The sequence below is a fragment of the Barbus barbus genome, assembly GCF_936440315.1.
Source record: "Barbus barbus genome assembly, chromosome: 45".
Lineage (NCBI taxonomy): Eukaryota > Metazoa > Chordata > Actinopteri > Cypriniformes > Cyprinidae > Barbus > Barbus barbus.
The window spans coordinates 21307211-21379299 of NC_136723.1; the positions used below are offsets into that span (position 1 = coordinate 21307211).

The following is a 72089-nucleotide window of genomic DNA, read 5'->3' on the forward strand; positions in this document are numbered from 1 at the left end:
AATAATGGCAGTGCTAGTAATCTATCAATGTGAAAACTAAACCAATAGTTTTACTGGTAATTTCCCAATGAATTGAACAGAAACGGCAGCATTTACATCATCACTAAACTGAACTGCATCTGAGGCATTAGATACTGTGCTGAGGTTATTCTGATGAGATCTCAAGGGTTCAACTCATCAGACATCTCGGAGACATCAACACTGCCATCCAGAGGAAATCTGAGGACTGAGTGGAGACTGAGAGTATTTCATATGCATTAAAACACCAAGGAACCTTTGATGACTTTGCATCTGAGTTTTATTGGGCAGGACTTTATTGCATGTTGATTGGTTGACATTTTGAAATGAACTCCCAATCTGAATGATCATGCATTTGGAATATTTATAGGTATGAAAATATTTCTATGCATGGTGCTGGTAATTTCCTCTGAACAGCTGTAAAATTTACACGTCATTTCAATGTTTGTGGTTAAAGACTGCAAACAAGTTGATTACAGGGGGCTAAATGTGATTATGAGAGAATGGCCACATTATACTTTGGTTCTTTTAGACATTTAATAATTCATACGTCATGCTGTTATTAATGCTTAAGTCATTTTTATGGTGTGGCTCTCAGAAATCACAGAACGTAAGTAGCGCAACAGGGCCATCTAACGACCAAGAGAAATAATGCAAAAGAAGCGCATGACTCTTAGTGTTATTCACTCATTTTCACCTGTTTAATAGATTCCCACAATACATGACAATAAATAAGCTACATAAGGATCCCTGTACAGTTCATCTCCATCAGCTGCTCAATGTACCCGGTATTTAGTCAGACTACAAATTAACGTGTTTTACACTCGAGGCACCTAATTGTGTATCCCATAAAAGACACACAAATACTTGACAAGTTCAGAAAGGAAAAGCGAAAGTTGTTCTCGTGAACGCACGCATTGCTCCCGATCATCGGTTGACCTTATTTGGAGCGGCGCGTTAATTGTTCCAAAAATATTGCAGGTCTGGCAACATGTAAAAGTTTTTTCTGTAATACTATAATTCAATACATATACAATACTTTACAATCCTAAAATAATGAATATGATCGTCGCTATATTACATGTTAAAACTGCCGTTATAAGCGGTGCACGAATACAAAACCCAAAAGCGCGGGAACTACGGCTGAGCCGTTACACTCGTTCTGCAGTCGTGCTATAAATAAATACACACCAGCGCAATTTCAAGCGTAAAGTTTCACATCGCTGCATTATAAATATGGCTGAAATAATGCAAACACATGGAAAAAGGGTCAAGGGTGGAGAATAAACGATGGAAAGCAAATATTCAGGTTCTGTTCACGATTTCTGTCTGATTCACAGGTCACCAGAAGGTTCTGAATGAAATATCTGCCATATTTGTATGGAATACAGCAAGTGGAGGAAATGATGCGCATGTGGAACAGGAAATGAGCACAGGTCAGTCTAATGATGACCTCAAACTCTAATGAGATGCTCCACAGTGTTCTTCGCACAAAAAAGACAGAGGCCTCAGAAATATAAAGCATCGTTCTGGAAATTCATTCGGGTGTTCATGCAAAACAAATCATCAGCTTGGAAAACGTTCAATGTATGACAAAATATGGAATTCTTTTGCAATTCTAATGAATCTTGGAAAAATCCAAAATCCTGTATTGAAAATGGATCGTGACTATAAAAACAAAATGCAAATAAAAATATAGTCAGGTCGAATCTAACCTCATTTCACAAAATCATCGAAACCTCCAAAAATGAGGTAGCTGAGACATAGATGTTGGCTGATTTTTAATAAATACGAATTATCCTTAAGCAAATATACAAATATTGTTGAGTAAAATAGCTTAACAAATGCACTTCGCCAGTTCAGTTTTCCAAAGTAAAAATGAAGGTAAAATTTTACTTGTACAAATGTAATATTTTAAGCAATACTGTCATTTTAAACACCCAATGTTTCTCAACGTGAAATGGCATTCGCAATCCATTTTACTTCTCAATTTAATGCCATTTTTGATCACTACTGCATAGAACCTTTACACACACACACAGAGTTCAAGAATTTCACAATCAGGCCGTGTCCGAAACAACTAACTGGCCTAGAAGAACTACGTTAGCATCAGTAACTACACCAAACCACTGGTGCTCTAGTGTTTTCAGTTTGGTTAACATCGCCACACATACTGTTCATGCACCCAGATGCATCTCTGATCTATTAAAACCTTGTCGTACGCCACAGGATATGTGACTTAGTTTAAGGCTTGTGTAAGGAAACGTCGCTGCAGTATAAAAATACTGTCTGTGTATTAATCTCAAATTCTGTTTGGGTGAATTTCATGAAATTTGTTTAAAATCACAAGAAATGTAAGAAAATTCTTCATGCAAATAAAGCCTGTTTTAAGGAGGGAGAAAATGTGCTTGAAAATAGTGTCTAAAAACAGGCTTTATTTTCTTCTTCAGGTTGCAATGGCCTGGTTTTCATGAAATTCACCGTTTTTCTTCAATCAGCGACGATAAGCTTCAAGCCACCACAAGCTCCTCATACAATAAACTTTTCTGTACTTCGCCCAAATATCTATATACATAAAGGGCTTTGTGTTTAAACTCGATCAAACAGAACGCATCCGATCTCACTGATTGAGCCCTTAGTGTGTTGATTCACTGTAAAAACGCTTAATAAAAAAGCCTCTGAGTTCAAAACCAATAACCGTTTTGTCATAAACAACAAAAAAATAAACACTGCACGCTCTCAAATGTTAGTCACCGACAGGTGGTGGGTTTGCGATGTGTTGACGCCCTTTTAATTTTTTTCCAAATGTGATTTAGTTTCAGAGTCAGACGTTGCTGTCCTCCAGCAGCGGTTCGAAGTCCTCGTCGCTCCCCGGCAGCAGCGTGTTGGTGTGAGCACCGGCCAGACTCGCGCTGCTCTTACGGGTTTGGCAGGGCGTCGCTGGGGGTGTCGGGTGGTCCGGAATGAAGAAGGCGACTAGAAACGCCACCACCACCGTACAGGCGCCCAGGAGGAATGGAGGGCCGGGGATTGCGGTCTTCTGCACAAAACAGGCGACAAGAAAGCAACATTAGAGGAAGTCATCAAGGATTTATGACACTGTTTGTGCTACTGAGTGAGTATTTCCTTAGATATAGATAATACATAATATTAAATAAATATATCAAGTATATACCGTATTTTCCGCAATGCAAGTTGAGTTTTTAATGAGCTTGATGTTTATAATAAATGTTGTTTATAATCAACGCCACTATAATTAATGTTTGTTTTTTACTTAAATTTTTAATTCCTGTTCTGAATAACATTTATGATTGTAATAAGATTTTATTTATACGCTGATGCGAAATTATATATTTTTATAATTATAATTGATAAACATTCAAAATAAGCATTTAAAATATTTTTTACAGTAAAACATTTTTGTGCAAATATGGCAAATTATATATTTTTATTATATATAATATATATATTTTTACATTACATCATACAGCAAACGTTTTGTACGAAATAGATAATGTATAGTGAATATATAGTAAATATTTATACACACACATATATAAACAGATATATACACTTTAGAAAAATGTTATATATTTAACATATTTATATATGTACGTAATTTTTATATTACTTTTATATTTTTAATATTTTGGTTTTAAAATGATTAATTGAAATTTACATTTGCATTTAGTCATTTAGCAGACGCTATTATCCAAAGCGACTTACAGATGAGGACAATAGAAGAAGAAAAAATTGGGCATATACATGAACAGTTATTTATATTATTTTTATAATTATTATTATTAATATTTTTTTCCTCTTAAGTCACCTCAAAAGTAAATGCTTAATCATTTCAACCAAAGTCATTGTAGCCAAATAGATTCAAAAATTATATTAGAAAATAAACATTTGAAGCATTAAAATTGCTGTGCATGGAGTGCCTTTGAGTCATGATGCAAATGAATCACTGAATCAATGTTTTGAACTGATTCACTGAACCAATTTCAAATTCTTGCTGTGTAGCAGACAGACTGACACCTGTACCTCTGTGGAGGTCTGTAGTGGGATGGCGTAGTCGGGTGGGATGGAGGTAATCCCGCTCAACTCCACATTAAAGAGGAAGAAAATGAAGCCATACAGCGCCGGACCCAGACCGTTACAGAGCCCCCGAATCCCTGTTATCATGCCCTGAACCAGACCTGAGGTAATACAGCACACACAGATGGAAAAACGCCTTTAAATGACTCAGATTTTCACTTAGAAGCCAACATGAAATAAAAGTGTGTACTTTTTGAATACAAGTTCCTGCTCTCATAGTGCACAGTTCATTAGTTGTTTTAAACACAAATGTCGTTTTTCTTCAATCCTCAAAGTTTTGAACAGTTCAAATCTTGAAAGTTCGCATATAAGAGTTTACCCTGTTTATCTGGATCTGCGCTGCGTGACACTAAAGCGCTCACTGCCGGGAACGTTATGCTGGACATGGCCGCCACCGCGCCGGCCGCCCACATCATCCTAAACGACAACAAATATAACATCAGCATAAATGACAATCGCTTCTGGACACGATGAACATCAAACAGAAGTGACTCGCTCTTCTTAATCCAGACATTTGTTCTGTGATGTTTGCATAAGCAGGTCATTTCTCTTGATCTAGATGTTAACTCACCACGGCTCGGACCCCAAACCGTACCAGGCCAGCTGGAGAATCTGGAAACCCAGACCCAGAAGAACCGTGTTCTTGTTCCCAATGGTCCTCATTAATAAAGTCAGAAACAGCGTCTGTAGGGAACATGAGAATAAATAATCACACTGCCCTGCAACACATTTGCTGAACAAATAGTCATTTCATACTAATTTTGGGTTCTGATTCCAAAAATAGTGCGTTTTGCTTGACCAAGTCACACTTTCTCACAAAATATGATGCATTTTGTTGCATTTTGTTTGGCCAATTGCCGGCCAAATCAGTCTTAATTCACCCTTCCACAAATTAAGGCCTTAAAAAGATCTTGCATGAGGGCAGAAATCTTACATTCATAGTCATGGCATTCAATGTTGCATGCACTGCACTGCAAAAACAATCTTCATAGTTTTTGTTCTGTTTTCCAGTAGAAACATCCTTAAATCAGGGTGCATTTACTTTAGATGCAAAATGAAGATATGAAGTTTCGTTTTCTGAGAAACTAAAAAGTGATTTCATGCTTAAAACAGGAACAAATATCTGTCAATGGGGAATGACAACTTAATTCAAAGGGAAATCAATTAGATTTTTCTGAGCCCACTGGGAGATATTTGTTCTTGTTTTAATTGTAAACACTTCATTTTGATCAATTTCTCAGAAATCAAGACTTGTTATTTGAATTGTCATTTTGCATTTGTTTTGGTTTAAGAATCTTTAGACATTTGAACTGGAAAACAAGACAAAAATACTCAGGAAGAACAGCGCTTGTTTGCAGTGTCATCAGAAGGTTGAATAAAAGATATTTCCATCATAGTTACGTTTATTTTTTGTAAAATGAATCAAAAAGTAATGGATATCTGTAGGAATTTCTATTTTCAAACTTTTAAGTATTGCTAATACAACTCATTGTGCTTCTTAGACATTTACATTTAAAATCATATTGACAAATTATGTTCCTTTAATTTATTCATTAAACTTGAGTCTTAAAAAGGTCTTAGATTTATATTCATAAAGCTTGCAGAAACCCTGCTGTGCAATTATCAGCCCATTTTCACATGTATGACGTTCATTTATGCTTCTGATTTTAATGGCCAGAAAATGCAAACATAACCACGTGTTTTATGTATTTTACTACATCCAAACAGTGACTGACAACTACAGATTTTGTGGGGGAAAAGCTTATTTATTCATAAACTTGTGTTTATGTAAAGTTCTTTGACATTAAATGGAGTATTTGAATATATTTTTCCACTCTTTTGCAGATTTTAAGCTAAAATATACATTTTATATACTTTTCACAGTAAAACCAAAGCGTTTTAACATCCAATTGCTTTTGTTATTTTGATAAGTGCATTAAAGCTGACACAAATGTTTAATTTGAAAAAATCTTAATTCTTAAAAAAAAAAGAAAAAAAAAAGTGTTTTTTAACATTTACATTTATTATGTGATATTTATTATGTGATATTGTTTATATTTCTTACAATTTTACACACACACACACACACACTCACCGGCCACTTTATTAGGTACACCTGTTCAATTGCTTGGTAACACAAATTGCTAATCAGCCAATCACATGGCAGCAACTCAATGCATTTAGGCATCTAGATGTGGTGAAGACGACTTGCTGAAGTTCAAACCGAGCATCAGAATGGGGAAGAAAGGGGATTTAAGTGACTTTGAACGTGGAATGGTTGTTGGTGACAGACGGGCTGGTCTGAGTATTTAAAAACTGCTGATCTACTGGGATTTTCACACACAACCATCTCTAGGGTTTACAGAGAATGGTCCGAAAAAGAGAAAATATCCAGTGAGCGGCAGTTGTGTGGACGAAAATGCCTTGTTGATGTCAGAGGTCAGAGGAGAATGGGCAGACTGGTTAGAGATGATAGAAAGGCAACAGTAACTCAAATAACCACTCGTTACAACCAAGGTATGCAGAATACCATCTCTGAACGTACAACACGTCAAACCCTGAAGCAGATGGGCTACAGCAGCAGAAGACCACACCGGGTGCCGCTCCTGTCAGCTAAGAACAGGAAACGGAGGCTACAATTCGCACAGGCTTACCAAAATTGGACAATAGAAGATTGGAAAAATGTTGCCTGGTCTGATGAGTCTTGATTTCTGCTGCGACATTCAGATGGTAGGGTCAGAATTTGGCATAAAGAACATGAAAGCATGGATCCATCCTGCCTTGTCTCAACGGTTCAGGCTGGTGGTGGTGTAATGGTGTGGGGGATATTTTCTTGGCACACTTTGGGCCCCTTAGCATCGTTTAAACGCCACAGCCTACCTGAGTATTGTTGCTGACCATGTCCATCCCTTTATGACTACAGTGTACCCATCTTCTGATGGCTACTTCCAGCAGGATATTGCACCATGTCACAAAGCTCAAATCATCTCAGACTGTTTTCTTGAACATGACAATGAGTTCACTTTACTCAAATGGCCTCCACAGTCACCAGATCTCAATCCAATAGAGCATCTTTGGGATGTGGTGGAACGGGAGATTCGCATCATGGATGTGCAGCCGACAAATCTGCAGCAACTGCGTGATGCTATCACGACAATATGTACCAAAATCTCTGAGGAATGTTTCCAACACCTTGTTGAATCTATGCCATGAAGAATTAAGGCAGTTCTGAAGGCAAAAGGGGGTCCAACCCGGTAGTAGCAAGGTGTACCTAATAAAGTGGCCAGTGAGTGTATGTGTATGTGTGTGTTATTTATTATATGATTTTTTAACTCAGCATCATCATGTTAGGTAACATTAGGCCTTCTTTGCAAATCAGCAGACATTTTTTTTCTCACATGCAGGGGGCTGTTATTGTTAATATACTGAACCATCATTTTCATGGCTGTGTTATACTGAATCGGAGCAAACCTGCTAGAATTCAACTTGCTTGTTGCGGAGCTAAAAATAAAACCCTTCCACTTAAATAAACCAGCTAACACCATGCTATCTGCTCATTACAGCCCTGCCTATATTTCATTACATTTACCGCTGAACTTTTAAAGGAATTCAATTCAATTAGAAAGCGTTTGCGAGAGCCACTTTCATGAGATGCCTCGCCGGCTCAACGACACGAGTAATAAGGCAGAGCCAAGAATATTGCCTCAATTAAATACCTGCGCCAGGATGGAGAGGATTCCCACCACGCCGATGAACACTGCGATCGTTTTGGGCGAGAAGTTAATGACCTGAGAGACAGAGAGAAAGAGCATCACATTCAGTCTGTACCAGCGCACCCGGATCCAATGAACTCTGTTATGTCCAGTAATGAGCCGTCACTGAACTCAACTCAACGCTCAGACAGGATGCCACTAACAATCCAGCCGAACCCCAAACTTCCTGAGAAACCGACGAGTGTGAAACAGAATTCTAGAGAATGCAACAAACTGCAGTTTGCTACATTCCTGTCACCTGGCCTTGTTACATTGTATGTTTAACTAAGCATGTGAAGTCCAGCTATTATAAATAAGTAATTATAAAGCTAAATAAATATATATTAGGGAAATAGTAGGAAAAAGTCATACTTTTTATTCAGTAAGGGTAACTTCATTAACTTCAAATCAGTGCTGTTCTTTTAAGTTTTCTATTCATCTGTGAATCCTGACAAATAAAATGTATCACAGTTTCCACAAAAATATTGGGCAGCACAACTGTTTTTAACATTGATAACAATAAGAAATGTTTCTTGAGCAGCAAATCAGCATTTAAATAAATAAATAAATAAATAAATAAAATAAAAAAATTTATATATATATATAAACTAAAAAATATATACTTACAACAGTATTTACTAGTTTTTATTTTAAAATGTAATATTTCAGAATACTATTCTTTTTCAATTTTACTGTACTTTTAATCAAATAAATGCAGCCTTGGTGAGCATGAGAATTATGAGAATTAGCATGAGAATTTCAAACAATATTTACTACAGTGAACACAACTTTTACAAAAACATTGGAGTAAATTAAAACTGAAACTATCTATTGACAAGTCTATTTATTCTGAACAGAAAATGCAATTTTGATTAAATATAATTAGATAATTTTCAAGGTTTATAGAATGTTTTATTTTTTACAGTATTTTTTTATTTAAATTTAATAAAAAATCTTAATTATTCCAAACTTTTAAATGGTACACATTTTTGATGCAATTTTGTTTAAAAAATAAATACATAAATTTAAACTTTTCACAGTTAATCTAATAACGAGTCAAGGAGGATGAGGGGGAAAAAACTAACAAAAAGGTTATGTGCATTGCATTGTGGGATACATCATCGCAGTGTGATCTGTTCTATGCAGCACATTTTGTTGGTCATTATGCAGAAGCAGTATGAGTAGTACGGTAGTGTTTTTGTTTACTAATCCTAATTGTTTAGTTTATTAGAAGCATGTTGCAGCTAAAACCCTTCCAGTCATCAGTGCAGCATGAATCATGGGACTGTTCAACAAAAGCAGACAGTGAAAGCATGCAGCATAAATAAAGCACCCTGCAGGATAAACTGCTGGTTAAAGTTTAATGGAAAAAGGCAGCTGCTTTAATCGGCAACATTAAATATAGAATCTTTACATTTGTTCATTAAAAACCAAGAGTAAACAGCTTACCTGATGCAGGTACAGGAAAAAGCTGGAGTACTGACCCGCCTCGGGCAGATAGGACAGAAACACTGTGATGCAGATGAGCAGAACGGTCGTGTCCTGCCCAACCTTCCGCAAAGACTGAAGAAACACAAAAAGCATAAATAAAACCTTCAGCAGCTCATAAAACTGAAATGAAAAAGGTGTTTTGTATAGTAGTCATCAGTGTTTTTCCCATTAAAACTACTGATATAGTGAGATATCAGCTGATATTGGAATTTTGATATTGGAATTTTGATATTGAAGCTGATATTGATATTGGAGTGTATCCATTAAATTTTATTGAACCTCAACCTTTTTATAAACAAAACAGTTACATAACACATTATAAAGACAAAAAATAAACAAACATAAAAATTAAAAATCTTTTAAATTCAAATTCTATCAAAATATATTATATTAGAAATACCCCCCCACACACACACACTATAGATGACTATTCTTTGACTGATTTAATTCAGTTCCATAATCACAATTATAATGAAATGATGATAATGAAAATAACTGAAGACTGTTATGAAAATTAATGTTAATAAAAATAAAAAATATGACATGAAAACCTGTCTGTAAAAACATGAACAAATGACTACACTGTGAGATTATGATTATGATGCAGCAATGTTATTAAAAAAAGAAACATCTAAAAAGGAATAGCTGCCTGAGTTGAAGATGAAGAGTGACTTTATGCTAATAAACAAGCCCGTTCTATGACACATCCTATGATATTAATCAGATAACTTAGATACATATAACATTACAACTTGCATCTGCATAAAAGGATGCAAATGCCAGTGAACTTTCAGTTACGCGCTATAGAGAGAGAGAAAGAGAGAGAGCTCCCACCGTGATGTGCAACGGACAAGGTTCTCATTATAATGCTATGTTTATGGCAGATTTGTGCTATATCTATCTACATTATCAAGTGATTCCTGAAATCGCCTCCACGTTTTCGAAATCATATGAAGTACGAAAACAATTTTAATTGAAGTATGCCTACTGTTGAAAAAATATGATGAAAAAAGCACTGCTGGATTATTATAACATCAGTTAAAAAAAAAAAAGGTACATCTAAAAGCAATATGACTGTCTCAAATAACTGTCAATATCGGGCATTGCATTTGTGCATGAAACTAAACACTGGTAATATGCAGTGCATTCAGCATGTTAATAAACGTTCACTATCGGTCGTCACTACGAATTATGTCGTGACTCAACATTAGGGGTCTTACTTGGGAGCCCGAATCCTCTCTGATTAAGAGAAAACGCCAGTGAAATTTGGCTAGTGGATTTTGCATGCTGAGCCCACTCTCCCTGTACACGGGTATTATATAGGCAACAGGTGCATCCACTCATCAGATTTTTGCTTCGGAGCCGAGTGAATGAACACAGTTCGAGATTCACCAGGCGAATTCTTCTGCTGGAAGAAGAGGCTGTTCTGGCTGGCGTTACGGCACAATCAGTGGCGTCCCTGTTAATTCAGCGCTGGGTGCTTCATCTAAAAGAGCAGTTTCTAATCATGATATTAATCAGATAACTGTAAATCTGCTGTGCCGTCTTACGGCATGCACAGCGTTTTATTTTTTGCGCGCCGATAGAGGATCAGATGAAGATAGCAGCATCGGTGGATGGGTTATCGTCCTCTGAGGATGAAGATTCAGCGGGGCTACCCCCCTCGGGTGTTGTCGCCACTGCTAAATTGGACTCCTGGAGCCGCCGTGAGCATCTGCCGAGATGATTAGATCCTCGGCATGGGCCGTGGCTCGCAACCACGCCCTGCCCCGGGAAACAAGGTTATGAGTTTCTGGAGTTTTGGTGTTGGAATTTGGTCCCATTCTTGCCTGATATAGGTTTCCAGCTGCTGAAGAGTTTGTGGTCATCTTTGATGTATTTTTCAGGCCAATTCAGCACCCAGACTCTTCTACTATGAATCCATGCTGTTGTAATAGCTGCAGTATGTGGCTTTGCATTGTCCTGCTGAAATACACCAGGCCTTCCCTGAAATAGACGTCATCTGGAGGGGCGTATATGTTTCTCTAAAACCTTTATATACCTTTCAGCATTCATAGTACCTTCCAAAACATGCAATCTGCCCATACCGTATACACCTATGCACCCCCATACCATCAGAGATGTTGGCTTTTGAACTGAACGCTGATAACACGCTGAAAGGTCTCACTCCTCTTTAGCCCAGAGGACACAGCGTCCGTGATTTCCAACAAGAATGTAAAATTTGGACTCGTCTGACCATAGAACACTTTGTTCTCATATGGCTTCCTTTTTGCATGATATAGCTTTAGTTGGCATCTGCAGATGGCACGGCGGATTGTGTTTACCGACAGTGGTTTCTGGAAGTATTCCTGGGCCCATTTAGTAATGTCAATGATAGAATCATGCCGATGAGTGATGCAGTGTCGTCTGAGGGCCTGAAGACCTTGGGCATCCAACAAAGATCTTCGGCCTTGTCCCTTACGCACAGCGATTTCTCCAGTTTCTCTGAATATTTTGATGTTATGCACTGTAGATGATGAGATTTGCAAAGCCTTTGCAATTTGACATTGAGGAACATTGTTTTTAAAGTATTCCACAATCTTTTTACGCACTCTTTCACAGATTGGAGAGCCTCTGCCCATTTTTACTTCTGAGAGACTCTGCCTCTCTAAGACATCCCTTTTATATCTAATCATGTTACAGACCTCATGTCAATTAACTTAAATAGTTGCTAGATGTTCTACCAGCTGAATCTTTTCAAAATTTCTTGCTTTTTCAGCCCTTTGTTGCCCCCTTGCCAACTTTTTTGAGACCTGTAGCAGGCATCACATTTGAAATTAGCTCATTTAGTGGATAAAAGTGTAAAATTTCTCAGTTTAAACATTTGTTATGTTTTCTATACTGTGAATAAAATATTGGCTCACATGATTTTCTTTTAGTTTTTAGTTTCTTTTAATTTTATTTCAATTTAAAAAACGTTGGGTGGTACACAACTCACTAAGCTCACCTCTTTCAAAACCCCAAGAAGTGCCAGCTCCAGCCTGTGAGCCATACAGTGAATGTCTATCAGTTTTGGATTGTCCAAAACTTTTTTGGCCCATGTTCACATTTGCAACATCAGCACAAAATCCAACAAGCTATTGCTTCCAGTCATCTAATCCAAATTTTGACATTGACGACTGAATGCAGTCAGTCACACCATCAGCATGAGCATGTGACAGAAACAAGATGATTTACTGGCAACCCATCATGTAAATACCTGACATAGATAGCTTCATTTTCAGTCACAGAAGAATCTGTTGCACCATCAATCAGGACTGATAAGTAGTTGGGCTTTTTCACTTTATTTGCCTCTATATCCTGTATATCTGCGGCAATATTTGAAATGAGTTCAGCGCAGCGGAGATCATTATCATACGTTGGGGAAATGTCCAGGCCATTTTTTTCTGCAATATAATTAGTGGCTTCATTTGAGTGAAACTCAATTCCTCCTTTGTGATATAATATGCTGTATTCATTTTTATAGAAAGCTTGCATCTCTTGGCACTGTCACTCTTTTTATTTTGAGTTTGAAACCCTTTTGCGATCGCAGATTCCTCAGGGTCTTTGCTTGAAGCTAATATATTATCACAACAAGATGCATGTCATTTGCTGTTTGAGTGGGCTGTGAGATTTTTATGTTTGAAACAGTGCGACCCTTATACAAAGTCCGTTTTACCAGTTAAGCTAGGTTTTCTACTGCAGTACTTACATATCATCACATGTACCTCCTCATCATTCAAAAGCCAATCAAAATCTGACTTTCGCTTTTCCAATACACTTTTTGATTCAGAATGCACAATCTTTTCTGCCACATTTGACGTGCTTGGCTGGGGTTCACCGGCGCATTCACAGTCTAATGTCTGCACAGAACTGGCCTCTTTATTCTTTGCGCTTTAAAACAAAAAATTATCAAGCATTTTCTGTTCAAATTGGAATTTTCGCTTTTTTTGCATCCACAGTAAAGAAAGAAAACGATCTAATGCGTCAATTATCTTTACACCGCATGTATAGTGTATCTCTTTCTCTCACGTTGGGTGCGTGTGTGAGAGAAAGCGACAGAGGGCGCTCTCAGCTAAGTGACGTGTTTAATGCAGACTGAGCGGGCTTTGAAATTAAATCTGCGCTAAATTTATTCTTTGCATCTAACTCAATCACAGGCAAGTCAATTTTCATATTTTACTTGCCTGTGATTGAGTTAGATGCAAAGAATAAATTTCTACTCTCAGGTATAGGACCTGCCTCAGTGACCCATTCCATATGTAGTACTGCCCCAGGCCTGGGTTAGTCCATATCAGTGTCACACACTTCCCTATGGGTAGGATGTGGCCTCCGTAGCGCCCTTCTCCGTAAGGCTCGCTTCCCCATCTTTACTGCTACTGTAACAACAATTAGGAAAGACTTGAGGCAATCTTTCATTGAAGGTCGAAATCCCTTCTGTTAAGACATTTCTGTGGTGAAAGGAACAGCAGCTTGGCTATCAACAGCAGCGATATACTCACCTTTCCCGCTTGCCATTTGGGGTCTGCTCTTGCGCTCCTTCGGGCTCTGTGGTGGACGTCGAGTCATCGAGTGTTCCCGTTTGCCTCTCCGGGTCCTGGAGCTTGCACTCGTTTGGACTCTGTGGCGTTTTAGGCGCAGTGTGACTCTGGTTGCTTGGTGTGCCGCTCCTTGAGGGACTATTGGTTGCTGCATTTTACTCTACTGCTCCTGTTGCATGGACTCTTTGTCATTTAATTGTATATTTCTCACTCCGGACTGTGCATTTTCTGATACCTTGATTGTCTGTGATGTTTGATACATACACTGTATTGTTTCTTGTGTTTTTTGTTGCGTTTATGTTTTAATTTGTAAAGCGCTTTGAGCTCTGGAAAAGTGCTATATAAATTAAACATTATTATTATTATTATTATTATTATTATATATACACACACAAATAGTTATGTTTTCATAACGCTTACATATTATACCAAATAACACCCAAAAAATAAACAAGTGGACAATGCTCCTTTAAATCCTTACAGCGAACGGGTCGGCCTGCTCCCAGGAGATGGGCGCTCCCCATGTGTTGAGCCTCATCTTATCGGGCAGCGACTCTGGGACGGCCAGCAGGATGAAGCAGATGTCGGCCAGAGCGATGAGAGTCGCCACCAGCACCACCAGGTTATCGCCGTAGCTGGCCGACAGGTACGCGCCGATAGCTGGGCTGGTGACCAGACTCGCTGCGAACGTCGCAGAAACCTGGACACGGATAGAAATAGAACTCGTCTATCCAGCTGGGTCAAGGACACTGAATCCAGGTCATGCAGAAGAAATATCCTAAAGCAGCGTCACCAAGATCTGAGACTCTGAAATCTGTCCAAAATGATTTTTATATTTAATAAAAGAGCCTCTTACCAGTCCGTACGCCGTGCTCCTCTCATGCTCATCTGTAACGTCTGCGACGTACGCGAAGATTACAGAGAAAGTGACGGAAAACGCTCCGGACACTGAGATCATGGCGAAGTACCACCTGAAAACAAGAAGTGAAATATGAGATGAATCTAAACATTTGAAGATGTTGTTTTAAGAACATTATGTAATGTAAATATTTACATTCTATAAATTATTATTATATTATAATTATATTATTTAAAAGAAAATGAACATTTATAAGTGTAAAGTAAAAATAATTACAAATACTATATTAAATTTTATACTAACATATTACATAATTACTAAGTCATATATATAATTTTTATTTGATTTATTTTTTTCATCCAAGGTCATGTCAGGATGTTCTCACCATGGACTGAGTCTCATGAGCGGGATGGGCGCACACGTGAAGAACACGGTAACCAATAGAAACGATCGTCTGCCCCACACGTCTGATAGAGCACCAATTAACGGAGCGCTCATAAACGACAGCAGACCCTGACGAACCAAAGCAGAAACATCACCATGACAATAAAACCAACACAGACTAACTAAACCAGTCCAAAATATTCACATCACGTACCTTCACTCCCTGAATCAGGCCGTTTATTAAGAACGTGTGTTTGGGGAACGTTTCATGCAAAACCTACAAATGAAAAATGCACATTTCAATAGACAGATCAAATATAATACAATTTAGATCTTAAAATTAAAGGTGCACTGAAGTGTATTTTTCCCTGGTCCTGGTTGCCTTCACAAATAACCAGAGACTAGAGATGGTGCTAACCAGCATTATTTTTGTGCCATTTACTGTATATACTACTAGTACTATATTATCTATTTATTAATATTTAGCTTTCATTTCATATTTTCAGTTTTCATTTCAATTTGTTTTAGTCATTTTGTTATGTGCTTTTTTCATTTTTATTAGTTTTTTATATATTTCTATTTAGCGTAAAAAAAATTATTATTGATTTCATGTCTTTTTATTTTTACATTTTTTTCAATTTTTTCGTTTGAGTCATTCAACTTAAAATGATATATTTCAGTTAACTGCCAAGGCAACATTTCACATTTCCAATTTTTTGAAGCAAGCTTTAGAAGTAAGGTTTTCATCTAATAATTATATTTTATTTCAGCTTTATCTCAATTACCGAAACATATTTTTAATCGTTTAGTTTTCAGTAATAACACTGATAGCCAGTGTGCTTGCCATTTCTATCATCATAAAAATATTTCTAAAAACTTAAATTTACTTTTTATTTCAATTTAATTTTAGTACTTCAACTTAAACTTATTTTATTCAAATTCACTGCAAAATCAAATTTTCAAAAAACGTTTTTTTTTTAAGTTTAAGGTTTTTTTTTTTTTTTTAGTTTAATTTCAATTACTGAAAATGATTTTTAATCATTTAGTTTTAGTTAATAATAACACTGCTAACTGATAGTGATATGTTTTTGTCATTTAAATTTTTTTTATAAGGGAAAGGAAAGGGAAAGGGAAGTGGTGTGTGGCCAAGTATGGTGACCCATACTCAGAATTTGTGCTCTGCATTTAACCCATCCAGGTGTACACACAGTAGTGAACATACACCCGGAGCAGTGGGCAGCCAATGCTGCAGCACCCGGGGATTATATATTTCTATATAGATTTAATTTATTTTTTATTTCAGTTTAGGTTTTAGTCATTTTAGTTCTTCAACTTTAACCTATTTCAAGTTGCTGCAAGGCTAAGTTTTACTATTTTTCATCTTATATTTATATTTTATTTATTTCTGCTTAATTAAAAATACAAAACAGGTTTTTAATAGTTTTAGTTAACAGGATTCTTCAATTTTATTCTTATTTTTCAAAAATGTTAAAGTTTAATTCTTTATGAAATGTTCCAGAAATATTACAATAACAAAACATGAAAATGTTCTTGAGTCTCAACCTTAGATTGAATAGTGGTCTTTAACCTTATACTGACACCTTCAGGTGTGAATTTTGGCAAAAATAATAGTGCACCTATAATTGAAGCATGTATCCTCATAAACGTGAACCACAAACAGAACTGAGAATTAAAGTAACTCACGGTGAGCATCGGTGTGGTCAGGAGACCCCAGGCAAAAAACTCCAGGAAGATGACCACAACAGCATGATAGACGCTCGGCTTCCCGATGCCCTGCTGGACCTGCAGCATCACACACATAAACAGCTCCTTATTAATAATGCTAATCATAATAGTGAATGCCAGACTCCTCGGCTTTCAATGGGACTCGTCTCATTGCTATTCCTCCGGGACATTTGGACGCAAAAGATGAAAGAGATTCAGCCGTGCCAAACTCTCAGTCCACTACTGACACAAGTTCACAGTCTAATAATGTGTTGAAGAATTCACTGTGATGCTTAATATGCACTCGCCAGAATGTCTTATGAAAGAAAAAGTGAGTTAATGTCATTTAATCTCATTTATACATGAAGCAGCAAACACAGGGATGTTATTTTGGCTGAAAACAGGAAACTTGTTTCTCATGCAGACATGATGCAGCAGAGAGTTTGGGACAGAAGTTATATCATGGACAACATTTAACTCTCTCTGGAGTTCTCTGAATCTTTCATGGATCTGTGAGGCTTTTCGAGGTTCTATGAGCTCTTCTTGTGTAATGTGATGGAAAAGTTTTAAATATACATCAATAATACTAACAAAACAAAGTGATATGTGAGTTACATGAATGAATTTTAAACAACATTATGTGCTGGTTTATCTATTTCCTCTAATTATTGTAGTTGTTTTGCATGACTGTATGTCTAGAAAAAGTATGACTTTTTTGTACTTCCAAATTAATTAAATTTATTAGGAAATACATATACATGCATTTATAATAAAAAAATATATAAAATACATATATATATATATATATATATACACACACACACACAAAATACTTTATATTTTATATGCATAAATAGATATTTAAATATGCAATATATGTAACTAAATATAAAGTTACATATAGGTATTTATTTTATAGTTTATTACACATGCATGTATATATAATTATTATATAGTTATACTTTTATAACTTTGGGCATATATATATATACACACATGTATTATATATCATATAAATATATATATATATATATATATATATATATATATATATATATATATATATATAAAATATATATCAATATATAATTATATATTTTATAATATATATAAAACATTTTTATATCAAATTATAAACAATTATATAAAATTATTTACATTTTTTATATTTAAAATACACATATAGCAAACCATCAAATTAGTAAATAAATATTTATCGTATTAATTAATAAAAATAAAAATCTTATTGGAATAATTAGTTCTGTCTTCAGATCAATAGGATGCGCAAATGACATCACAGACGGTAAGTAATGAATGAATGAAGATTCCGGCGTCCCCATGACAACAGACTGAGCTCGTGAGAGGCGCACGTGAGTCAGGTGTTGTGCGCGCGCTCGCGTCAGTTACGCAATAACCGACAGCGGCGCTTCAATCGATCAATATAGCATTAGCATCACCTCACCCTGCTAAAAACCAGCGATATCGCACATGACACCTATCGATACACTGTGAGAAATGTTGTAATAATGTTTACGGTCTTTATAAAACGACAATTCAATCGCAGTTATAACAAAAAAAATCTAAATGTTGTGATTTGTCACCTAGCCGAAGCGCTATGTATGTACAATTAATAAGAAATTGATGCTTATACATGCGTATTATAAAGCAACGAGCCATTTAAATACACATTTTATTATTTTAAATGTTTTAACGGAAGATGCCGTAGCTAAAATGAACAGAAGCACAGACGCTCCGATGAATGGATGAGTCTCTACGGAACGTCGCTGAATCTGAGATGTTAGCGTCATGTGTTATTCTCACCGGATTGTCATGCTTCATTATGATCCTCTTGACCAGCACAACCTGACTGGTGTGTTTTGGGTCTTTGTCGCCCTGAGCCATCATCATTTTCTTCATCATCTCATCACATCTCATGTGAGGAACGTAAAATCCGTCCTGCTGCGTGCATATCTGCGCTCCTTCCAGCTTTACCGTCGAGTACAGCCGTCCAACCGGCCAAAAAAATCAGTTCCGATCGGTTATATGCATCCAGTAATAAGCGGACTGAACGGATGAATGGTGCCGCTCTGTCGTGTTATGTGATTGAAGTGCGCAGAACAGCGCCGCCGCGAGGTCAGACTGAGAAACAGCGAGCAGCTTCACATGATGCTGAGGATCCATCCGCCGGTCTCTGCTGATCTGGACTCAGGATGACGGTCCGGTTTCTCACTGGGCGAGTGACACTGGTGACTTTTTACCTTTTCAGAGGATGTTACCAAGGCTCAGACCATGTGGGGGTGGATAATGAGACTTATCAGTATTGTTATACAGTATAGACAGTATTATTACTATAAATACATTTTTATTAATTAATTAATTTATTTAAAGTCTGTTTTTTCACATATGAAGAGTTCAGATGCAAAAACCTCTAAGTGCCTTTTGAAATTTAGTTCTAAAATTAGCATTTTTCTCAGCAATATGTGTAGGTTCAGTCATTTCACTTTAATGGAAATTAATAGGTTATTTTCATTGTCATAAAAGGGAAATAACTGAACATAAACATGAGCCTGATAAAAATGCTCAGTTTAGAACAAATTTTCAAACAGCACTTCATATACAGAACTCTTCATATACAGTACTGGTCAAAGTATGAAATAAATTACATTTTTAAATATTTTTACAAGAAATTTTACCAGAAGCTGCAAAAAATACCATAAAACAGTGATATTGTGAAATGATAATATCATCGTGTGTGTTTTCTATTTGAATATATTTTAAAATGTAATTTATTCCTGCAATGGCAAAGCTAAATTTTCAGTACTTCATGATGATCCTTCAGAAATTATTCCATGTATTAGAGCCCTTTTTGACTGCTCAAAAGAGAATATAGGAAGATATGCTTAATTTGTGTTTCATGCTGGTTAAATTTCACATACACAAATAAAAATTTACTGGCTCTAAACCTCTCTTTTCTTTATTCAGTTGATCTGGACAAGTACATGGAAACTGTCCAAAGCTCTGTTAATCCTAAAGCAATGAGAACTGTATCTCTCCTTTGTGTGTCCTCTCAAGTTGTACAGTATATTTATTAAATTTTTTAACCCAGATGGTTTTGCTACACTAACCATAGTTTTATCATGCTATTTGTAGTAAAACAGCTTTGCCATAATAATGGTTAACTTTAGTGATTTGAATCTGTATACTTTCTTTCTTTTTCTTTACTCTTTTAACTGTACTGCCTTAATGGTTTGATGTTTTGTATTGTTTAATAAAGAAATGATTCACGAACCTGCTCTGAAGTTTCAATCTAAAACAAATGATTCGCGATAGCCTATAGGCGCTCTGAATTTCACCAAAAAAAGCACACCGAATTTACAATCTGAATCAAATTATTCGCAAATCTGCTCCGAAGTACTTATCTGAATCAAATAATTTACCTACCTGCTCTGAAGTTTCGATCTGAATTAAATGATTCGCAAACCTGCTCCGAAGTTTCGTTCTGAATCAAATGATTCCCAAACCCTCTCTGAAGTTTTGATCTGAATCAAATGATTTGCGAACCAACTATGAATTTCCGATCTAAATAAAATAATTTGCGAACCCGCTCCGAATCTCCAATCTGAATCAAATGATTCGCGAAACTGCTCCAAAGTTCCAAAAGATTCTCAAACCTGCTCTGAGGCTCCGTTTACACTTGTGCATTTTCGTTTTAAAACGGCGTTTTAAAATGAAAACGATCCTCATTTACACTGGCGTTTCCACTGCATTTCGGAAACGATCTCCGTTTACACTACACAACCGAAAACGCAAGTCACTTGACCATTCATACAGGTACAACCATAGATTTGTATAGGTAGATTCCCTATTATTTAAATTGCGGACGCATCTGCGTGCTTGGAGCGGTCGAATAGGGGAATCTAACCATACGTATCTGTGGGTACAATAATGCACATGATGTTATTGTTTACACGTTCGTCAAGGATATGCAGAGAGAATTTGGGCTGCCATGCGATCATTTTCGAAAGTCTCTGTTTTGGTCCGTTTACACTGAAACGCAAACCCAGAGTTTTCAAACTAAAACGGGGTCTGCAGCATTTTCAGAAGTCTCCGTTTTCGACCTCGAAAATGCTGCAGTAGTGTAAACGATAGACGTAACCGTAGCAAAAGTTATGCGTTTTAAAACGAAAATCGCAGTGTAAACGGGGCCTGAATCTCCGATCCAAATCAAATGATTTGCGATACGCTCGATCCGTGCTCTGAAGTCCCAGTCTGAATCAAATGAACCCTGATCTGAATAAAAAGATTTGCAATAGGCTAAGCGTTCTGAAGTTATGTTCTGAATCAAATGATTCATGATAAGCACTCCGAAGGCCCGATCTGAATCAAGTGATTCGCGATACGCGATCCGGTTTGATTCACAATGGTTATAACTGATTAGGAGTTTCGAAAAGCTCCGTTTCACCCATCAGTACGTGCTTTTTAAAATTATTACAAGCGATGTCAAAATTCGAAAATGAATGGCTCTTTGAACTGGCTTTTACTAGTAAATAGCTTGAATTATCGAAGTCACGAGTTTGAATTTTAATCAACCAGAGCGGTTCCAGCGTAAATGACTGTTAATTGAATCGATTTGTCTGTTCTTCATGTTAATACAACACTGTCAGCTTAGAAATAAGCAAAAAAAGTATGATATTTACAAAGAAAACTCCTGTTTTACTCTTTACTAAAGCCTGATTTGTTCACGTTTGTGTAGCTGCACAAACCAATGACACTTTAGCCCGCCAGAAAGTGAGGAGCCGATGTGTATATAAGTCGGCTCACAGCGCCATTTCCACAGATCATTCGACTGAAGCGACAGTCATCGATTCCTAAACAGGCTAGAGCGCTCTAGATATACTCTCAGAGCCCTTACTGGACAGAGCATGTTTGGACCCTGCTCACCATCTGTAATGGGGAGCGCCAATAGAGTGGGGGAACTATGACGTCAGAACCCGGAAGAGTAATTCGCCGCGGGTTCCTTCAAGATTTTCCTATGGGGTTTTATAATGGGTTTTTTCAATTTATGAGTAAAATAAAGCCTGTGGTAAACATAACTTGATGATACTTTTACATTTTGTTCTACAATGTAAATTACTCACATCCATACCCAAAACTAAAATTTTGAAACAGTTATGTTCATTTTTGAAAACTTATGTTTTTAATAAGTATCTAGATAAGAACGTTTGGGCTGTGAGTGTGTGCACTTTACATTGTAAAAGAAAACGTAAACGTATCGTTAATTTATGTTTACCACAGGCTTTATTTTACTCATAAATTGAAAAACCCCATAGGAAAATCTTGAAGGAACCCGCTGCAAATTACTCTTCCGGGTTCTGACGTCATAGTTCCCCCACTCTATAGGGAGACAACCTGAGCTCTGAACAGAGTTGAGAGCACCTTAGGAACATAACCATGTCTTGGTTTTAGAATGACTTTACAGTCATTAGGCCAAACTCAAGACATGAGGCGTTGATTGACTACACTTGCAAGTCACCCACTCACTCAACCGACACCAAGGCAAGGAGGAGAGCCGTTTTAAGCGATAAGGGGCCGCAAATTGGCAGAACTGAGTGGCTCGAAGAGGGGCCCCTTTTGGGCTCGCAGGACTATAGACAAGTCCCAAGACGGCATGGTCTGAGGGCTGTGGCGGGAGGAGCAAACGACAGACACAGTGGGCGTGGTGTCAGGCCTCGGAGAGGTTTTTATTAAACAATAAATATCAAAATTAAAGTGTCCAAAGGGGGAAAAGTGTCCAAAATAAACAGGGGATCTGGTGTCCTCGTCGTGCTGCGGGGCTTGTGAAGGAGGGCAGTGTTCAGGAGGGAAGGGTCCAGGGAAGGGGCGGAGTCCGGTGGCCGCACGCGCTCCCCTCTCGGGTCCGGGAGCGAGTGGCGGCGGCTTCCTTCAGCGGCGACGTCCTTCTCCTAAGCCCCCGGAGCTTCTGGGGGACTCGACGGCCCGGCATCCTGGCCCGTCGGCCGTCTAACGGGTGCGGCAGTCTTCCTACTTGACGCTCCCTTCCTGGACCCACGAGGACACCAGCGTGCTCCCGAGGAGAGGTGCGCTCGGCATTTAAACGGCGGCGGTGATGAGGCTCTATTCACATCAGGTGCGCCTCATCACACGCCGCCAGCCCTGGCTGTTTCAGCGCCCCTCCTCTCTCACACACCCACTCCCGTCGGGAGCCTGGTGAAGGGCGGCGAACACGGGACAGGGTGGTGATGACAATAAGGGGGGAGGCAGCCGACTCGTCACAGGCCGAGGAGGATTCAGCCTCTGTGCACCCTTCAGGAATCTTCCGATCGATTGGCCAGCTTCGAGAGAATGGTTCGCTGCGATAGCTGCCACATAGGCTATACCTTGAGCATAGAGGGGGTGCGCCACTTATCCAGAAGCTCTTGCAAAAAGGTTAGCACGTGGGACATGTCACATGATATCGGGTCCAAACTTCATGCAGAACACCAGTTAAGGAAGGCCGACCATTTTAGGCTGTAAAGCCATCTTGTAGACAGCGCTCTTGCCTCCAAAATGGTATTGCTTACTCTCGCTGGGAGCTGATTAACCCTAAAAAGGGGAAAACCATAAAGAGACATCAGAAAATGTATTTATTTACATAACTTTTCATTTTGATTTAAATGTTTGTATCCCACAGGATACGTTGCCGGTTTGGGGGTATAAATTAACTGAAAACAGAACACTTGTTTTTCAGTGCTTGTTACAACATGGTTCAGGTAATTCCTGAATGCTTTGGAATACAGACCAACGGTTGGTTTTTAAAGAAGACACATAGCAGATTATTGCAGAAGTGAAAGCATTTCAAAAAACTAAAGTATAAAAAAGTTAGAGACGTTTAAGTTTACAATAAAGATAAAGTATTATACAATTTTTTTATTTTATTTAAAATAAGTATTTTATAAAATATGTTGAACTCAAAAATTTCTATGGAATCAAAGCCATAGGTCTAACCAAGTTGTGTTCCAAATTTGAAGTTGATATCACAACAATTGTGGTTCCTGTGAGATTTTGTTTGGGCACTATACCAAAAATAACCACTGGGTTACACCTAAACTCTATTGATTTTTTTATGCAGTTTTCTGTCACAAATCAATCATTTTCTGTAAAAATATCGCTTCTATTTACAAAACAGTTACCAAATATGGAACCTTGACTGTCAGACCTTTCCAACGATATGTGTTTTGTCAAGATTACAAAAAGATCTAATTTTCTAAAACAAAAGCCACAAAATCACAGTCTATATGTTTTTATGTCTTGATTTATACCCCTAAAAGGGCAACGTATCCCCTGAGATACAAACATTTAGAGACAGATTACAAAAAAGTAAGCATTTAATTAATAAAATTTCAATATAAACCTAATAAGCTAATTATGATTAACAGCTTTTTAAACAGGTAAGTCACCTCCAACATGTGTAAATATGTGAACTAGATCAACTTTTGTTGGAGGGTGAGTAGATTTCCCACTACAGACGGCCATGCAGTTTTAAATGCTTCCTGTGAGCAAAAAAATGTGTGTAAAAAATATTATGTATTCCCATCTGTCTCAGAGGGGAAAGAGCCGCATCTATGCACTTTATGAAAGTGCGCGGGGCCAGAGACAGTCCAAACGGAAGGACTGTATATTGATAGGCCACTCCTTCAAACGCGAATCTCAAGAACGGTCTATGATGGGGGGCTATGTGGATGTGAAAGTATGCATCTTTCAGATTCACAGTCAAAAGCCAGTCCTCGGGGGAAATGTGCGCGAGGATCTGTTTGATAGTTAACATCTTGAATGACTTGCACATAAGCGAGTGGTTCACTAGCTGTTCACTGGGGGCACACAGTTTTTAAAACCCAACTCAACTCTTCCGGAATGGCTGCCCAAGCCGTGAAACAGGAGGCGAGAGGTTTTATTTTTGCGAATTAGCTCGCCGAGAGAAGATGGGGACCTTGCATTCGTGTGAGTGAGTGAGAGTGTGAAGAGGGAATTTGCTCTTTATTGTATGTGGGTCTGCTATCACAGCGGTAAAACATTTGGGTTACGTGCTGCACCTGCAGGACATGACCCGCTGAAAACAAAATTCCATTGCTCAGAGGTGCTCGGAGGGATGGAGGATGAAAGCGAGCTATTTTTCGGGGCGTTCCGGCTGAGGCGATAACAGAGCCCCTCCTCTTCCTCTCTAGCGCATCAGGACGGTTTAAGCGGCTCGGGGTCCAGCACAACTCGTGGGTGGAGATCTTGATGCTTCGGAAAGGGGAAGCATTTCACCGTCCGGGGGCGCTGCTGCAGCCCAGGCTCAGATTCTGCTGAGGCTGCACAGGCTTTGCAGGCTGAGTGGCGGGATTCTTCTGGTGGCCCGCAACCGCGGAGCCAGGGCACTTGGGGAGGAAGAGATGCAGTGCCTGAAACGTCTTCTGAGCCTGCAAAAACCTTTCTGCAAACCCCTCCACAGCAGGGCTGAACAGGCCCTTCGGCGAGACCGTTGAGTTGAGGAAAGCCATCTTCTCAGCGGCCCTGATTTCAGTTAGGTTTAACCAGAGGTGGCGCTCGAGCACCACCAAACTGCCCATGGTCTTGCCGATTGCCTGCGCCATTGCGCGCAGAGCCAGGTCTGTTACTGTGCGCAGCTCCTTGAAAGCCTCCTGGTGTACTTGGCCAGACTCGTCCATACCACGGACCTGAAACACTTGGAGAACCGCCATTGTATGCCCTATTGGCGAGTGCCGAGGTGGTCCCGCAGGGCTTAGAGGGATGCGCTACTTGGGCCCAGATGAGCAACAACTGCTTCCTTCAGAGGGGGGAGCTTGCTCCTTGTTGTCAGCGTCGTCAACGGGTGGTGAGAGCCGCTGCTGTAGAGGGATTTACTCGGGCCGAGTAGGGGGCGCGTCACATATTGGTGAGCTCGTCATGAACTGCAGGCAAGAATGGGACGGGCTGTTGGTGAGAGGACTGTTGACGGCTTCCCGGCAGGTACTACTCGTCTAACAGGCCACGGGTGGGTTCTTCTGGAGCCGACCACTCAAGGCCCAGATCCTCTACCGCCTTTGACAGGACGCGGATGAGTTTGGCATCCGGTTTTGTCCTCTGAGTCTGAGAAGGGGGAAGGACTTCGGGCTCTCCGCCGGAACCTCCCCATTCTTCTGCATGAGACGCTGCCAAGGATACTTATATACACGTCTGCTCTGCCCTTTCTGGCGGGCTAAAGCACCATTGGTTTGTGCAGCTACACATTTTCCCCATACACACAACGTGAAGTGAACGTTCGAAAGGGAACATTCCATTAACAAAAGTTAAAGAGGGTAAACTTTATCATTCAGATGAGCTGTGCTCGTATGTTAAAACACTTCTTACTTCGCACATGTTAAATGTGTGTCCCTGAGAGCACGTTTTAGTTTTCTATAATTTAACTTCTCAGGTAATATCAATGGTGTGACCTATCAGATCCAGCCGATATTACAACAACAGTGGTTACATACATATAGTTCATTGTTTGATCATAATCATTGCTAGGGACAATTTAGCAGTCGCTGGATATTGTAGGGACATGTCACAGCGTTCCTAAATTCTGTTCCTAAAATACGCTCTTGCCTGGAATTACTTAAGCCATGCTGTAGACCTGAAAAATAATCTGTAATAACAAATAAATTAAATAAGAAAAACAGGAAGCAAAAAAGCAAGCAAAGCTAAGCAACACATTAAGTTAATATAATACATTATTTATTATAAAATATAAAAACAGATTTTGTAGTTTTATTTTATTTAAAAGTGTTTAAAATCTATTTATATTGTATTTTTAATTAAAAGTGTTTTTGTTGCGGTGACTGTGACCTTTTATAAAATATAAAAACGGGGGTTCTATAATATTGTTTTTTTTATTTAAAAGTGATTACAATTTACTTAGTTTTTGTTTATTTAAAAGTATGTTTTATTGTGTAGCCTGTTATAAGGACCTTTTATAAAATAAAATGACAGATTGTGTAGTTTTATAACATTGTTTTATAAATATATATATATTGTTTATTAAACAATGTTATTGAACAAGTTATTGAGTCTGAAATCAGTTTATTTAAATCAATCAATATAATATTAATGGGTTTTACTGAAGCAATTTGGCTTAAAACTGAACTATTTTTATGGTTTGCATCAAGTTAAATGGGTCTTAGTGACAGCAGATCTGTTAGAGTTGTTGAAGTTTGTTTATCTGTATCACTAGGCAACCGCTTTCCTCATCTTACCACTGAACCTGTGTGTGAATGAATCCCAATGGACAGGAAAACATTTAGCACATGATCTGCTCCCTCCTGATTTTCACAGGACGTAGATTAAAGAAAATAACTGTAAGACAATAACTACAGTAAAATGGCTTTAGCAAGTGGACATTGGGTTGACAAGGAAATTGCAGGAGTCTCACCAAGCCCAATGTGAGTTCATTCTGCTTGCAGATGTTTATGTAATGCCATAAGGAGAAAAAAAAATAAAATAAGCATAATAATTATTATTTACAGATATGGGTTTCCATGCGATGACTGTAGCAGGAAATATCGCTTTCTTGTTTGGAGGAGCATCCAGCGCGATCACAGAGGTGTGTGAATTCAAGAAACCGCTGAAAACTTATTTCATAAAGATTATTGATTCAAACATAGTGCCTGTGCAATTGTTTTTTACTCTTAGGATGATACTCCAATATATCTGAATGACTTTTACATGATTACAGGTACCTTTGGTGAAATATTTTGCTGTTAACACATAAGTGAATGTTTGTTCCTAAATGCATTATTGATTTCATGAGTTTGCATCTTTTCAAAATGTATTTTTCTTCTGTTTTAGTGTCTCCTAATCGAGTTACATGGGAGCTGATGCCTCAGAAAGGTGATGTTCCCACAGTAAGAGAAAGACACACTTTATGGTAATGAGAGAGTTCATATATTAATATTTAAAGCTAAAACCTCCACTGTTCAAAATTTGAGGTCAGTAAAGTCTCTTCTGCTCACCAAGGCTGCATTTTTTTTTTTTTAAATACAGTTAAAACAGTAAAGATTGGGAATTATTATTACAATTTAAATTTAAACTTCTTTATTATATTTTAAATATATATTATTTAAATATTTCAAAATGTAATTATTTAATTATGAGTATTTTTCCCTCCATATATACAGATGGTGTTACGGTTCTGTTTCTGTTCAGTTTGGTTTTGCCCATATTTGGTTCTTCCTGTTTTAGTTCCTGACCTAGTTTTGTTAATTAACTATCATCCCCATCACCTGTGTTTGATTAATTATCTCGTTTGTGCCTTTGTTCTAGTCTCTTTATAAGTCCTGAGTTTCCCTTCAGTGTTTGTCCGTTCTTAAGTTAAGTTAGTTAATGTCTAGAAGTGTGTTGATGCCATTTAATAAAGAATACTCCTTTTGTCCTTCGTCGAACGCCTTATTTACCACAACCACCCGACGCATAACAGAAGAACGGACCTAACGCTGAATATGGGGGAACTGGTGCAAATCCCACACCATCAGAGATCCAGTGGAGTTTGTGCTAGCGTTTGCGCCTCTCGCCCTCGCCAGCTCCCTGGAGGGAGAGACCCTCAAGATGCTGCTCCGGCTCGGGCTCACTTACCACCAGCAGCGAGAGCTACCCGACACCTCCGACCTCGACTGGAGAGAGGCAGTGATCCGGTGTTTGGAGAGCCTCCAACCCCGAGCCGGAGCCCCGACCGCAACGATGAAGGTTTCGCCGCCCGAGGCGATCTATAAATACCCACGAGCCCGAAAGTGGGTTTCTAACAGCGCTGACCTGGGGTGAAAGTATTGGTCCCATCTTTAACTTCAGTCAGGTCAGTGCTGAAATATTTTCCCCATCGGTCTAGTCCTTCGTCTCAGTTAACGGCCAGGAGTGCCGATCCCGAATCCAGTTCCCAGACTACGGCCAGGAGTGCCGATCACGAACCCCGAGAATCCAGTTCTCCAGTCACGGCCAGGAGTGCCGATCCCGAATCCCGAGAATCCAGTTCTCTGACCACGGCCAGGAGTGCCGATCCCGAATCCAGTTCCCAGACTACGGCCAGGAGTGCCGATCCCGAACCCCGAGAATCCAGTTCTCAAGCTTCGGCCAGGAGCGCCGATCCCGAACCCCGAGAATTCAGTGCTCTGACCACGGCCAGGAGTGCCGATCCCGAATCCAGTTCCCAGACTACGGCCAGGAGTGCCGATCCCGAGAATCCAGTTCTCAAGTGAGGAAAGGATGAGTTTAAGAGAATGAAAATGTGATATCCCAAGTTTACTGCAATATGTGCTATTGCATAGACCTGACCAACCATCAATCACTTAATTAACCCTCGCATTGAATTTCTCAATGAGGCAAAAATGTATATTAAATGCACCAGCTCAGTAAAATCTGGAAGTTACTTGCTTGCATTGCCTTGGAGTTATGGGATTCCCTTTTGTCATTGTCCTTGCAGGAAAGGGGGTTTCCCGATGTTACTGATTGGCTGACAGTTCTGTGGTCATTCGTAGTGAAGTCTTGGGTTTTGGCTCTTGGCTGAAGTTGTGGAGTTTTGGGATGGTTGAAGTTTTTTAGACGGGCGCTCGAGGTCGGACTCGGAGACACGGCGTTGGCAAACTTAACTTAGCACACGAAACTCAATGGAAAGAACAGAAATTAAAGTAAAGGATGTAACGAGACTAGGTGGTTTTTCTTCTTATCGTGGTAGCAGCTAGCATTTAGGCAAGAGCACGCTTAAAGAGCGCTAAAAAAACAGCTTCAAAACACAGTGGCAAAAGTTGAAGCAAAAAAGAAGAGACGGAAGATTTGATGGTGTGCTGAGTTTTTAAACTCGGCTTTCGGACCCGTCCCAATGGATGTCTTGACCAATTAGAAATGATCTTAGCTAGGGGTGTTGCTCTGTTTCTTCCCCATCATAAATCCTGTATCAGTCACATGGTCTGAATTTTCCCGCTCTTGTAAAGTATAATTTTGGACATGATTTCTATAAAAAGATTATGATACATTTGACAAAGAATTGATTGGATGAAACATTTAAAGCATGAATTTCCAAACTCATACATACCAAACATGACTATTAACCTTTAAGCTATTCAGTAGTTATTAAAAAGACATACACAATATGTGATTAAAACATGATCGTCAATTGTGTGGGTTACATGCATGATATGGAGTTATGCATAGAAATGATTAGTTGCTCATAAGTCCTTTTAGGTTGATTTTAGGTGCATATGGAAAAGACAGTCTCTGAAGTTCTGTGTAGAACAAAAATACATGTTCTGTGGACAAAGGAATTTTGGTCTGGTCTGTGTCTTCTATGGGTGGGGGAAAAGTCAATCTAAGGAAGCTTGTGATTTCTATCGTGGAACACATGAGATGGCCATCTCTTTGACCATCAGTCTTGATTACTTGCCCCAAATTTGACAGTCTCCTTCCTGTGTTGGACTTATCAATAAGCATTCTTATGTCTTAATGTTGCAAGCTGATTTGTGAAAGAGGCTTGCTAGTTAGGCTTTCTTCAGACGGGCTGGCGCTGGGATCTGGACAGATTTATGGCGTTGTCCTGTTTTCTTGGGCCTCTGTGGAATTTCGGCTCCTCGGGTTTCAATGTTCTGATCGAATCTTAAATTTGTCTGATTCGGTCTCTCATATCCTACACCTAATTCTACAGTCTTCATTCACTGATAATTGTTTTAATTATGGGATTAACTATTTTGTTAATAGTAACAGTATGTTGATGCTTTTCCTTCTTTCAGTGTCGTTAAATTGGATGCCTATTAAAACTACAGGAGCTCTGCCTTCAGCAAGGTAAATACTGATCTGACTGGAGCAGGAGATTAAACTGTAAAACTTTGTGTATACATAAAAGAGCATATATTGTAACTTTGTCAGACTGAATGATTTTTGGAAATGAAGCTGTAATTGTCGGCCATCTGTTCAAAACTGCAGTTTTATCATGTTTATTGTGTGGTTTTTCCTCTTCCAGAGATTTAAGCTCAGCATCTGCTGTCTTTGCATCTGATATAATGTTACAAAAGATTTCTGTTTCAAATAAATGCTATTCTTTTGAACATTCTATTAATCAAAGAATCCTGAAAATCCTGTTTTCACAAGCATATTAACTGATTTCAACATTGATAATAACCAGAAATGTTTATTAAGCAGCAAAACAGCATATTAGAAGGATTTCTGAAGGATCGTGTGACACTGGAGACTGGAGTAATGATGCTGAACATTCAGATTTGATCACAGAAATAAATTACATTTTAAAATATACTAAGGTGGAAAACACTTATTTTAAATTGTAATGACATTTCTCACATTTTCTTTGCTCTGTAAATTCAGCATTGATGAGCAGAAGAGACCTTAGAAAATCTTTTCTTTTGAACTTTTGAACAGTGATGTATATTTTCTGAAATAAATGTGAATAAGTGGGAAAAAAAATCAGTGCATAAATGCTGCAGTTGCAAAGTTTAACAAACTTCAAGTGTGAGCGAAAGTAATAATTATTTAAATACTTTTCACTTTTCAAAAAATCCACTTTTTGGATTCAGGATATTTACTTATTTGGAGGAACCATCACTAACCCAGATGGAGTTGTGTCATCAACCAATGAAATTCACAAATTAAGCATCGGTGAGATGAGAATTGAAACTGAGACTGAAGCCAAGAACCTCCTTTTTTCTCGTAGAGGTTTGCAGTGAATGAACAGACACTAACGCTGTTACACTCTTCCTGTTTCACCAGCAAAGATGAAATGGAAAGTGCCGCTGTATGTCGGCATCCCTCCCTTCATGGACGTCATGGACACACGGCTTTCATCGTCCACAGTCATGTATGTGTGTGTGTGTGTTAATGTTGGTTTTACATACAGTACCTTTCAAATGTTTAGACACTCAACTGTTTCTGATAATCACAAAAGCATTTAGCAGAAGCATTTAGATTTTTTTTAATATAAATGAATATATAAGAGAGAATGCGCTTTAGATGCATAATTTATTTACATGTCACGAAATATATGATTTTGTAACCAATGCATCAAACTCGTGTCACTGTCATCCAGGTGAGCATTCACAGAGATTTCAGTGCCGTTCGTGACGAGGCCAAGAACATGATCCACAAAGCTTTTGCCCTGTTAGATGAGGAATTCCAAAAACTAGACCGGTAGAGATTATGCCCTATTGTTTATTTCACGTTAACTGTCTAAAAAAGATCATCTTATCAAGCAAAACTGAATCTACTCTCATCTGAAACAGAGAAAAGGAAGCGCTTGCACGAGACACAGAGGCTCTACAAAACGAGCGAGACGCTCAAAACCAGCATCTGCTGAGACAGAAACAGGTGCTGCTGGTCAAACTGATGTCATGCGACTGAGTTTCTTGGACGTGTTTGCTCTTGTTCTTCACAATGACTAACGGAAGCTTGCGGTTGTGATTGGACAGGAACTTCAGGATATGTTGGAACGACACAGGACTCAGAACGAGGCCTGGCTGTGCGCGCGAGCAGACGAGAATGACAGGGAGAAGAAGGAGCTGTGTAAACTGAGGGTGTGTGACCGCAAACATTCACTTCAGACAAACGGCTGTCAGATGGAGACACCAGCTTCTTTTAGCTTGGAGCAAATAGTTTTAGTGGTTTCATCTTTGAATAACTATTATCGTGCTGTAGCATTCACTGATTGTTGTTGCCTCTAACTAATTAGTAACTGATTTTTTTTTTTTTTTTACTTTTTGCATGAACTATTACTTTAAATAAAATGACATGAATTCATATACATACATACATGTATATTTAGTCATTTAGCAGATGCTTTTATCCAAAGCGACTTACAAATGAGGACAATGGAAGCAATCAAAATCAACAAAAGAGCAATAAAATGCTAGTTCTATAACAAGTCTCAGTGAGCTTAATGCAGTACATGTAGCAAGGTTTTTTTATGATTATATAATAAATAAAAAGAAAACAGAATACAAAAATATACCTTTTTTGCTTTTGTTAATTGTATAATAAATAAAAATAAAAAAGATTTCGAAAAGATTAGAGAAGCTAGTGTTATAATGTTACATATATATATATATATATATATATATATATTCAGTGCTTTTTGTTAGTAGTTAAAAATAGTGAAATGTCAAATAGACTGTAGTGCATGTCAGTGTTATATTATTTTGCATGCTATTGTAGTCTTCATTAATATTTTGATGTTTTATTTTTCGATTTTTAGTTTCCGTTCTAATTTTATTTTGTTATGTGCTTCTGTCATTTTTAGTATTTTTAACATTTCTATTTAGCTTTATTCCAGTTTTTGTCATTTTAGTACTTTAGCTTCAAATTATTTCAGTTATTTGGCTGAAATAAAATTAGTGCTGTGAAATGATTAATCGCGATTAATCGCATTCAAAATAAAAGTTTTTGTTTACATAATGTGTGTACTGTGTATATATATATATATATATATATATATATATATATATATATATATATATATATATATATATATATATAAATACACACACATACAGTATATATTTTGAAAATATTTACAAATATTTGCATGTATATATTTATATTTAAATAGTTTATATTATATATATATATATATATAAATATATTTAATAAACAAATATAAAAATTTTCTTAAATATATACATAATAAATATACACAGTCCACACACATATATTATGTAAACAAAAACATTTATTTTGGATGCGATTAATCGCACTAAATAGAATAATATATTATTTTTTATATTTTTATATACTTTTTCTCATATTTCTATTTTCTTATCTCTCACTCTGTATTCTTTGTATATAAAAGAAATTGTTATAGCTCACACACACATTTTTGCATGAAATACTCTCTTAAAAGTGCATTAGACATTAGTCCGCCGTACCTGAATGAACAGGGATTTTCTCTACAGGAGCCGCTCACACTGAACTCACATTCAAAACTCTGGCAAACGTCTCATTTTAATGCATGGAGAGACTGACAGCTGTTTAACATGCCAGTCTTTATTTATTGATTGGGTGTGAATCTTCCAGGAGGACGTGCTCCAGGAGAAGGAGAGACTGAAAGAGGAGCAGTGCAATATCCAAAAACGCAGTGAGCAGCTCCTGTCCATTATGCAGCAGTTCAAAGGCATGTGAAGATACTGTCTCCATGGCAACCGCAGAGGGAGACGGCCCGAGTTTTGTTTGGGAAACAGCGAGATTATTGATGCCACTCCCTTACGGAGAGAGATTTGGGTTCGTCTGACGGATGATGATTTGCTTATTCCATCGTGTGTGTGTGTGTGTGTGTGTGTGTGTGTGTGTGTGTGTGTGTGTTAATGAACGTCACAACGCATTAGACGACCTCATTACCAGAGATACCTGTAGAGCACAGGATGATTTGTGACGCGTGTGAAAAGATGAAGATGAACATGATGAAGTAAACAGAGGTTTACCACCAAGCCCCATGTCGTTTATTTTCATGTTTCTCCACAAGCTTGTGTTTTATATCAGTTGAGAGAAACTCAAGGCCCTCAGGTTACAGGTTAATTGAATCTTGACCAGATATCAGTTATGAAAAAATGGTAGTCAAGGATTTATTTATTAAGTAATAACATTAAACTTATGAGATGTTTTTTTATAAGATGCTGCTATTCAAAGCAACTTGCAAAACAGATCATTTTAATTATAGAAAAAATATTGAAGTAATTAAAATTAATATTATTTACAGAAAAAATTAATGACAATTTAATGAAAATGTATTACATAATAAATATATAATATTCAAACCTTATACAGTCAGTCCCAAATATATATCTTTTATATTTTGAATGATTCTAGAAATAAACTTTTTATCTGACCTTACAGAATGAAACGTCTATAAATATAAAATAAATATATAATATGACTTTAATATGCATTTATATATATTATACACACATATATATAGCCTACACACTGTATATGACAATTTTACAAAAATGTATTACATAATTTTATAATATGCAAACCTTTTACAGGCAATCCAAAATATAAATAACAATTAATTGTATAAAATAGAAATGTTATATAATTAATATAATTTAATAAAATTAATAATTATATGTTTTATTTATTCAAGTACACTTTTTATCTCTTGTCATCTTAATATTCTTATTTCATGCTTTTTAAGATCTCTTACAAAAGCCAAAAATAAAAGAGCAAAAATTAGATCCTGCTGTATTAAACTTATAATTTACAAGACATTATTTTATTTTACAATTTTCATAAAATCAACAAAAATAAATCTTAATAACAAGTCTTAATAAACATCTTGATACGTAATATTTAATTTTACCTATTTTGAGTGAATATTTCATTATAAGTTTTTAATAAAAAAAAAATACACGGCCCTTTATGCTATATAAAACAGATTGCGTAGGCTAATGGTGAATTCATAAACTAATTTTCATGTAAAGTATAGCACCATCCAGCCCATCTAATTACAGACATTATTGTCTATTGTCAGTGGGTTTTTGTGGGGGACAGTCATGTCTCCGAACTCATGTCGCAGTGCTTGCGCATGCGCAAACATCCTCGCCCAGCCGAGCCGAACGCGGCCGAAGAAAGCCGATGCGAAACGGTCGGCGGCGCACTATTTGGCAGGAAGGCTTCGCGCACAGCGCAAGCGGCGCACTATATGGCAGCGGAGGAGGGGAGGGCAAGAGCTCGGCCGCATTCGGGGCCGCCTGCGCTCATCAAACGCTGCTCATTGAACACACAGTGAGGCAGAGCTGGAGTGGAAATACTTTTTATGCCGCAATATGCGTGAATTTCTAAAATAAACCCGGGGTAAGCGAGCATCCATGCCACAAATGCCACATTTATGCATTGCACTTGAATAAAAAAAGCGAAATGCGACCAGATTGAGCTCAGAGCTACAGTGGAGGGAGTGAAGGGGGTTTTGGGGCGACGCTGGATCCAGACGTTTCTGCTGAAAATGTGTTTCTTGTGCTTCCTTTGTTTCTGCTGCGGAATTGTAAATAAGAGCTTGAGCCAAAATGGCGGCTGGAGCCGTTGAGCTGCGTCGAGCTATGAGCTATTGCACTGCGTTTAGTCACACACTTTTATCATTTAACGCTCTTTTATGGCTTTCTGTTCCTCTTGGATGATTTGTATGCAGTCGTAGCATTTATAATAAGATCCCTGGCTGCGTTGGTGGTGAATATGTAGCGTTTAATGAAGAGAGTTAGCGAGATGGAGTCAGTTAGCCAGACAGATTTGAATGTTTCTAATGATAAACTGCGATTTTGTGCTCACAAAACGCGCACTTATTGCTCTTTTCTGCCTTGTTTTGATCGTTAAATGGCTAAATGCGGTCTGTATGCAATGTAATGCTTTCTTTAGTCCTCCATGTTAGCTGGTATCTCTCTGTAATGCCTTTTTTCTTCAAAAAGGATGCTTTTTGTACACATGCAAGCTGTTTCTCATGTGTGTGTATTTGGTCGTTTTCACTAAAATGCAGTACTGCTTGTCATCTTGGCTGTTAATGGCAGCACTGAAACCCAATCTGGCCATCTGATCTCACTGCATTGTTGAAGGTTCTGGCCAATTTGAAATGTAAGGTCTTGAATTCATTAGTCTCATCTGATGCTCAATGATCAGGTTGCATTGAGAAAGTCTGCTAAATTTCCATGAGGAACAATGACATGAATCATTCGGGGGGCTTGTTTGGAAGGGGGCGGTGGTTCATTTGTATTTCATGACAGTCTGCTGAAGAGTTTTGTAGGGCACCTCTGGAGGATTAATTGATCAATTAGGCTTGTAAAGGAGAGAAACAGCCACTGCGGTGGGCTTGATTTAAGCCTTTATTTAGCTTCTGAATTGCATTATTTTTGTGGACCAACCACTCCAAATAAAGCGAAACACATTCATATATACGTAAATGTATAATGCATGTGTGTGCATAATTTTATTTATATATCTTGTCCTCCTGGACTCTTTACATATCCTTACGGCTCTAAAACTATAATTTTCCTTTTATATCCTTTCCTTGGTTTCAATTGGTCAGTCCCACCACGTTATGAATACTTTTCAATAACACCATTTTCCTGCATAATTGAGCTGTAAATTCCCTTGCTTTAATTGCATTCAGCGTTGTCAGACACTGTCATTATAGCAGCCACTGGCCAATATTTGATACAGCTCAGTACTTTTGCCTCTACAGCCAAAATATATTAGATTCTCATACTCTGGAAAATGCATTTATTGCATATACAGAATTGCTCCATCATCAACACCATCGAGTTATAGCCACGATTTTGACAGCATTGGAGATCCATTATCATGAGTGTAGGTTTATGTAAAATATAGTTAACTTAAGGCACAATATATTAGCCAGGGAAAAATGTAGGCCAAACCTGTCAAGAACATGTCTGGGTCTGGTTTCACCTCAGAAAATAGGAAATATTTTGCTTAAAGAAAATCATTGCAGTTTTATCCTAGATTTTAATGTGAAAACAAAGAACATAAAGCGTATTTGTGCATTATGATGGTATTTGTGTTGCCTTTAATTCAATTGATGTTGCATTGAAGTAAATCAATGTAATTCAGCAAAAATACTATAATTTAGAGTAAGAACCACCATTGAAAATAATTACAATTATTAAATACTACATTTTTAAATTCTTGTATGTTGGGCTGAAATGTCTGTGTTTTTGTCAAAATATAACAGCAGAAACTGAAATAAGAGTTGATTTGAAAGGTGCATGAGGGATATTTTAAATATATTGAGGACAAACATGGCAAATACTCGGGTCAAGTGACTTAATAACTTTGGCATCATCTCAACATCTTTATCTAAAAGTATCATGGCAGGATGCCTTAGAAAAGGAGGACTGACCTTGAGTTAATGTTCCTGTCTAGCTCGTTATTTTCATGGCAGTTACAGAAAATTGAGAGTCCAGCTGTGTTGGAAAATAGCAAGAAATGCAATTGCAGTTGGATTGCACTAGGTCATGTTCATGTGCAATGGACTGTTTTATAAAACATGTTATGGTTTTGATTCAGTTGGACATTCTGGTAGAATAAATGAGTTTGTCGTCGTCTAGCCGGCTGACGTGGTGTAAGGAAGCCCCGAGGTCCCTGTGCTTGTAGCATACTCCTGTGTTGTATAACGGTGTCTGCTTGGTTTCCTGAATAATGCAAGTCTCATGTCATGGCTCATCTGCTCTGGTTTCTTTGGTATTTTGAGCATTGGGACATCAGATGGGTGCAATTTTTAATGAATGCCGATTTGCAAAGCATAAAGACTTATGCTTTTACATGGCGTTGAAATTTGATCAAAAGTCACATATTTTGATATAGAGCCTATTTACCATGTTTTTTTACGTTTCAGGATTCAACTCGTCAAGTATTAAGTTATTCTCTGAAATATTTCACCCATAAATGAGCATTCTGTCATTGTTTACTCACCTTCATGTCGTTCCAAACCTGAATGACTTTCTTTGTTCTGTGGAACATAGAAGAAGATATTTTGAAGAATGTTGACCAGCAAACAGTTTGGGTTTCCATTGACTTCTATTGCATGGATGAAGAATACAATGAAAAAATGTCTTGTTTACCAACATTCTTCATGAAATTTGTTCTCGTCTACTACAAAGCACTTTGAAAAATGCATGTATTTTGACACTTGTGGCTCATTAACATGAAGGGTCTTCATTATTATGAATTGATTATTAAAATTTGACTCTTTGCATTCCCTGAGCATTTTATAAACGCAAGACACCACAGGCGAATAGAAATGGAAAATAAAATTGTCATATTACAGCAAGTTTTCTGAAGCGTTATATTTAAATATGCAAACAAGGCATTATATATTTGAATGTGCACTAATTTTAATAGATCTGAACATTGGATAAAGCCAGGTTCAAAATTCTTGTTTGGTTTTGCTGAAATGTTAAAGGTTTTTAAAGAGAGGATTTTGGATTTCTCTTTTTATCACTCCATAAATCAGAAAATACTGTCAACAGCCATACAATTTCACAATGTTTTTAGGAATTAGATGTTATATAGGTTAAATCAGAGTGAATGAACAAACCCGTCTATAAAAACCTTCAGAATATAGATGTGAATAAAACAATAAAAAATATTACTGACGAGGACAAACAAACTTTAAAGTGGCCATCGGATGCAAAAGTGTTTTTTTTTTGTTTTGTTTTTAAATCCCTATTATTAAAATCCCCTTTCTCAAATCAGGCTGTTCTGAGATTCCTGTCAGAATGATGTAGTTCTGTTCAGGCCCCTCCCACGATAGTTGATTGACAAGGCCGTCTTACCTTAGACCCGCCCTGAGTGAGCTGAGAGCTGTCCGCCATTGTGTCGACTCCGGTGCAGGGGAAGACAAGAACGTCTCCGATTAAGCGATTGAGGCGTTTTTGTATGTCTGAAATAACACATTATAAAAATATAAACATTATAAATTATTGGTTTATCACATTAAAAAAAGATAAACCAATATCTCAAATTGACCTGTGCATGAAAAATGTTTTTGCTTGCAGTGTCTTGCCTCAAAGGGACAATTCACCTAAAAATGAAAATTATAATCTTTTATTTTTTCTTCTTTTGAACATAAAAGATATTTTGAAAAGTTCATAACCAAACAGTTGATGGTCCCTATTGACTTCTTCCATAGTATGGAAAAAAATACTATAGAAGTCAATGGCAACTGTTTGGTTACCAACATTCTCCAAAAAAAAAAAAATTGTGTGTGTTCAGCATAAAGAAATTCATAGAGGTTGAACAACATAAGGTGGTGAATAAATGACACAATTCAAATGTTTGGGTGAACTAGCCATTCAATGTCAACATAATCACATTTGACCCCATTTTCCATGTTTTTTTTTTGTTTTTTTTACATTTTAGTATCCAACTTAGTATTTATTAATATTTGACTTAAAGCTGCAGTCCGTAACTTTTTTTGGTTAAAAATGATCCGAAATCAATATTTGAGAAATTACATAACCAGCCAGTGTTCAAAACTATCGCCTTACTTTAGCCCGATTCACAACGGTTATCTTATACTAATGTTTTCTGATTTGAGTGGTACAGGTAGGATTTCGTGGGAAATTCGAGCATGGCACTGCGTCGTTACATCACGTCTGTAAATATAAAGAAGTTGTCCCGGCTAGTAGGCTATCGCATGAGAGGATCCTGCAGGTGCCGGATCATTTATAGCCTTATCTCACAGCTGCTAGAATAGTTACATTTATCATTTTGTAATCCAGAAAGGATTATGTGTTTATGAAACACATGTGAATGAAATTAAATTATATTCCAAATGTGTTTCTGATTACAGATAACCAACATAGGATTACACAAGTTTTTGTATTTTAAATAGAACCAGTTTGAAGGAAGATTAATTTGCTTTTTGGATTAAAATAATTTCTTAATATGAAATTTGAATGGTATGACAATTAGATATTAGACTGTACAAAAATCTACACCCTAATACTATACTCATAGTCACGCAATGCTGATGTTGTTAACATTAATAATTTGAGAACAAAGTATAACAACGATAATACTTTGCACAGTTAGATGTGATATGAACTAACCGATCTTTAGATTTAATCACCATTGGTAGCGCGATTTATTGTAATACTACAATTGTAAGAGGTAAAAGTTACGGACCGCAGCTTTAAGCTTCATGAAGTTGTTCTCCTCAACTGTAAATCGCATGTAATTTGGCACTTGTGGCTCATTAACGTTAAAGCATCTTCACTCTCATTCAATTAAAATGTGACCGTTTACATTTCCAGAGCATTTTCTAAACGTTTAAGCTGACGTTCCTGTGTTTTTTAGGTTGCTGGAGCCCTTCTGAAGGAGGTGTGGATCAGTACCCATCTGTGCGGGCCCTGAGAGGGCGACCCGTCAGACGGGCATCGGGCGAGCGCGTTACATGCCAGCGTTTTTTCTTTTCTTTTATTTTGACTACCCCCTTTAGGTTGAATCCCATCTTCCCTGATACTCTTTCATTCATCAGAAAGAGTAGACGATATTTTCACCCTAGTGCGGCAGCCGGGCTGCTCCCCCACACACAGATGAATGAAGACCCCATTCGGGAAGAACGCGGCCCAGAGATCCAGAGCTGATGCAGGTTAGAGCGGCCCTTTGATTTCTGATGAGCCTTCTGAAGATCATCGTCTGAAATGTCTTTAATATTAACCATGTTTGCTGTGTCTGTGATTGAAGGGCATGCTGGTGTCTCTGCAAATATGATGAAGAAAAAGAATTCTCATAAGTAAGTTTTCTTTTAATTGTGTTTTAGGGCTGAATGTGCGAATCTTAATTATTATTTTACAAAATATTATGCTCATAATATAGCAATGAATTTATATTAATTTAATAATTTTATTTTCTTGTTTTAGTGTGTGGATTATATTATATTATTAATATTTAAAAAGAAAAAAGGCTGCAATCATAATAAATGCATTTATTATCATTTTTAGAGTTAAATATTAGGTACAGCTTTTTGTGTGTGTGTGTGTGTGTGTGTGTGTGTGTTTGTGTTTTAGGGCTGAATGTGTGAATATGAATTTAACTATAATATTATATTACATTATGCTAATATCATAAAATGTTTTTTTTCATATTGATCATAATAAATATAACACTTCTGAATATAATAATTACCATAGTCAAATTTTAAGATTGTGTTTTTTATTTGATTGTGAATTGAACAGAAATATAAATTAAATCGTTATGATATTAATATATTTTTAAATGTTTAGTTCATAATGATTGTAATAATATATTTTATAATAATTATCAGAGTTAAATATTAGGTAAATCGCTTTTTTGTTGTTGCCTGGGGTTTATGGCTGAATATACAGTCAAGGCCAAAAATATCGGCACCCTTGGTAAATATGATCAAAGAAGGCTGTGAAAATTCATCTGCATTGTTAATCTTTTTAATCTTTTATTTCAATTCACAAAAATGTACCGTTTCATTGGATAATAAGAATTTAAAATGGTGGGTAAATATTATTATGAAATAAATGTTTTTCTCTTAATACACATTGGCCACAATTAACAGCACCTTTTTATTCAATACTTTTTGAAACCTCCATTTGCCAGTTTAACAGCTCTAAATTTTCTCCTATAATGCCTGATGAGGTTAGAGAACACCTGACAAGAGATCAGAGACCATTCCTTCATCCAGAATCACTCCAGACCCTTCAGATTCACAGCTCCATGTTGGTTCTTCTCTTCAGTTCACCTCACTCATTTTCTACAGGGTTCAGGTCAGAGGACTGGAATGGCCAGCAGAAGCTTGGTTTTGTGCTCAGTGACCCATTTTTGTGTTGTTTTTGAGGTTTGTGTTTGGATTATTGTCCGGTTGGAAGATCCAAACATGGACCATTATAAGATTATAAGATTTCTAACAGAGTCAGTCAGTTGTTGATTTTTTATCTGTTGGTATTTGACAGAATCCATGATGCCATGCGTCTAAACAAGATGTCCAGGACCTCCAGCAGAAATATAGGCCCACAACATCAAAAATACAGCAGTATATTTCATTGTACACATGGGGTACTTTTTATCCCTGTGTTCATCAAACCCATCTTGAGTGTTTGCTGCTAAATATCTCATTTTTTAGTTTCATCTGACCATAGAAGCCAGTCCTATTTGAAGTTCCAGTCGTGTCCTTTTTTAAAGGTTTTCTGACCCCGAGACTCATCTATTTTCTGAAATTCTCCAGCTTTGATCTTTGGAGAGTCTTTAGCCACTCAAACTCTCCTTCTCACCGTGCATTAGGATGATATAGACACACGTCCTCTTCCAGGCAGTTTCGTAACATTTTCTGTTGATTGGAAATTCTTAATTATTGCCCTGATGCCCTGCTCTAGCTCTTTTCTTAAAGCCACTTCACTAATTTGTGAAGCTCAATTATCTTTTGCTGCACATCAGAAATATATTCTTTGGTTTTTCTCATTGTGATGGATGATTAAGGGAATTTGGGCTTTGTTTTCCCTCCTATTTATATTTCTGTGAAACAGGAAGCCATGGCTGGATAATTTCATGTTCATAATCACCCCCCCCGGAGTGCTCAAAATTGTGAAAATGAATGGGAAGATATTTTACAAGAATTTCTAGGGGTGCCAATAATTGTGTCCAACGTGTATTTGAGAAAAAACATGATTAGTATTCCCCCCCCATTTTAAATGCTTATACAATGAAAGGTTAGATTTTTGTGATTTCTTTTTTTTTTTTTTTTTTTTTATAAAAGATCAAAAGGATTAACAATGCAGATTAATTTTCACATTGTGTATTGGATTGAACACTTAAATATCAATTGTTATATATTCATTTTTAAAATGTCACTGATTGTAATATTAAATATTATGTTAATTTATTTGCTTGTTTTATATATACTATATTATCATTTTTTATATTTTTTTAAAATATTAACCTCAAATAGATTATACTAAATATAAAATTTATGAATTTAATTATTAATTTGTTGAATGTTAGTTAAAGCATAAAATTAAAGATTAAAGCTGAAGTGTGCAATCGTTTAGTCAGTTATTTTAAATGTTAAAATATTTTCTCTTTGTTTTGGACGAGATCTATACGACTATCCCAACCAATACCATATGGATCAAGTGTTATTTTTTGTTGTTGTTGTTGAAACGACGCCCTTCACCTTGAAACTGATTCAGAATTCAGCGTCTGGGGAATGTAAATGCTCTAATTTCTGAGCGACGTTAATGCTAATGTTTATGATCTGACAGGAAACACAAAAGCAGCGTAGGCCCCACCAAAGCAGTGGCTCAGCCGCGGAGGAACATCGTGGGCTGCCGGATCCAGCACATCTGGAAGGAGGGTAGCGTTGCGGCGTCGCAGTGGAAAGGCACTGTGTTAGACCAGGTGCCCGTCAACCCCTCGCTCTACCTGATCAAATACGATGGCTTCGACTGCGTCTACGGCCTGGAGCTGCATAAAGACGAGAGGGTGCAGGGACTCGAGGTCCTGCCAGACAGGCTCGGTACCTGCTTTACTTCATTCACTGACAGCAGACATACTGTAGAAAGAAGAGAGCAAACCAATTTAATCGAGCTGCATCGTTAGTGACTGTTAATGCAGCTGGCCTGCATTTTATTTTATATCTTAAAATGTATATGATGTTTAATAGGGAGCCAGTGCAGTGTTGACAGAACTGGGCTAATGTGGTCATACTTCCTGGTTCTAGTAAGAACTCTAGCTGCTGCATTAAGAACCAGCTGGAGTTTGTTTATTAAACGTGCAGAACAACCACCCAATAAAGCATTACAATAATCTAGCCTCGAGGTCATGAATGCATGAATTAATGTTTCTGCATTTAACATTGAGAGCATAGGTCGTAATTTAGATATATTTTTAAGATGGAAAAATGCAGTTTTACAAATGCAAGAAACATATTTTTCGAAGGAAAGATTGCTATCAAAAAGTACGCCTAGTGTGAATATTAATTTTATTATTATTGTATTTAATATTTTTTAAATGTTGCACTTATTGAATTAATTTAATTATAATTCTCAGAGTTAAATATTAGGTGAAGCGTAATTTTTCTGATTGTGTTTTAGGGCTGAATGTGTGAATATAAATTTTGAAATTGTATAAATATTTTTAAAATGTTGCACTCATTGCTCAATAAATATAACGTATGAATTTAAAAATATTTAGGTAATATTAGGTGAAGCATTTTTTTTTAGCTGAATGTGTGAATATTTAATTATTATATTAATTGTTTTTAAATATTGCATTCATTGCTCATAATAAACATTTAAGAATTTTATTATAATTTTCAGAAAGAAAATGAATAAATTTTTGTTTTGGGGCTAAAGGTGTGAATATTAATTAAACTGTTATATTTTATTAATATTTTTTTTAAATGTTGCACTCATGTAGCTCGTTAAATAAAATGGTGAAATATTAGCTGAAGCATATACTTTCTGTTTGTTTTAGGGCTGACTGTGTGAATATGAATTTAATTATATTAATATTTTTTTAAATATTCCACTCATATTGCCCATAACATTTATGAATTTAATAATTATATTTTTCAGAGTTATTATGAAATTATTAATATTATGTTAATATTTTTTTAAATGTTGTATTCCTATTGATCATAATAAATATTCTTAAACAAGCAAATAACAAAAATTCTTCAATTAGATTCTATTCTGATTGATCAAACAAACTCTTCTTAAAATGTTGTTGAATCTGTTCAGTTAAATACATTAAGGTGTTGAATTAAAGTCAAAGTGTAAACTGGATTCTCTCCAAATCAGCAATAAAGCTCAATAAATCTGAAGCATCTTTGATGGATCTGACCATGACTTATGTTCATGCACAGCTATAAATCAAGAGTGAATTATAGGACTCAGATTTCCACGCTGTGGATGTTTCTGGTCCTGCCACTCACACTCATGTTGTCCCGTGTGTTTTTCAGCCTCGACGCGCATCAGTGACGCTCACCTGGCCGACACCATGATCGGCAAAGCCGTGGAGCACATGTTCGAGACGGAGGACGGCACTAAGAACGAGTGGAGGGGAATGGTTCTGGCCCGGGCGCCCATCATGAACACGTGGTTCTACATCACGTACGAAAAAGACCCGGTGCTCTACATGTATCAGCTGCTCGACGACTATAAAGACGGAGATCTGAGGATCATGCCAGACTCCAGTGAGTGTCTTCAGTGCTCCTGTTGAAATAATGTGTTTAAAATGTGCTAACTGCTCTTTACATTTGACCTCTGTAGTGGGCTGTTAGTAGCAGTGATAGACCAATGTAGGTTTTCATTATTTTTATGCTCTTTTTGTCAGCAAGGATGCATTAAATGGATCAAAACGGACAGTATGTGTATATATATATATGTATGTATGTTAAGAATGGCTTCTACTTCAAATAAATGCTGTTCTTTTGAACTTTCTATTCATCAAAGAATCCTGAAAAATAAAATGTATCTCAGTTTCCACGAAAATATGAAGCAGCACAATGTTTTCAACATTGATAATAATCAGAAATGTTTCTTGAGCAGCAAATCAGCATATTAGCATGATTTCTGAAGGATCATGTGATGCTGAAGACTGGACTAATGAAGCTGAAAATTCAGATTTGCATCACTATTTTAAAATCTATTCACATAGAAAACTGTTAGTTGAAATTGTAATAATATTTCACAATGTTACAGTTTTGACTGTATTTTTGGTCAAATAAATTAATCCTTGATGAGCAGAAGAAACTTCTTTCAGAAATATAAAAAATCTTGCCACCCACAAACTTTCATATGCTTATTTTGTAGTAATATTGTAATTAACTAAATTTTGTAACTAACTATTTTTAATATTATGTATAGTATAATTATATATTATTATATAATATTTAATACTGTTGTGTGTGTATATATACATTAAAATATTATATATATATATACACTAAAATATTATATAAAGTTGTTATTGTACAATTAAATATTAATATTTATTTAGTGTATAATTTTATTTATTTATTATTACTATTATTATAGTTGCGACATTTTAATCTCATAATTTGGACCTTCTCAGAATTACACATTTATATCAGAATTATGAGTTTTTTATTTTTTTGACATTATGGAAGCTTGTTTCCACCAAGGAATGGTAATTTTAAAATTGTATTTGTATTTCTGAGTTTATATTTAGCAATTTTGTCTAGAATTGCAAGAAGAAAAAAAAGACAATTGTGAGATTAAAATCTCACAGCTACCATCCCTTGTCAGGAACAAGCCTTCATAACATTTAACAATTCAAAACTGAAATTATTAACTGACGAGGTTTTTGGTAGTTTTTTTAATTTATTTATTTATTAATTTTTTTTATAAATAAATGCAATTACATTCTACTATTTTTATTTTATTTATTTTCAGTGTGTTATGGGATGTGCAGTTAAATGAGTAGTTTTTATCATTCAAAGGGTCATTTCTATCTTTAATAATGATGGTTCTCGTGTGTTTCAGACGACTCGCCCCCGGCGGAGCGTGAGCCCGGAGAGGTGGTAGACAGCCTCGTGGGGAAGCAGGTGGAATACGCCAAAGAGGACGGCTCGAAACGAACTGGCATGGTTATCCATCAGGTGGAGGCCAAGCCCTCTGTCTACTTCATCAAGTTTGATGACGACTTTCACATTTATGTCTATGACCTGGTGAAAACATCGTAAGGCGCATCACGAGATGAGGAGAGGGGGAGGAGTTTCACAACCATGTGATCCACACAAACGTTTTTTGCCAAAAGTTCTCTCGGAACATTTCTCGTAACATCGTTTGGAAATGGAACGCTGGATATTTCGGTGGATTACCGCTAGTCAAGTGTCTCTTATCGTTGTAGGATGAACGGACATCACATCCCCCGACATACACGTAGCTTCATATTTCAGAGGTTCGTCTCGAGCATTTCCCATTCCTGTTGGTTGTTACAAAGATGTTCGTTGGGAAAATCTCATCTGGCCGTTCTGAGACGTTAAAGTGTTCATCTGTTGGACTGTTACAGCTCCGTCTTGGGTTAAAAATTCAAGCCAGCGGCGTGCGTCGATCCTGGGGAAACATTGAAAATTAAATGTGCGAGGCATTTATCCTTTCAGACGTGAGAAACGCAGCGGTCCGTGAAGAATGGGGAGCGTTCGGGACGCCCTAAACCTCGTAAAAGTGCCAGGAGGTGGAGGGCGGGAGAAAATGTCTGTAAATAAGACATATTTCTGTCCTTGACATCTTTGAGTCGGTTGCCAGATGTTTCTTGTTTTATCCCTCCGTCTTCTGGTTCCCGCCAGAATTGCGCACACGAGCTCTGCTGTCAATGAAACGTAGGCATTTGTGGCGTGGAACCCTACCGTTTTGTTTTAATGTATTTTGTTTTCTTCTTTTTTATATATATATATCTCATTACCATGAGTAAACGCTAATGCAGCTTTTGTTATTTCAAGCACTAAAGTTCGAGAGTTGTTTTGCTCCCCTGTTTGTTTTCAATTGCATTTCATATTTGGAACGTTGATTTAACATTGATCTAACATTGATATAACGTTTATTTCACTTAATTTACTTAATGGGCTTCTTAAAATGTACAAAATGCCCACTAATTGTATCATATTGCATAGTGTGGACATTTCCTCTTGGTGTAGATAAATGGTTTAGCACATGATTTTGACTCTTTGGCACTAAAAATTATACGGTTACCCAATGCCCCGAAGTATTTAGAGATGTTACACAATACTAATCACACAAAGTGTTTAATCCCGTAACGGTTAGAAAACGCTGATGCAATAACGAAGAAAGTATTCAGGAATTTCTTTGCACCCCGTGACTTTTGCGTTGTTTTTCTTTCATCAGCCTTGGGGAGATTTCTCTGTCGCTTTGCCTGTCTGCGAGCCTAAACGTCTGTGCCTCGATATTGACCTCACTGTTTTTTTTTTTTTAAACGTGTGTTTTGTCTGAAGGTTTGTGTGTTCCCATTAGACTTGTACGAAATGACCCGAAGGCCCCCTCCGAGGAATGTTACGTTGTTTGAAGAAGTCCTTGCAGATACATGTGTTTTGCATTATTTTGTGCTGCTTTCGGTTACGGCGTTCCTGTTTTCACACATGAAGCGTTTCTCTTGTTCTCAAGCCGCTGTCTACTGCATCGATGCACAACACTAGAAGGGTGACACCAAGAAATGCACAGGTCAGATTTCACTCCAAAATCAAATTAGACGACATATGATCGAAATAAAAAAGCTTTTCTTTCCAAGTCATTTAAGTACATTTTTCTTCAAATTGTCATTGCCTAATGCAAAAATACATGAGTGCAAAGCAACATGTAATACTGTAAACACCCTGTCCAGGCATTATAAATTATTTTAATTTTTTTTACTATTACCACAAAATATGCAAAGTATTTATATTTGAACTGTTAATTCTGTAAAAGAAAAGCTTTAAAAAAAAAAAAGATAGACGTTTAAGACACACACACACACATATGTGTGTATATGTAGATATATATAGATATAAATTAAAATCTTGATACACATTATATGCATATAACTTTTCTTATGATCTTGGGGTGAAATGTGAGCTAGACATTTCCCGATGCTTTTTTGAAACGCTTCACCCAGTAAAGTGCGTAAAGATATTCGTGATTCTCCATGTTTTGCCCTGGAAACCTTAATGCGGGCGACCCGCTCGGCCTACCAAATAAAGCAGCGGCCCAAACGCAGAGGTCAAGCTTCATCCCGGGACCGTTGATCTACTTTTCCTTTCCAAACAAGAGCTAGGTGACTTGCGAGGCGTCCCTCACCGCGGCCACATGAGCTCATCGTCGCTTGAGTCGTGTCTTATCCAGTGGACAACAGACGTGTCAATATGCAAATGGACCCCTCAGAAAGACATACTCATGGGATTGGCCTTTTACATGTACCTACTGTAGTATCGTACTGTGTTTTGATGTCAGGTCGACGTGGGAAATTTCAAAAAGAAAAAAAACGACAAAAACTAGACCGTTCTTTTTGCATGATATGAGTAGAGTTGTTATCGTATGTTAGTGTGATGCATGTGTACCTGTCTTTTTTATTTCGGCTATTCGTTCCCTAAATGAAAGTTTCCGTTTATTGTGTTGCTAATTGTGACGTTTCTGTTCTGGTTTTTGAATACATTTCTAAGTAAAAACAAAGGTTAAACTAAGTATTTTATTTTCTGCTTTGCTCTATAAGAACAAACGCACTGGTGTTGTGTGGCGTGCCAATCCAAGGCAAGGAACCAGTGTTAAAACAGCATTTGAGGGATCATATCCTTCTGACACAGTTCTGCTACAGGACAAACTTACTACGTTTCTATGAATAGTGCCATATTTAACGAAGAAACAGGCCTTACGCGACGAAATTGGGACATAATCACATATGTTGAGCGGGCTAATGTGTGCATGTATTGAATATCACATATCTAATTCAAGCGTGTAGATGTAGAATTAGAGCAAACGCACACTTTAAACTACTCTGAGAGAATTGAACATATGGTCCCTTTAAGATGCTGTTGCTCTTTAATTACTTTGTATAAAAAAGAGAAAAGATCGACAAAAATGCAGTGCAATTTGATGATTGTTGCAGATACATGTATAGTTAAAATTTCATGTTCTTTCACGTATAGGTAAATGGCTTCTATTGGACCGAATCAGTTTTTTTTTTTTTTTTTTTTTTAACATGTAGATAGTTCATTTTGTTTTCATTTAAGTATAAACACATTTTAAAACCTGTTACTTAATTCATTAAGTAATTTTTATAATTATTATGTAAGTCTATCCTTATAAGATTAAAAAAGTTCATGTGAATGTGTGTGTGTGGGAATCTTTATCTGAATGACTGCCTCTTTATGCCCTTTTAATGTTTTGAAAAATCATAAGTATTCAAGCTAAATTAAATGAATTGAACGTTTTTCTTATTTTGTATTTTTATTTAAAAAGTAAAATTTAAATTGGGATTTGCGCCTCAAAATTTGTAAATGTAAAGTCTCTAAATTATATTATCCTTACGATAATTTATTGGAAAATGCAAGCTCAATTTAAATGGTTAAAGAAACGTTTGGACACTCAGAATTATTGGCTAATATTTATAATTAACGTTACCTTAGATTATGGTTAATAATTGGTGAATCCGGGCATCTTCACTTTAGTTTATGTTGCTACTTTAAATCATGTTAATTAGAACTTTTTAGAATTGATAACTTTTTTTCAATAATAAGGAATTCGTTCCACTTATGAATGATGGCAACCGCGCTCAAAATCTTGATTGGTTGACTCAGCTGTCCATCACACTGAGCAGACGAATCATATGACGGCGTACCCTTATCTAATGAATATTAATTATGTAGCTTTTACGTTGCTCGGCAACCTTCCCTGAGCGTCTACCACTTACCTCATTTATATTCATGAGCTAAACCATCTGACCAGCGTCTGCATTCCAACGCCGCTGTCAGCAAATCAGTAGTCGAACGTCCCGGGTGCGTCATTAATATTCATGAGCCTAACTCTTTGTAAATACGAGCAACGCTGTCAAATGACTCGCTAGAGTGCGCAGTGAACATTGAGTAGAGGTGTTTTCCACACTTTACGAGACTTGAACAGTAAGTCAGGCGCTTTATCCAGGTGGACAGTAACTCCTGAGCGATGGTCGAGGTGTTTGCAGGCCGAACTCTGGTGAATAAAGAAGGAGATCTGGTGGATCCAGAGGAAGCGCTCAGGAATAAAGTGGTCGGTCTGTATTTCTCCGCCGGATGGTGTCCGCCGTGTCGAGACTTCACCCCGCTGCTGTGTGATTTCTACACCGAGCTGGTGGAGGAGAGCGAGCCTCCTGCCCAGTTTGAGATCGTCTTCATGTCCTCGGATAAATCCACAGAAGACATGGTGGAGTATTATCATGACATGCACGGGGACTGGCTGGCTCTGCCCTGGACGGATCCCTATAAACAGTGAGTTGCATTGCGTTTGAATTCATGCAAGAGTTATTATGTCTCTGCCACAGTAACCTTTCATTACAGCTTTCAGTCTGTCCCTGATAAGAGGTTTAATACACACACACAGAGAGAGATAGAGAGTTGAAGGATTATGTTATAAATAGACAGTCTGTGTAGTTTCTCTGCACGTGTGTGATATTTTATTGCATTAATCAGGTTATGGGAATATCAGGGAATTTTAAAAATGTGATTTTCAAGCCTGAAAAAGTCATTGCTTAAAGTCTATTTAATAAATTAATGTAGCATATAAAATAAATAGCTGTAATTATGCTCAAGTCTAAAATGTTATTTATTTTTCTGTGAAATTTTGTAATTACAAAATTTAATCCGAGCTAATTAAGTGTTGAACTTCATCTACATGTTGGCTAAATCTTCTATAATTATTTTAAATGCAGTTTTTATGATTTCATGTTAAATTGAAACACTGCAAAGTAGATCAATCTACCCATCTATAGATAAATATATAAAAAATGCTATTATTACTTCATATTGACATATCAGTAAATATAAATAAAATATATATATATTTTAATTATTCTATTTTCTATGTAAATATAATGGAAAACAACTATTTGTAGGCTTTTTTGCATTTGCATTATATATTTTAAATTGACAACAATATCTGTTTGGTCAAAATTATGGTTAGTTTGATTTCCTTTTTTTTGTATTTAGATTTGTACTGTATTTTTAAATTTAAAATATATATAAATTGCAAATATTACTATATATTTGTGTTTACCGATATAAATAAACATGTCATTATTCTATTTATTTTTGGAAAAACAGCATAGAAACCTTAAATCATGATTTTGAGTGTATGTATGCTAATATATTATGTAACAATTGCAATTTATTGCTATATATTGTAATATCAGTCAATATAAATAAGTTATTGTATTGTTAATAATTTTGAAAAACAGCATGGATAACAAGGCTTTATTAATTTTAACTAGAATTTCTTTTTAGATGGTTTTGTACTGTATTTTACTTTATTGATTGCATTACACATCTTAAATCAGCAGCTATTTACCATTTAGTTTTATTGCATTATACCTTTTAAAATGGCAACGTCTGTTTGGTCAAAATTGTTGATTTGAAATATCACATTTAAAGCTGTTTCAGAAAATGTTATATTGTTGTATGGAAACTAGCTACGAAGCATAACTCTGTGTTGTCAGTTGTGTGATTTGACGTGTTTTTTTTGCTGTTTTTCCAGCGAACTGAAGAAGAGATACAACATCACAGCCTTACCAAAGCTGGTCATCGTGAAGGAGAATGGTCAGGTGATCACAGACAAAGGCCGAAAGCAGATCCGGGACCAGGGTCTGGCGTGTTTCCGGAGCTGGCTGGAGGTGGCCGAGATCTTCCAGAACTTTAAAGGCTGAGAATCACGTGGAGCTTCCAGTGAATTCACAAGGGCTGCTGAAACCAACAATTTACCTGCAGAAAAGAGCCAGAACATTCTTATGCAATTGTGTGCAAGAGCTTTAAACGTGTCTTTTCAGGTCAACAACCCACTCAACTAGTCAAAAGTTACTTAATGCAGTTTTACTATTATTTTGAAATAATGTGGTAGTGAGCAGATGTGTCAAGACTGGTGGGGTCTTTAAAGGAATAGTTCACCAAGGGGAAAAAAAAAAAAACTGAACATTTACACAACCTCAAGCCATCCAAGATGTAGATGAGTTTGTTTCTTCGTCAGATTTGGAGAAATGTAGCTAAGCTTTCCATCACTTGCTCAGCAATGGATCCTCTGCAGTGAATGGGTGCCGTCAGAATGAGTCCAAACAGTTGATTAAAAACATCACAATAATCCACACCACTCCAGTCCATCAGTTAACATCTTGAGAAGCCAAAAGCTGTGTGTTTGTAAGAAACAAATCCATCATTAAGACCCTTTTAACTTCAAGCCATTGCTTTTGGCTAAAATAAGAGTCCATAACCCATAATAACGCTTCCTCCTTTTTCACTGGAGGAAGGTTTTAGGTATTTTAGGTTAAAATGTCTTCATGATGGATCACAAGATGTTAACTGATGGACTGGAGTGGTGTGGACTATTGTGATGTTTTTATCAGCTGTTTGGACTCTGACGGCACCCATTCACTGCAGAGGATCCATTGGTGAGCAAGTGATGGAATGCTTAATTTCTCCAAATCTGATGAAGAAACAAACTCATTTATATCTTGGATGGCCTGAGTGTGATGATATTATCAGCTAATTTTCATGTTTTCAGAATGCTTTTGCTACTTATTTTTTGGTACTGCTGCTTTTATAAGAATCTATTTCTTTATATACATATGTTCTCGTTGATATATGAATCTATGCATATTCTCTGATGTTACTTGAAGAATAGTAGATGTTTACTGGTTTTGTTATGGTACATCTAAATGCTTCCTATTCCTCTGTGTCTCATTAAAACTCACAGATTGTCCTTCGAGAGTGTTTTTTCCACAGCACTCAGTTCCCCTTCCATATCTGTTTTGCTTTCAGTTGCAAAACACACGCTGAACCCATTCCTTCAGTATGTCAACACCGATCCGACTAATGAGGGAATATTGTGCGGATAAATGAGCTGTGGGATTATGATTGCTCACATCTCAATTATACCTGACTAAGCAAAGAGTTTGAATTAAGATACGACATTAAGATGACAATATATGCTATTTCAGGTAATAAAGCTATTAATATAGTGAATAATAATAAATTATAGGCTACCTGTGTTTTAGAACATGCACCCCATTAAAAATGTATTTTATTAAAGTAATTTAATTGTATTTTACTTTTTTTACACTGTAGAACTCTAAATATTCTAAATACTCACTTCTATAAATAAGTTTCTATTGGAATAATTTTTTAATGCAGTGTTTAACTGTTTAACAAGGGTGTAGGTTTGATTTTGACAGCAGACAATCCACCCCCCTCCCCCTTAAATGTGAAGAGAAGAATGTCATTCACTTGCTTGGCAATGCTGTAAGTGAGTTTTCTCTCGGTTTTAAATAGGTTTTCTTTAGTTTGTTTGGCTACATCTCTATATTCATCCTATGTATGATTTATTACATTTTTTGTTGACCTGGCAACACATCCCTTACGAAAAAACATAGTTAAACCATGGTAACTGCAAATTAACCATGGTTTTGCTGCACTAACTGTAGATTTACCATGGTATTTGAAGTAAAACTAGTTATACATAATCAATACGCCAAAAAAACATGGTTACTACACCTTTACCATATTACAACCATGGTTAATTTTCTTAAGGGATTTGAATGAGAATACTTTCTTTTCTCTTTGTTTTGTTTTTATATACTGCCTTAATCTCTACTGATTGGTTTCATCACTCTGTCTCCTCTCTAAAGTAAGATGGTGTGTGGTGGGCATTATGGCGCACTATGGCTGCCGTCGCATCATCCAGGTGGATGCTGCACACTGGTGATGGATGAGGAGATAACCCCTCACAATGTAAAGCGATTTGAGTGCATAGAAAAGCGCTATATAAATGTAATGAATTATTATTATTATTAATGGTTTGATGTTTTGTACTGTTTAATAAGAAAGAAAGAAAGTGAATGGCGATCCACACTCTGAAGTTCTGATCTGATTCAAATGATTTGCGGTATGCGCTCTGAAATTCCTATTTTAATCAAATTATTAGCGATATGCACTCCGAAGTTCCGATCTGAATCAAATGATTTGCGATACACGCTCCGAAGTTCTTATTTTAATCAAATTATTAGCGATTTGCACTCCGAAATTCCGATCTGAATCAAATGATTAGCGATACGTGCTCCGAAGTTCCGATCTGAATCAAATTATTCGCGATACGCACTCCGAAGTTCCTTCCTATCTGAATCAAATTATTTGCAATAGGTGCTCCGAATTTCCGATCTGAATTAAATGATTTGCGATATGCGTTCCGAAGTTCCGATCTGAATCAAATGATTTGCGATACGCGCTTGGAAGTACTGATCTGAATAATGTCTAACCAACCTGCTCCGAAGTTCCAATCTGAATCAAATGATTTGCGATACGCGCTCCGAAGTTCCGATCTGAATCAAATGATTAGCGATACCTGCTCCGAAGTTCCGATCTGAATCAAATTATTCACGATATGTGCTCCGAAGTTCCGATCTGAATCAAATGATTTGCGATCTGCACTCTGAAGTCCTGATGTGAATAATGTCTAACAAACCTGCTCCGAAGTTCCGATCTGAATCAAATGATTTGCGATAGGGTTTCCGAAGTTCCTATTTGAATAAAATTATTTGCGATCTGCACTCTGAAGTCCTGATGTGAATAATGTCTAACGAACCTGCTCCGAAGTTCCGATCTGAATCAAATGATTAGCGATACGCGCTCTGAAGTTCCGATCTGAATTCAATTATTTGCGATACGCGCTCCAAAGTTCCAATCTGAATCAAAATATTCACAATACGCACTCTGAAGTCCCAATCTTGATAATGTTGATAATGATAATGTCTTACAAACCCGCTCCTAAGTCCTGATCTGAATCAAATGATTTGCGATATGCGATCCGATTGGTGAATCATTTTGCTAAGCAATGGTGTATAACGGAGTTTCGAAAAGCTCTGTTTCACCCATCACTCTGTTTTTTTTTTATCATTACTAGTGATGTTGAAATTCGAAAATGAATGGCTCTTCTAAACTGTTTTTTAATAGTGAATCGAATTAAAATTTGAAACTGGATTGAAATTACTTAAAAATGACTCACTCAATTGAATCTGTTTGTCTGTTTCGCCACTTTTCGCTCCTTCAACCATGTTTAAACAAGTTTTATGAGATTAATTGAAATAAGCAAAAAAAAAAGTTTTTCCAAATACAATATGCATATTTCCAAGGCTCGAATTGAGGATGGGATCCCCCTTGTTAAAAAAAAAAAAAAAGACCAAAAGCATCTCCTCTGTAAAATCTCCCTTACCATTCCCTTTAGATTAGTATGCTATGTATTATGTAGGCCTAAAACTCGTCCTACAAATGAAATATTAATATTCTCTACAAATAATAATTTACAAACTAAATAACAGCGATTGGCCAATCAGAACTCAATATTAAGGGGCTGCGCACAAGCTCACACCAGTTTTCATAATTTTCTCGCAAAATGGATCAAGCGCAACATTAAAGTTTTAACTATTAAATAATTCAAAACTATTATTATTAAAATACAAATTTTAAAACAATATGTAAACATTTACATTCTTGAATAAATTATTATTTATCAAAATTAACAAATTTTAATGCAATATTTAAATTTAAAATAATCATTAATATTTATCAGAATATTATATCTGTCTTTTATTCTGATCTTCTGTCGTTTGTCCTTTTAACATGATTACAATTATTGTTCAAATAATTTATTGTTTATCAGAATTAATACATATTTTAATGCAATGTTTAAAATATTATTAAAATCGTTGTTTAATATTCATCACAATTAATCTTTTGCTGTTTGTCCTGTGAACATTAATATTTAAATAATTTAAAATATTAAAATAATAATTTAATATTTGTCAGACTGAATGTTTTGTTGTTTGTCCAATGAATGTTAAGCTTAACATTCAAGTCCGTTGGACTTTCTTTATTTGAGTTAATTGGGTCTGCCGGAGAAACAGGACAAATGAGACCTTGCTTGCCATTCATTTCAATAAAATATAAAATGTTTTCAAATTAAATATGTTTATTGTATCACAAACTTCACCTACTGCCTCATCCCTCGGGCCCCAAATGAATCATTTCTCAGTTTTATGTGCAATCATGAACAGGTTTCTGGGAGAGTAGTTGGATTATTTCAGTTCGAAACTGTGCAACGAGACCATAAGAGGAATCATCGACAGGTTTTATGGCAGAAACTGTCCTCTATGTGAGAGAAACACACCCTGATCATAAAAACTGAGTTGATAAGAGGTTCTAAAGGGTTAGGGTAGCCTGACTCGAGCTGAGCTAGTCGAAGAACGAGCAGAACGAGCAGCTGCTGGAGCTTCACTGGACCAAACCCAGTCAAATCTGAAGAATCCCACCATGAGAAAATCGACACTGTATGTTTTTCTGGCGCTTCTAGGGTTCGGAGGCATTTCTGCTTCATCAGTGGGTGAGTTCTGACAAAACCTGTGATTTCTGGAGTTATTGTACATGCTTGCTTTACAGGAAGTGTCTGGATTAAAAGTGTTGATAATATTGATAATTCTAATAGACATCTCTGTTGCCTTTAACAATTTATTCACTGCAATTCAAAGGTTTGGACACACATTCATTCTTAATTATGGCAGAAAAATAGCAAGAGAACTACAATTTACTGTAAAGTAATGCATTTGATCTATTTGCAAATAATTTTATTTTAATAAAAATGATCGTTCTAGGATAACCTATAAACACACTTGTCAAAGCCACACGTTTTATCATAATCTGTGTTTGAGGTTAATATGTGAACTTACTGAAAGGTCATCAGGGAAGTGAAACCAAGTTCATTAAATTTATTCACAATGTGCACACATTTATTTTTAATCTTATGCCTAATGTGCTGCAAATGGCTCTGATTGAGCTGTTTGCATCTTACTTTTAAATGTTTCTTTTTAACTATTGTTTTTAATATTGAAATATTGTAATTATAAAAATATTTTTAAAAAATAAAATCTACTTTATTGTCAAGCACACAACAAATTATTACAATAATAATATTTTTTATGAAATAAAATCAACCTTATTGTTGAACAGAACAAATATTTAAATTATTAATAAAATAAAATAAAAAATTATTTAAAAAAATAAAATAAACTTTAATGTCAAATACAGAACAAATAATTCAATATTTAAATTGTTATTAAATACAAATGTATTTAAAAAATTTAAATAAACTTTTCTATCAACTGCAACATTTAAAAAATATATATTTGATAAATTATTATTAAAATAATTTATGCAGAAGCCTTTAGAAATGAAAAACATTTTCGGTGTGTCCAAATGCTTGACGAAGTTAATGAGATAATAATGAGTCATTTGACTTTTTCAGGCCCACGGTGCACAGAGTCCAGTGATGAAGGAAAAGGAAAGGCAAAGCTGTTGAAATATTTCTATGATCCGCAGTTACAGCACTGCGTCCCGTTCTTCTATAAAGGCGAAGGTGGCAACAGCAACCGCTTCGATAGCGATAGAGACTGTGTGAAAGCATGTTCACCCAAAGCAGAAGAAATCTACCCGGATGAGGGTAAATTAACTAGTAAATACTGTATTTGTTGATTTGACATAAGTGATTGATGTTTCATGCTTTTTCCTTCGTGTCCCTCAGATAATGTCTGTTCTCTGGCAAAGAACGTAGGCGCCTGTTTTGCCATCATTCCCAAGTATTATTACAACAATGAAGAGAAGATGTGCCGCATGTTCTTATATGGAGGCTGCCAAGGAAATGGCAACCGTTTTGATTCTCGGGAGGATTGTCAGAAAATGTGTCTCGGTCAGTTCAGGTCTCGTTTCGCCATTTTTAATCAGTATAATGTAAATAACATGCAACTAAACAGTTGAGATTTCCACTCAACTCAGGAAAAAAGGTACAATGGTGTCACTGTTGCGGTGCAAAAGCTAAAAGGTACACCTAATTTCCCCCACACACTCTTAAAAATAAAGGTGCTTAAAAGGTTCTTCACCGATGCCATATAACCATTCAGTCAAAGGTCTTTAAAGAACCATCTCTTTATCTTTTTATAGTCTAAAGAACCTTCTTTCGGCACCTTTTGTGAAACAGAAAGGTTCTGCAGATGTTAAAAGTTCTTTATGGAACATTTAGACAAAAAAGGTTCTTCCATCGTGAAGCACCTTTATTTTTAAGAGTGTATTAGTACTTTAAAAGTACATATTAGTACATAAAATGTACAAAAAGAATGTACCAAAAGTGTATATTTTGAAAGAGTAATGGCCCAGTGACGTTTTTTTCTGACAGTGCACATGGGTTAATAATCAAACCATCAGTTTCACTGGAAGTTAGTTGTTAGTGTCTTTACAACAGTTTAAACTTCGGAAATATAAAGAGGAGAAGACTGATGCTGAAAATTCAGGAATACATTGTATTTTAGAATATATTCACATAGGAAACAACTATTTTAAATGGTAGAAATTTAAGATGATTTGTTTGCATAATTTCCTAAAATGTTGAGATGGTCCTCACTACAGAACACAAGATCCAGGGGGTGTGGTTGGATCTAGATCCAACTCCTCCCACCTTACATATACCTAAACCTACCTGTCCCCACCCCCTGATCCCTAAGCCCACCCATCCCCAACCCTAAACCTACCCACCTACCCCTGGATCTTTGTTCTGCAGTGAGGGGCTACTGAAAATGTTCAGCAGCTTGTTCAGTGTGTGTTCGTGTATTGTCCACTAGAGGCCAGTCTGTTCTGACTGTGTGAATGCATTTTTACAGCACAGTCTGGACGCCTTTTGGGAGCTGCAGACCTGCCAAACCCTGATGAGAAGACTGTTAATGCAGGTAAACTCACTAACTATTTATATTTTCATATCTTAATTGTTGCTACTGTTGTGGTTTGGCCTAAAAGCTTAGCTGATGCTTGAGCTGCACGTTTCATCGTTCATTGCATCCGTGCATTAAAAAGCCATTATTCAAGAGTCCATATAAACATGTTTTTATAATGCCTTTTTCCTCTCTCAGGGCTGATTGTGGGTGTTTTGGGTGGGATTGTGTTCGCTGGTGCTCTCATTTCTGCGATTGTGGTGATTGTGCTCCAAAAGTAAGTATCAAGTGATGAAATTTTGACAGCAAAATGCCCATATGCAGTCATATTCCCCTGTTAAAACTTTATCTTTTTTGAGAAAGTATGTAAAATGTTTCTTTTCATTCATAGGAAAAGCAAGAAAGCAGAACGAAAGCCAGTGCCGACATCTGATATCGAAATGAAATAGATGTTTGTTCACTACATTTGTCTGTACATATGTCATTAGTGCTTTTGTACCGTTGATACAGGTTCTGTCTGAACAGTAATGGAACAGTTGGGTCCAAATAGTGACTGTGATAATGTTTTGTTTGAATAGAAAGGTTCAACAATGTAAAGCAGTTAAATTCTATAAGCAATCTTGTTTTATATATGATGGCAAATATCTGATGTTTGAGTTTCACAGATGTACCTGATCAAATGTACTGTACTTATTAAGATGATGTAACAAATAAATCATAACTTTTCTGTGTTTTATATTGTTTTTTTAACAAGAGATTGTATTAATACAATAAATCAAGACCAAAAATAATAAAGCCCAAAAAAATGACTGTTATTGTTTGTTTGTTTTTTAACAAAAACCCATTTTCCACAAATTGATATGATTCTTTAGGGTCATAATGAAAAGCCTACAACAATATATAAAATTTCTCAATGTTAGTGTAAAAAACACCTTCTTTACTCAAAATCAGCTCTGTTTTCATAAAGCCATTTTTTAGTCCATGTCCCTTTAAATGCTCAGGACTCTGCTGACCCCGCCCCTCTCTTCCCTGGGGTGACAAGCAGTACTGTTTACTTTAGCCACGAAACTGGCTAACTAGCACATATTAAGAAAGGTGATTTGCAAAGATTCATTAAAAAAAAAAAACGTTTTACTCACTTCTTCTGTAGATGAAGCTGGGTCACGAATGATTCGCACTAACATAGATGCATTTAGGTAGATCGGGATCGGTTCATTCACTTCAAAGCAAAAGTAACGTTAATCCTCTGCGTCTTCAGCGGCTCAGATGTCAGGAGTAAATGACGACTGCTATGTTCATTATTACTTCCAACAACTAAACGCCTCGGAGACGTTCTTGTCTTCCCCTGAACCGGAGTCGACACAATAGGCCTTTATCACACTTCAGCGTTCGAAAAGCGGAAGATTCAAATAGTAGCATAAAAGAACTTCCGCTGCAGCCTCTATCAACAGCTGTGCCCATAGCATGGCATCGTTGTGGATTATTTATGTAGAATTCATCACATACACATCTTCTAAAGACACTAATCTCAGTTTACAACAATTAATAGAGTATTATGAAATGAAGGAATATGTTGTCACGATGCATATTTCGTGACTTAAACAGGAGCTTACTGGCGTACTGTCGGTTCATTCCAAATGGGATATCGCCCTCCGAAGGGCACTTCGGAGTGAAAACAATCATGGCCGCCATATTGAAGGGTCGTTCCAAACTGAAGTGCTCAAAACTAGCCACTTCAAAGGGCCCTTCGGAATGAAGGATTTCGAAGGATACAACTGATGGACACTTCGGGCTCCCATGATCCTTTGCGCAGATTCTTTGCATGATGATGGCGCCTCCGTGTGGCCACGGGATGATGACGCAGAAGGGCACTTCAAGAAACAGTTTTTTAGTCCCCTACACCCTTCAAAGCTCTCACTCAGGAGGGTAAACCCTTTGAAGGGATTAGGGCATAGTGATGAACCCTTCCGAATGGAACGCAGGGTCAATGTGTATAGGCAATTTTTCACAGTCTAAACACCTTATTTCACTACAGAACAGCGTGAAAACCATATCACATTAATAAGCATTAGAATTAGCCAAAGCTCAAAACATTAATTATGACTAAAGGCTGTAGGAGGATTAAATGAAAGGTTTAGGGCAAACTTGTTGTATTAAACATAATGCTCACATTTTTTCACACGCTGACTCTATATTGAAATCCTCTATAATTGCATCAAATTGAAGTTGTTCAAATAAAGAAATATTTCCAGCACATAGACGATAATTAAAAATAAGTTTGATCATCTTAATGGAGTTATTCTCCGTGATTGCATGCAACGATTGAATATCATTATACTGTGAACAAGAGCGGGATAAATATAATTAAAAAATAAACAAAATTATATTAAAAATTAAATTAAATCAGTCCGAGTATTCCTCTGGCAGTAACTTGAGCTGGGTGCTCTTCATTAGTCTGACTGGCAGCGCTGACAGTCGCGTCGCTCAGATAGGCTTATGTTACACATTAAAATGAAGGATGGTATGATACATGGTATGGAATCAGTATAAATACGCAGTTTTAACAATTAGTTTATAGCGTCAATGTTCAACTAAACTAAATTAGTTTAATTTTGTCTGTCCATTGACAATAAAGCAAGCAGAAATTCCTTTACGCTACTAATCGGAGCCAGATGTGATGGCACGCGGACTGTGATAAAAGCCTATGGCGGACGGATGACAGCTCACTCAGGGCGGGTCTAAGATAAGACGGCCTTGTCAATCAACTCTCGTGGGAGGGGTCTGTACAGAACTACATCATTCTGACAGGAATCTCAGAACAGCCTGATTTGAGGAGATGTTAAAATAGGGATTTAAAAAAAAACACTGGGTGGATTTTTATCATTATAGGATGGATGTGTACACACACTTCCAACACACATTTATGTTCAAATGACTTGTAAAGTGAATTTTGCATCCGATGACCCCTTTAAGTTTGTCATCTTTTTCATCTTTTTCATATTTTGTATAATTCCAGATTTATTTCAATTGCTGAAAATATTTTTAATAGTTTAGATTTTAGAACTACAGGAATAAGAGGATTTTCTTTTCCTCATAAAAAGCTATCATACAGCTTCGTAAGACATGGAATATAGCACTTTAAAGGTGGGGTATGTCATTTTTCAAAAACACTTTAGAAAACTGAGTCGGGGCCGAGTATCAAAACAAACTTGTAGCCAATCAGCAGTAAGGGGCGTGTCTACTCATGATATGGAGGAGAGAGCATTCAGTGCACAGGACGGGCATTAGCCGAGCATCCAGTGTAGACAGCATCACTGATTATAATGACTTCTATAGTATTTTGTCGTGCCGCTCGCGTCCGTTGTAGACACGGTGTAACAATGGTTTTGCTTTGTTTCACAGAACTAATCGTTGCCTGGGTTGTGTACGTATGTGTGGGGCAGAGCTATCAAAATAGGGGCGAGACCCTTTTGGGGGTAGGGGTGTGTGTTTGTTTTGGTGATTTCAAATATCAACACTGGCTACCAGAAATTACTTACCCCACCTTTAATATATGAGCTACTATTTTAAAGGTGCTTTTTGTACCTTTCGGAGATCAACATCCCCAGTCCCCATCCACTTTCATTGAATGGAAATGAGCAGCATTAGCATTCTGCTAAGTATCTCCATTTGTGTTAAAATAAAGTCGTACAGCTTTGTAATGTGACCCTGGACCACAAAACCAGTCTTAAGTTGTATATTTATATTTATAGCAATAATATGCAAAAAATACATTGTATGGGTCAAAATGATAGATTTTTCTTTTATACCAAAAATCATTAGGATATTAAGTAAAGATCATGTTCCATGAAGATATTTTGTAAATTTTCTACCGTAAATATATCAAAACATAATTTTTGGACAACTGTAAAGGCGATTTTCTCAATATTTAGATTTTTTGCAGCCTCAGATTCCAGATTTACAAATAGTTGTATCTCAGCCAGATATTGTCCTATCATAACAAACCATACTTCAATGGAAAGCTTATTTATTGTGATGTATACATCTTATGACTGGTTTTGTGGTCCAGGTTCACATATAAGTGATTAAACGGTGACAGAATTAGAATTTTTGCATTGCAATATTATCAAGAGAAATAGAGAGAGAGAAAAAAATAATAATTATAAATAAATAAATAAAAAACAACCCCTCACTTTACATCACCAGTTAAATATTATTTCCCCATCCTCACAAAGAGACAGCAAAACATCATTTACACACCATTTGAACTCAAAATCATGCAAATTGTCAGTCATTTGAGAGAATCTATATTCCACTCTTATCCTGAACTCCATCAAGGCAGTGAAATATCGAAGGACATTTATATTTTGCCCTTCAGCAGCCAATCTACGAGACTTCCAAATGACAGAGAGAGAGAGAGAGAGAGAGAGAGAGAGAGAGACACTCAAGTAACGGAGAGAGAGAGAGAGAGAGAGAGAGAGAGAGAGAGAGAGAGAGAGAGAGAGAGAGAGAGAGAGAGAGAGAGAGACACTCAAGTAGCGGAGAGAGAGAGAGAGAGAGAGAGAACTGAGTCAGCCGCTTCGTGGACGCGACAGAGCGTGGATATAAACACTAGCTGTTGTTTTGTGATTCGAGACAGTAAGATTTTATGGTTTTAAGTTCACGAACAACATTAGAGACGAAGAATGGAGGAAAAACTGCCTGAAGATCTGGCGAATCTCTCCGAGCTGGACGAGAAAAGTCTGCTGGAGGTTTTGACTGGACGCTTTACACAGAACCTCATCTATGTGAGTAACATAAACCCTGTAAAATGACCTAAACTTACCACACATCAGTGAAAGTCCTGAAGATAACCAGCTGTGTTTTCTGGAGATGATAAAACAACGAGCTCTTGTTCTCTGGGGCAGTTGTTATTCACTGACTGTATGGAAATAGCCTACTGCTTTATATCACTGAGATATGACTAAATGAGTTTTTATATATTTACAGACCTATATAGGACACATCTTGGTGGCTATTAACCCATTTAAATATCTTTCAATCTATGAAAAAGAGGTAAGAATGTGTTTCTTTGGCTATAAAGAAGATTTGTGAGCAGAAAACATAAACTGATTTATCTTGTGCAGGTATCTGAGCGGTATAAGTGCCATGAGAAGAAGTCTTTGCCCCCTCATATATTTGCTGTGGCGGACCGGGCGTATCAGTCCATGCTGGGACGTCTGGCCACGGGACCCAAGAACCAGTGTATCGTGATCAGGTTTGTGTTACAATCAAATGACTTCACCAGAACCAGTGGTTTCTCCAGGAGAGTGCGTCTGAGGGGTATTTAGAAACTCTAGAATGATGGTCATATGTGTCAGACTCTTCTTCTTGTCCGGTCATGTTTGTTTTTTCCAGTGAGACACTTAGAGACAAGAGGAGCATACCCTCACATTTTTTGACACATCAGATAAAAGTCCTCGTGTCTGTTTCATTGAAAAACACTTTATTGACATACTGTTATTTATGGAAACCTTGTTTCTGCCACAAGGATTAAAAAATAAAATAATTGCGTTATTTTTAAGTCACAATTTTTTTGCAATGGTGAATTCATATCTCATTGTCTATTGTGCAATTACTTGTTATATACTTAGAGTTAAATTTTCACCAGAAATGTTAAAATATTAAAATATTATTATAATAATGTAAAATCTATCATGATTAATGGAATTATATTGTATTCAGAATTTATATCTCACTATTCTTACTTGTATATCTCACAATTCTGAGGTTTTTTTCTCAGAATTGTGAGATAAAAACTCAGAATTACGAGAAAAAAGTCTGAATTGTGAAAAGTCACTTCTTTTTTTTAATCCCTTGGCGAAAGACAGCTTTCATAGTGGTATAAACTCGGGTTTTTAATCCCTAATCTGAGATCAAATTTGAGACTCCTTGAATTTTTAGGCACAGACGTTCAACCTTTTCTGATCTGAGTTGATCTTTTCCAATTATTCAGATGTTAGGTTTACATTCAAGAGTTAATCAAAATTGGTCTGTTCAAGTATATATCTGTTAAAACTTTCAAACCGTCAGACTAGCTTTCTGAGTTTGGTTTGACAAACTTTCATTGCTAAATTTTGGTTTCGTCCTGAATCAGACTAACTGTGAAAGTTTCAGATAGATTTTAGTTCCTGGATTCCTCTATAAGTATAGTTGATAGCTGTACTCTTTGCAGTATCATATTTAAGGTTTTTCCTACGTGCAGCCTTCCTGTGAGACTCTGCACTGCTGCTTTACCATTAGAAAGGTCGGCCTTAATGTATTTTTCAGAAATGGAGCCTCATGGTAAATTTCTCAGTCGTATTCTGTGCATTGATGGGGACAGAACAGTGCTAAAGTCAAAATACAAAAAATTGGTTTTGCTTTCATAATCAGTGGGCAACAGACTTTCTCTGATCATGTAAACCATCATTAGAGCTCAATGATCACCCTTAGAAACCATACAGCCATCCATGAATGAGACGGTACCAGTGCAGGGAGGCTGATAATCACTCAGGCAACTGGGACAGAATGCTTTTAATGTGTACAATGACAAGGCAAGACAACACAACCATTAAGGTATGCCTGTGTCATCAATTATTAATAATGCTGCTATATTTAGAAAGCAGAGAGATGGTATGATGTTTGATGTTATTGTAGCTCCCAAGACCATATCAAATTACTTTGAAATCAGATCAAAAGTCATGCACCTTCTTGTGAAAAATATTGATTAGTTCCAGACTTTGGATTGTATGTGGAGCTCTTAAAAGCTGTCGAGATACATTTTGAATCATATTGTAAACAATTTTGTATTGTAAAATTAGAATAAATTAGATTATATTATTAATATTGTGCATAGGAATGTACAGGTGCATCTCAAAAAATTAGAATATCGTGAAAAAGTAAAACATTTTTATTGTAACTTATTTCAAAAAGTGAAACTTTCATATATTCTAGATTCATTACATGTAAAGTAAAACATTCCAAAAGTTGTTTTGTTTAATTTTGATGATTAGAGCTTACAGCTCATGAAAGTCAAAAATCCAGTATCTCAAAATATTAGAATATTTACATTTGAGTTTCAATAAATGGCCATCACTACAGTATAAATTCAGAGTATCTCTTGTTCTTTGAAACCACGATAATGGGGAAGACTGCTGACTTGGCAAGAAGACGAACATTGACGCCCTCCACAAAGAGGGTAAGTCACAGAGGATCATTACTGAAAGGGGTGGCTGTTCACAGAGTGCTGTATCAAAGCATATTAAATGTAAAGTTGACTTGAAGGAAGAATTTGGGTAGGAAAAGGTGCACAAGCAACAGGGATGACAGCAAGCTTGAGAATACTGTCAAGCAAAGCCGATTCAAACACTTGGGAGAGCTTCACAAGGAGTGGACTGAAGCTGGAGTCAGTGCATCAAGAGTCACCACGCTCAGACGTCTTCAGGAAAAGGGCTACCAAGCCACTTCTGAACCAGAAACAACATCAGAAGCGTCTTACCTGGGCTGTGGAGAAAAAGAACTGGACTGTTGCTCAGTGGTCCAAAGTCCTCTTTTCAGATAAAAGTAAATTTTGCTTTTCATTTGGAAATCAAGGTCCCAGAGTCTGGAGGAAGACTGGAGAGGCACAGAATCCATGTTGCTTGAAGTCTAGTGTGAAGTTTCCACAGTCAGTGATGATTTGGGCTGCCATGTCATCTGTTGGTGTTGGTCCACTGTGTTTTCTGAAGTCCACAGTCAACGCAGCCATCTACCAGGAGATTTTAGAGCACTTCATGCTTCCTTCTGCTGACAAGCTTTATGGAGACGCGGATTTCATTTTCCAGCAGGACTTGGCACCTGCCCACACTGCCAAAGGTACCAAAAGCTGGTTCAATGACCATGGTGTTACTGTGCTTGATTGGCCAGCAAACTCGCCTGACCTGAACCCCATAGAGAATCTATGGGATATTTTCAAGAGAAAGATGAGAAACAGTCGATCCAACAATACAGATGAGCTGAAGGCTCAATAGTGCCTCAGCAGAGCCGCAGGCTGATCGCTTCCATGCCATTCCTCACTGATGCTGGATTGTGTGCTAAAGGAGCCCCGGCCAAGTATTGAGTGCATAAATGAACATACTTTAAAGAACTTGAACTTTTCTGTTTGGCAAATCCTTTTTTTGATTGATCTTAGGAAATATTCTAATATTTTGAGATACTGGATTTTTGACTTTCATGAGCTGTGAGCTCTAGTCATCAAAGTTAAAACAAAACAACTTTTGGAATGTTTTACTTTACATGTAATGAATCTAAAATATATGAAAGTTTAACTTTTTGAAATGTTACAATAAAAAAAATTACTTTTTCATGATATTCAAATTTTTTTTAGATGCACCTGTATATTGAAAATGAAGCCAATTTTAGTATCATTATGATTTTTTTTACATTGAATTGTGATGTTATTTTCATTATTTTCAAGACAGTTAGGTCAACTAAACGTGAAATAAAATATACAAAAAACTAATTAAATAAAAAATTGTTTCTTGTTTCTTTTAGTTTTAACTTGATTAACTAAAATAACTAAAACTGAAATAAAAAAAATAATAAAAAAAATTAAATGGATATATTTAAAAATAAAAATATTTAAAAAAAGTAATACAAAATACTGTAACTAAGTTAAAATGTAAAATGTAACAATAAAATGAAGAAAAATGTAAAAAAAAAAAAAACTACCTAAAACTTTAGGTTAAAATGAAAATGGAAAATGTATAAAAATAAAGTCAATTAAAAAAAAGAAATATATATAATATAAGTTTATTTACTTATTTGTTTCTAAATTTAGCTCATTTAATTTATACTAATTAAATTTTTCAAAAAGTTGTAAAACATAAAATGTAATGTTTTTAATTTACATGAAAATAAAGTCCAGATAAAGTCGTCTTTCAATTCTGGTGTTAAATATGTTCTCTTGTATCTTGACGCTTTGAGTTCCACTTTTGTGGCCTTGTCCCATGACATCAGCGTTAGTTTTACTACAACACTAACAATCTGATATGTTGTATCCATTTGTCCTGCAGTGGTGAGAGCGGCGCGGGTAAAACCGAGAGCACCAAACTGCTGCTGAGACACATCATGGAGCTGTGCAAGGCCAACTCACAGCTAGAGCAGCAGATCCTGCAGGTACGGCACGTCAGATGCGTCTACATTTGAATATAGCCACCAGGTTTGCACAGATTAGGACTGCAATGAGACATGATTTGCCGGCTGCATTCAGGTGGTCGGGTGTTTGATTTACACAGGAAGTTGAAACTGTGTGTGTGTGTGTGTGTGTGTTAAAGGCACATGTGTGGTTTCTGACATATTCAAATTCAAATGGGTATATGGGGTGTGTTTAATTTGTTTGTTATAATGTGTTTTTGGGAATGGCTTAAAGAGCCCATGAAGTCAAACTTGGACTCTTGTGGCTTTTAGTCCGTGTCTATTAGCGTAGAGGTCATCTCAGAGTTTCTGCAGGTCTTAAATACGTCTTAAAAATGTCTTTAAAAGTCGGCCTTCCACAAATTGCGGCCTTAAAAATGTCTTAAATCAGAGCCGAAAGTCTTAAATTCATAGTTATTGCATTAAATGTTGCAAGCACTGCAAAAAGTGAATATCTTCCTTAGAATTTTAGTTTTCCTTTCCAATACAAATATCTAAACATCCTTAAATCAATATACATTTGCTTAAGATGCAAAATGAAGATATGAAGTCTTGTTTTCTGAGAAAATGCACAAAATTACATGAGTTTATGCTTAAAAAAGAACAGATATCTGTCAAAAAAAATTTGTTTTTCCTTTTGAATGAATAATATTTGTTCTTGTTTTAATCATAAACTCACTTTATTTTGACTCACCTAATTTCTCAGAAAACAAGAGTTGTTCATTTATGCCTTTTTGAGATTTAATGACATTTGCACTGGAAAACAAGACAATGATGTGGAAGTATATCACTTTTTTGTCATCAGAAGGTACAGTAAAAATTATTTCAATAACATATACCATATTTTTGTAAAATATGAAATGATATATATTGAAACTTTAAAGTGTTGGTTAATGCAACTTTTATTGACAAATTATTTTTAAAAATTTCCTTAATTGGTCTTAAAAGGGTCTTTAAAAAAGTCTTACCATTCCTTCATAAAACCTAAAGAAACCCTGCATCTTCATGCTAGTGTAAACCTAAACCTACTGCCAACCTTGCAGCTGAGGCTTTTTTATCCATTCAAATGCGTTTTAGAATGAGAACGCCCACTTATAATAATAATAATAATAATAAATAGCAAATCAAGTTGTTTTTTAAAAAAAACCTAAAGTCTCTTTTAATACATACCTCTTAAACTTGGTATATAAATACTCAAACGATTTCATGTGGCATCTGAAAAAATGTGTGTGCGACAGCAATATTTTTGCGCATCTGTCTGTAATTTGAGGTCTTTGGTTGGTTTGAGGAACAGATGTGCATGGTAGAGGTTATCTCTGTTTGTTTCTTCAATACTTCCTGGTTCGGTGTAGTGTTTTGATAGCCGTTGGCATCGTACTTATCTTCCACCATCTGACCCGCTCAGATCTGTAATTATAGGCGATAACAGCAGGTTGGCAATTTTTTATGTCGATTGCGCAACATAGTCAAAAAAAGGTAAAAAAAAAAAACACAAGGTATAAACTGAACAAGCTTCCTGAGTTCATTATTGTGAGATGCACTGAAGGCAATGAAATGTCCAGTTATTGGCACATCATCTCTTCTGATGAAATGAGAAAATTGCTTAAACAAGTTGTAAATGACTATGTGTTTTTGAGTTAGAAAAGCTCACTTCTGTAAGCTCATGTTTTCCCAAGAAGACCCCTGATTTATTGACATCTGTTCTATCCGTTCTTTGTAGTTACTGTAATTGCTGCGGTTTTACTTCTGCTCCTGTAGGTTCACTGTTTGTTTGCATGGAGAGTGAGAAATAAAGTATATTTTCACCCTGTAGTGTTTACGTTCATAATATGCAATTTAACAGTAGATATACTTTACATATGTTTACAGAGATCTACAACTTTCATAAACAAATGAATGTTGTCAAAACATTTTCTGTTTTGATTGTGGGAACGTTAAGCTGCCCGGTTTCTCTAATGTGAATAGAAACGTTAGCACAATGTTCTTATTAATGTTCTATACATTTTGAATTATATCATTCCAAAATTTAAAACGTTTTATCTTTAGGCTTTACCATTAACATTAAAGGTCTCTAAAGCATTTCATCAGCCAGACCACTTCACCCGCTGCTGTGACTCAGGAAAATCTTGCTGATATATTACCCGATCAAGTGCGTGATACACTTTGACCCCCATTTGCGCATGGAGTAGGCAACCTTTGCTCCATGTGACTTCTCTTTCTGCTTTTGTGCTTCCGTATAACACATTTCATCATCCTGTTCCTAAAATGTGTGATGTGCTTTAAGACCGTTATCTTGAAGAAAACCTTCTGTTGTCACACTTTACAGTATGTTTGCATAGAGAAGTGAGTTTTGGAGATGCTAAAACCAGTTATTCCACTCCAAAGATGAGATTCAGCAGTCCAGATTCCCTGTTTCCTTTTGCTCTCTTGCTTGTTGGTTCAAAGCCAAAGTTGTCAGTATGGTCCCTGAGGAGAGTCTTTTTGCTCAGAAGCTGCTCTTTCATAGATCAGTTCTTCTGAGCTGATCATTAATAAATAAAATATCATTAATAAAACTGGTCTAAATGGCCAAGAAAATAAACAAAAACAAATGAGTCAATAGTTGACACGCTACTATAAAGCTATAAGTTATTATAGTGGACTGAGCACAGTTTAAAACATTGTTCCTCAACAATTCATATTCTCCTCCTTTCACATTATATATGCATACACTTATATTTATTCCGTTTCTTGTATAAATTAGCTGAAAGTCAGCATTCATGATGATCCGGGATGATCTTTTTAAATATTTATTTATTTATTTATTTGTAGATATTAATGCATTAATTAAAATGTATATAAACAAATATATTTATTAATAGTAATATTATATATATTTATTAGTAAAAACAAATCTATATGTGTGTGAAATGAAATAATGAATGATTGATCATGTGCAGTTTGCTAAGAAAACAAATGGTTGTGACCAAAATATAT

The 72089-nt window shown here is 36.5% G+C and overlaps 5 protein-coding genes across 5 annotated transcripts in view; 4 read left to right on the top strand and 1 right to left on the bottom strand.

Annotated features, from left to right (window-relative positions):
- Positions 1 to 281: 281 nt before the first annotated feature.
- LOC306864160 (hippocampus abundant transcript 1 protein-like) lies at positions 282 to 19008 on the bottom strand. The gene is made up of 12 exons (XM_079407913.1): positions 18708 to 19008; positions 16866 to 16964; positions 15376 to 15438; positions 15163 to 15290; positions 14775 to 14889; positions 14400 to 14618; positions 9318 to 9431; positions 7833 to 7904; positions 4688 to 4800; positions 4436 to 4533; positions 4063 to 4217; positions 282 to 3058 (listed from the first exon to the last, which is right to left on the bottom strand). The coding sequence occupies exons 1-12, from the start codon at positions 18819 to 18821 to the stop codon at positions 2843 to 2845; spliced, it is 1506 nt and encodes a 501-aa protein (XP_079264039.1). The 5' UTR covers positions 18822 to 19008; the 3' UTR covers positions 282 to 2842.
- Positions 19009 to 35582: 16574 nt separating this feature from the next.
- On the top strand, positions 35583 to 50267 carry LOC306864161 (spindlin-Z-like). Its single transcript, XM_079407914.1, has 6 exons — positions 35583 to 35741; positions 40752 to 41046; positions 41142 to 41190; positions 43685 to 43938; positions 45385 to 45618; positions 46931 to 50267. The coding sequence occupies exons 2-6, from the start codon at positions 40995 to 40997 to the stop codon at positions 47128 to 47130; spliced, it is 789 nt and encodes a 262-aa protein (XP_079264040.1). The 5' UTR covers positions 35583 to 35741; positions 40752 to 40994; the 3' UTR covers positions 47131 to 50267.
- A 683-nt stretch (positions 50268 to 50950) lies between these two features.
- Positions 50951 to 53875, top strand: LOC306864162 (nucleoredoxin-like protein 2). Its single transcript, XM_079407915.1, has 2 exons — positions 50951 to 51399; positions 52661 to 53875. Exons 1-2 carry the CDS (start codon positions 51098 to 51100, stop codon positions 52827 to 52829), a joined length of 471 nt encoding a protein of 156 aa, XP_079264041.1. The 5' UTR covers positions 50951 to 51097; the 3' UTR covers positions 52830 to 53875.
- A 3602-nt stretch (positions 53876 to 57477) lies between these two features.
- Positions 57478 to 60367, top strand: LOC306863821 (BPTI/Kunitz domain-containing protein-like; the record flags this gene model as incomplete). The annotated part of the gene is made up of 6 exons (XM_079407365.1): positions 57478 to 57547; positions 58466 to 58660; positions 58742 to 58906; positions 59871 to 59936; positions 60117 to 60195; positions 60310 to 60367. The coding sequence occupies 6 exons, from the start codon at positions 57478 to 57480 to the stop codon at positions 60365 to 60367; spliced, it is 633 nt and encodes a 210-aa protein (XP_079263491.1).
- A 4100-nt stretch (positions 60368 to 64467) lies between these two features.
- LOC306864159 (myosin-IIIb-like) overlaps positions 64468 to 72089 on the top strand; it is a 50260-nt gene continuing 42638 nt past the window's right edge. The window contains exons 1-4 of the mRNA XM_079407912.1: positions 64468 to 64705; positions 64908 to 64973; positions 65045 to 65175; positions 68993 to 69095. Coding sequence (XP_079264038.1) covers positions 64604 to 64705; positions 64908 to 64973; positions 65045 to 65175; positions 68993 to 69095 — 402 coding nt within the window. The 5' untranslated portion in view covers positions 64468 to 64603. The remainder of the gene's footprint in view (positions 64706 to 64907; positions 64974 to 65044; positions 65176 to 68992; positions 69096 to 72089) is intronic.

Excerpts from the sequence above, each read along its gene's own strand:
- LOC306864160 (XM_079407913.1), bottom strand. The coding sequence starts at position 18,821 with ATGAGATGTGATGAGATGATGAAGAAAATGATGATGGCTCAGGGCGAC. Across the intron at positions 15,291-15,375 it reads GCCTGATTCAGGGAGTGAAG|GGTCTGCTGTCGTTTATGAG; the intron begins GTACGTGATGTG and ends TTGGTTCGTCAG. Across the intron at positions 4,801-7,832 it reads TCCTCTCCATCCTGGCGCAG|ACGCTGTTTCTGACTTTATT; the intron begins GTATTTAATTGA and ends TGTTCCCTACAG.
- LOC306864161 (XM_079407914.1), top strand. The coding sequence starts at position 40,995 with ATGAAGACCCCATTCGGGAAGAACGCGGCCCAGAGATCCAGAGCTGAT. Across the intron at positions 41,047-41,141 it reads GAGATCCAGAGCTGATGCAG|GGCATGCTGGTGTCTCTGCA; the intron begins GTTAGAGCGGCC and ends CTGTGATTGAAG. Across the intron at positions 45,619-46,930 it reads GAGGATCATGCCAGACTCCA|ACGACTCGCCCCCGGCGGAG; the intron begins GTGAGTGTCTTC and ends CGTGTGTTTCAG.
- LOC306864162 (XM_079407915.1), top strand. The coding sequence starts at position 51,098 with ATGGTCGAGGTGTTTGCAGGCCGAACTCTGGTGAATAAAGAAGGAGAT. Across the intron at positions 51,400-52,660 it reads TGGACGGATCCCTATAAACA|CGAACTGAAGAAGAGATACA; the intron begins GTGAGTTGCATT and ends CTGTTTTTCCAG.